Source organism: Cebidichthys violaceus, unplaced genomic scaffold (genome assembly GCF_023349555.1).
Source record: "Cebidichthys violaceus isolate CVI_PGR_0920_01 unplaced genomic scaffold, fCebVio1.0.p SCAF_22, whole genome shotgun sequence".
Lineage (NCBI taxonomy): Eukaryota > Metazoa > Chordata > Actinopteri > Perciformes > Stichaeidae > Cebidichthys > Cebidichthys violaceus.
The window spans coordinates 9,158,348-9,219,295 of record NW_027176395.1 but is presented as its reverse complement, the minus strand read 5'-3'; the positions used below and the strand labels follow the sequence as shown (position 1 = coordinate 9,219,295).

Sequence of the window (60,948 nt, the reverse complement as noted above, 5' to 3'; positions counted from 1 at the left end):
GAAAAGTCACAAGGGAATATTCTTTAGAGAAGAAGTTCAGGGAAAATCATTCATTCAAGAAACATTCATATACAAACATATTGGTTCTTTAGTGGTTTCCTGGAGTGATTTAGGAGAACTTGCCACATTCACTAATTTCCTTGTATCTTGAATTTTCTCTTCGGTACAAACACAAATTTCGACTAGTAGTGGGAGTCATGTGAAATTAGTCTGCTGTTATCCATACACTACAATATAAATATGTATATCTCAAACTGCAACCAAGAGACATATGGAACCATTTCTTCTATATTCCATGACTGTACAATTCTCAGGTGGCTCATTAACAGCACTCGTTAATTTTCCCCATGCCTTGTCTTTATCAGGTCCCTTAATTTTGCTGCTGATGCTGTTAAAAATGATAGACTTTCTTTTATGGATCCCTGAAATCAGGACTTGGCTCATTAATTATGCTTATTTGCAATTCTCACTAACGCACGCTTATTTACGCACAGGTGGCGTTTATCATGTTTATGCTGGTCAGTTATCTTAAGTTAAGAGCGTTTCCTCAATCTGATGTGTCATAATCGTTTGAGCCCACCATACTAAGAGAAAGTTAAGATGATAATACCAAAATGTTCCTGAATGAGGTCCAATGGTCCAACATGGACAATACTCCTGATTCCAATGTCCCAATAGTGCACTTAACATTTATTTCACAGACAAGAGAAAATCCCTCTGAAATGATATTGAGTGATTGGCTGCATTCAATAGTGAGTTCATTTTTATTAAGCCAGCTTTTGTTCATTCTGTTTGCTCACGAGGACAAGTGACTACAGTGACCTGAGGAGAAAATGTCCCAATGGCCAATACACCTTTTAGATATTATAACATATATATCACCACAGTCATCTCCAGTACTTATAAATGTCACATGCTAAGGCAATTAGCAATAAATAAGATGGCCCTTTAAGTAATCCAGTGTTGTGTTGTGAAAATTACCTGGCTACAAAAGTTTACCAAAAAGTCATTGTAGTCTTTAGAGAATCATCATAAAATCAGAACAGCACAACAATACGAAACCAGTAAAAAATACATGATCTGAATATATATTTGTTAGGCCTGTTATCTCAAGAACATTACTTGAATTTCAAATTTCACCAAGAGTGTTGTAGTGCTGAAGATAGATATCCTAAGATTACTCTATCTAAAGATATTTATTTTCTTTCTCAGCTGTGCTTCCATCCACCTGCCTTATCAATTTGACCATAAAAACCCACGTGGAGCGATGAGGAGATTGTAATGTTCTTCAAATTAATCTATGAAGGAAATAGAATTGTCCCATTTCCCATATGGTTTTTCCAACGTTCGAGGTTGGACAGGGCTCCTCTAATTATATCATGTTAAGCCATCTTCTTCTGGTTTAATGCCAACAGACAGGAGACTTAGTACCCACCAACTGTTTATCTTGATGCATCTAAGTCATTATTTAACAACTTTTTCTCACTCCCAACACATCAAATACCACAGCTCATTCAGTGCCTCTAGACGTCTGATAAATTACTCCAATGTAAACCCACCCACTCGGAGCAACTGACATAGTATACAATGCGCAATACGCTTGAGGTGTGTAGGTGGGAGTGTTGGCGGATGGGTCATACAAAACCCAGGAGACCGCTGTGTTCTGTGTGAGACTAAACGTCATTGTTGACTTATTTTGTCACTTCAGTCATTAGTCACTGGAGTTGTTAGTATCGTTAATCGCTTAAGTCACGTGAGTCGCGAGTCACGTGAGTAATTTTTATCATGAGTCATTAGTCAGGTGAGTCTCTAATTACGTGAGTCATTAGTCAACTGAGTCACTTGTCATGTGAGTTGTTACTATCATGAGTCAAGTGAGTCGCTAGTTACGCAAGTAATTTCTATCATCACTCATTAGTCATGTGAGCCGCTAGTCACATGAGTCGTTACTATCCTGAGTCCTTAGTCATGTGAGTCGCTAGTCACGTCATTAGGTTGAACAGCCTGTGGAGCCGGGCCACGTGCTCAACCAGGCCATCAAATGTAATTAACGTGGAAAAAAATTGGTTTTGAGCAGACGTCAAGGTCTTGATGTGTCTCTGCTGTTGGATGAGGAGGAGGGGAGAAATTATATACAGTAGGTCATTGTAGTTCAAAAACACTTATATCAACCATGGATCTGCATTTACCTTTGTCTGTTCCTACCACATCTACCGGCATCAAAACAGAAAGGCAGTGGTAAAGTAGTACAGCTCGCCTTTTGCTTGATTTGATGACTCCGCGCCTGATGCTGAAAAGTTGAGACTAAACAAACTTTTATGCGGGTCTAAAAAACGCTAGAAAAACGTGATGCATGGCGCAAGCGAGGAGTGCAAGCCAGGTGCGCTGTACCATATAACAACAATGGTTTTGCGGGGGTTGCGTTTCTAGCGACATGTCTCAGAGTGATCGGGGTCATAAGTCATTACTATCGTGAGTTATCACTCAGTCACATGAGTCTTAAGCTCTTTTGCTTAATCTAAGATGTTCTGTTGCCTAAACCTAACTTCCTGTAAAGACAGAAGTTGATTTTGAAAAGATACTCTGCATGTTATGAGCGTATATTGACACTCCCTCCCTGACACGTCCAAACCTGATGCTAGAGGGGTACGTAGAGCATCATAGTACCTTAAGGCCACTGCTGCCGTATTTGAAAAGTTGGAAGTGAGAATGTGTTGAATATTCACATAACAAATAATGCTTTTCTGGAAATTCGGTTAAAATTTGGGCTAAAATTGGATGGACATCACTTAAATGTCACGACAGAGAGAAAAGACTCATTGATGAAATTCACCCCAACTGACCACGAAGTACGGAAGCCTGTTATCCTCAGATAAAGATACATTAAAGTCATCACCAGAAAACAGTTTGTATCCATGCTAGCAGTGGAGCTCTAGGGAAGGTTCAGGGGTGGTTGCTTTGGTCCAAACTGACATATTCTGGAGAATATTAGATGGATTGTCTTGCAATTCTACAGACATATATTTCCCCCAGATGGTGAATCCTATTGGCTTTGGTGATGGTCGGACTTGATCTGCCTCTGGTGCCACCATGAGGTTGACCTTTTTGGTTTTGAGTGAAATATATCAACAACTCTGGGATTGATTACCATGAACTTTGGTACAAACATTCATGTTCTCCAAGGAATTATACTACCTTTGGTTATTCAGAGTTTTCATCCGGCACCATCATCATCCAGTTTCAATTTTCACAGTACTTTGGTTTATGACCAAACACCAGCAAAACTAATGACATTCCTGTCAGCCTCAGCTCTACTAGCTAATGTTTGCATGCCAAACCAAGATGGTGGGCATGGTAAATGTTACCTGCTAAACATCGTCCTAATGTTAACATGAGCATGTTAGCATGTTGGCATTAGCATTAAGCTAAAAGCACCACTAAATACAGCCTACATTATTTCTTTCAGATGACAGGCTTAAAGAATATGGTCAAAATGTGTTATGTTGACATACTAGAAATTCAGGCGTCATCACTGTTTAAAATGAAGTCATGACTGACGGACAGTAGAATAATAATCATGATGAGTCACAGCTTGACAATCATTATAAACAAATAAATGTAAAGAGACCTGTCAATTAAGTATCTCACAGCAATTAACTTTCTATCAATCGTAAGACTCAAATACACTTGACAGGTAATGAAGGTGAAAAAGACTTAGCATCAGTAGTTTGAAAACAGCATTCGAATGACTATTTTCTTTGTTTATAGTTTAGAGCGTTAATGAACATTCAAATTGCTGCATGAGGAAAAAAAACTAAATCAAATCAATGCTCAATCAATCCCAAAGTCTCAATGCTAAATTTTTTGTAGAACTTGCACTTTGCAGAACCAGACATCCAGCACAACAGCACGCTTAGGAGCGCAGGAGCGTCTTTCAGCAGTAGACGGACCAGTAGATAAGGTTGAAAAAGATGTAGGAACCAGGGAAAAACATCCGGGAGTATTTGTCAATGGTGTGTGTGTTCTGGATGATGTTGAGGGCACGCAGGCTCTTCTTCTTCTTGGTGGTGGTGGACTCGCTGCTCACTGACAGATGGACCACCATGTGTTCGGGCTTCTCCGGAACCTCATGAAGTTCTTCCTGCTCCTCCTCCGGCACCATCGGTTCCTCAGTGTAGCCGGCAAGGCTGTTGGTGTCGGCCTCACTGTAGGTGCCATCCAACATGGTCATGGTTCGTGTCTGGGAGATCCCACAGGTGCAGGGCAGTGACTGGCAGGGAAGAAACATCCAATGAAATCATTATTGTGATACAAGGGATTTTTTTTAAACAAATTTTGTGGGGCTTATCAGGTAAGTGTTAAAATAAGTAATCAAACCCATTAGTGTCGTTAGTAGATGGTTTAATTTGGTGATGCATGCTAAAAACATATTTGTCATGCAAGTCGTGAGTGATTGTTAATTTGTTGGTTGCTCTAACACTCTTGTCCATAACAAGATTTCTCAACAACTATAGGCAATAATACCATAATATTTGTTATGAATATTCATGGTCCCCAGAGGATAATCAGATTTAACTGTGGTGACCTGACTTTCATAAAGGTCAGTGTAGCGGCAATCTTCCCTCCGTCCGATGATCCACATTACTACTACTGTTACAGTCTGTTTGGCAATAAGCTTGACGCGAAATGAGTCTTCAGAGGCAGTAACTCCATTTAAAAAGGTTTACTCAACAAAAATAAAGTTACAAGAAACATTCTGTGCTCAACTTGTCACAACGTTGGCACAACGGTAAAAAAACTATCTTGCTCCACAGACTGATTAACCTCAAGTGAGGGCTATTGGCTGTGACGTAGTCAGTAGCGCGACTAAAGGAGCATTTCAACATTGTTTTTACACAAATCACTTAACCTCTTGGGCCCGGGTTCACATCTTATTAAGTCTAATATGGCTTTTACAGTCAGCATTTCCTCTTGACTGATGCTTTAGTCAGCACTTCAACACCATGGTCCAGAGGGAGAATTCTCAACAACAGGCATGAATTCCACACATTTTTTAAACAATTTCACAGTCCCAAGAAGATAATCCCACCCGACTCACCTGGCCACTGTAGTTTTTATAAAACATTTGTCAAACAGGAGGAAATAGTGGCATATTAATCCATATTGAATGTTCTAGTGAATATTTATGTGGGATTGCGTCAAAATGAACAACAGTGTGTGTTCATGGTAGGATGCATTCGTTGTTGGTTTGGCTCTGTTCATGGGATTTGTTGACAGTAAGATAAATGTACCAGCCTTATATTTTCAAATGGTTTTAAATAGTTTACTCTGATTTTATTGCATCAGGGATGTGTGTTCATTCATCACAAAACACTATGTAAATCAATGTATAAAACTACAGCGGTATTCTAGTTTCTGGCAAACTGAGAATTAAACTTACGAATATCATAAATTTAATGTTGCTGCTCACAAACAGTTCATAGCTTCTTTCCATGATTTATTAGAGTTACTTGATCAAGTAATACTAATAATTAACATAGATAAGCCATTTCAGGAGTGTTTAGTAAAATGAAACAAGAATTTTTCGTTGCCTAAGGTAAGTACAGACATCAATGACTGGGTCAGACAGTGTGGAAACAGCAGTGGACATGATTCACTGAGGGGGCCAGACCTCCAGCTGTGTAGTACTCAGCAGCCTGGGTCAATGCTGACATCCCCAGATAACCCCACCAATTCACGCCCATTCAGTGTTTCTGAGAGAAAGATTTGACATGAAAACATAAAAAAATCAAGCAGCCTTTTTTAAAATAAGGCTGGCATATGCAAAGTACGTTTACTACTTTTAACCCAAAAGTCACAGTCAGGTGAAAAACACAAACATGCACTTCAAGTACAATAAACGACTCCACAATGATAACATGATAATATGATGTGATATAAGATGTGGATAAAAGGTAATGCTGAATTATAACTTTGTTACTTTATACAATGGTACTTTGGTATTTTGGTTAGTTTTAACACCACATCATAACTATTTTTAATGCAAACACAGACTCGAGTCATGAAAAGTATTGGAAAAGTGGTGGAAGTCCATTAGCCAAACCCTGTATAAAGTCTGAGTGAGGATTGTTCAGAGTGCTCTAATGTTTAATAAGCTACTTTTTTAGGGGTTTTGTTTTGCTTTTACTATTTTGCTTCTTTGTGTTTTGGAGACTTTTAACAATACGTATGTGTTCAGTGAGTTTCTCTATTCAACCCAAACAGGATCCAGTTATTGTAGTTCAACAGAACAGAAGTGTTGAACGTACTGTATTTCTGGCATGAGATGTTGATCTTTATCATTGTTCTTGCTCTTTGTTTCCGTAATAGAATTTTTTCAATGAGTAACTCACTCTCTCTCTCTTACATTAGATTACAGTCATTTAGCAGACGCTTTTATCCAACAGCTAAAAGGAATGTTCTGGCTCATGAACGGGGAGAGGGATGCCTTTTTTTATAATGCATGCCAGTCTGGATTTTTTTTTTGGTCACAGCACCAAACAGCAAACAGCAGAAACAAACCTGAGAACGTGCCCGCTCTCGCATCTTGCGTTCCCGGCGGTCCTGGACGGTGGACAGGTAGTTGACGGCAGCGTACTCCAACACGGACAAGAAGACAAAGACAAAGCTGACCCAAAGGTAAATGTCCACCGCCTTGATGTAGGACACCCGGGGCATGGACGCATTCACTCCGGTGATGATGGTGGACATGGTCAGCACTGTGGTGATGCCTGGACACAAGATACACAACGTTCTAGTTATACTAAAGTGAACTGCAGGTTGGAAATGTGTTTGAATCTGAGTTTGTCTATTTTTACTTTCACAGAATAGTTTAATGGTTTGCTCTGGATCAGGAAGCAGACCCAGTGTTGGGCAGCTGGAGCAATAACATGACCACTTATACAGTATGACGCAATGTGGTCCAACAGCCTGCAATGAATACTCTGTGAAGGACCCAGTCAGCACGGTTGTTAAGAGGTGTAGGTGAGAAGGTATCAGTTGGGCTTTTTAAGAGCTTTTACTAAAGTAAAAGCAGTTAAACCACAGTGTAGAAATGACTTAGTTACAAGTAAAAGTCAAGTGGATTTTATTTTTCAATTTTCAACAGATTTGATAAAAAGACAAAAAACAATAATACGTCTCCTTCTGACTTCCCTACTCTGTATGTGGCTCTCAGCTCCAAGCCTATTGGTTCCTATTGACGATATATATCTTTAAAAACAATTACCAAATATAAAATTTCAATAAAAAAAAACTCCTCAAAGAGCAGGTCCCTGTAGTTTGTAGCAGGACAAACAGAGCATTTGTTGGGGACTATTTTCAGTGGCGGATTAATACATGTTTAGTGCTCTTGTGATTTGTGGCAGCAGGACGGTGTACGTGGGATTGAGATCCGACATAAAACTATCCCATTCTATCAGCTGAATTTAACAAGAGCGATGACATGAGCCATGAGAGGATCTCAGCGAGGGGTAAAAAACAGACGCCTGTACAACAAGCACAGCAACAGCCCCAATACAGAAAATAACTCAAAAGAAAAGTGAGAGTGGGAGGTTTGTGTGTGCATGTGTGCGTTCACGACTGGTGGAGCCAGCTTTCATCTTTTCACAGACAGATTTTCCTCTCTTTAAAGCTCCTTCTTCTGCTACCAAAGACACATTTTTCTTCTTTAACGCAGATCTAATCTCACTTGCATTTTAAGGAAATCATCCTGATTGTCTTTTCACCAGATGATATTTAAAGCTCAGTGTCTGTCTTTTAACTTGACACAAGTCATTGAAAGCCCCGAGCGTCTCATACACAGATGTCTAGACGAATCAACACTTATCAATCTTTTCATTTACCAATACGCTCTAAGCCATCACTGTGTGGTTGGCAAAGCCTCGCATTGTTCTGAAAAAGAATCTCAATTACTGTAGCAAGCCTTCCTTTATGATTTAATTCATTAAAAATGGGACTGTTTTATTGATTGGTCTTTGGACCTTGCTTGTTTTAGTTATTTGATGAACAAACTGGCTTCATTTCCAACTGCGTAATTGCTGCACTGCTTCCATTAAAAAAGCCAAAAGCAATTATTATTTACCAAATAACCCTAGGAAGTTTTGACATACCATAAAATCTCTCTCTGCCAACTCTTGCCTCCCAATATTGTTGTTGACTGCAAGTCATACCTCCAATAGCTACACTTTCTCTTTTACACATTTCTTTCTGAGGGATGTTTGTAACGGCCTTAAAGGATACATCGACCTACATCGACCGGCCCTAACAATATCCACACTATCTTCTTACAACTGACTGCTGATATTATAACTGAACCAGTGTCACACGTTTGTAATCTCTCTATACAAGACAATGTCATACCTGATGTCTGGAAAACTGTCGGAGATCCCATAGTCCCATTTCCAAGCTCTCGATTTTAGTTCAGGTCTGTGAAAGGGTGGTGAATGACCAAACTAAGGGATACATGTGTTTGAACGTTTTATTTTCTCATCAGTCTGGATTTAGTTAGCAGCACAGCACAAGATATGTCGCATTTGAAGTAGTAAATGACATTGTGGAAGCCTTGGATGCCAAGAACTATTGTACTGCCCTTTTTATTCATTATGCCAGAGATCATCAAATATAGGCCTAGATCAAGCTGCAGGTTCATTCTCAAATTACCCTTCCAATCATAAGCAATGTGTGCAGTTCAGTGGTCTCTCCTCCAGCTTTCTTAATTTCCCCAAAGGTGTCCCACAAGGTTCAGGTTTAGGTCCCACCCTTTTCACAATTTATGTAAATAATAAAACTGACCCGAATGCTCTGAAGCTCCAACTGTTGCCAAGGTAATTAATGTTGAAATCAGTATTAAAATGCCACAAAAAAATAAGGGCTATGCATTACCCCACAAATCCCAAATAGCCCATAAATTAAAGAATAGTAGTCCCATATTATTCATTTTGCATGAACATGAATCATTATGAGTTGTTCTCAGACCAATTTTTTTCCTCGTCTCTCGTTAGACAAGTGAAGTACAACAAAAGTAAATAATGACTGCAAGTTTGAGGAAAGTTTGACAGCTTTTTACACATCACTTTTAAGATTTGTGTTCTATTTTGTATGAAGGTCTTGGCTGTAAGTTTGTGTCATATTGTTGTTGTGTCCTAACTAGGTCTCTCTTGAGATTGAGACCCCATGTCTCAATAAGATTATTATTATAAATGAAGGTTAAATAATAAAAACAAATAAATAAAAAAAAGGACATTTGACCGTTTATTTTTCTTACCCAGAGACACTCTGGCCGGCACAGCCCGGCGGTCGATCCAGAATGACACCCACGAGAGCATCACCATAAGCGTGGCGGGAAAGTATGTCTGCAGCAGGAAGAAGAAGATGTGGCGTCGCAGCGTGAAGTTGATGTAGAGACGATTGTACCAGCCTGAAATCACAGCAGGTTTAACAGTGTAGAAACAGGTTAATACCAAACGTTTCACATTTCACACTTGGGGTTTGATTTTCTACATTTAAGATATGTGCTTATTAACTAGGGATTTCATTTGCAAAGACTGCCCTCTCAGTGTATGTTCCCTCTCAAAGTAGAACTATGATGCTGGATGTTACAGGGACTGTGTGTACGTATATCGGGTGATCGTGACTAAGTGGAGAGCAGGGCCGCCTTTCAATCAGAGGGTTGGCGGTTCGATCCCCGGCTCCTGCTCTACTAGTCTCATGTCAATGTATCCTTGAGCAAGACACTTAACCCCAAAATTGCTCCCGTAGCTGCATCTACAGTGTGTAGATAGATACTGAATTGTAAGTCGCTTTGGATAAAAGTGTCTGCTAAATGACCGTAATGTATATGCAGATCCCACTGTTCTGATTGCATAAAGTAGGTTCAACTTTTTTTTACTCTTTAATGCATACGATGGTTTATAGTATGACATTTTCCTTAAAATGAGATTTGAAAAAACACAATTATTGCCTTGCTTACAACATCGAAATATATTGAGTGGCGACCTCTGTATCTCGGGACCAATCGTACCAAAACTCAGCCCTAATATCACCCTAAACAGAGTATGTAGAATCCTTATTATTAGTATAAAATGTGATTAATTTAATGATTTCAAACCACAAAGAGTCCTGAAAAGGTGCTGGAGCCAAATCTATGACCTTTGACCACTAATATATAAAAAGTATGCACCAAATGTATGTGACACGTTTGTTTTTTGTCTGAATTAGTCCATATATATAAAGAAACATTTGCAATCCAAACCAAGGAGGATTAGTTTGTCTGGACTGGATACACAATGCTGCAGCAGGGAGCATGTGTTGGTATATTCCCATTGGCTAAAAGTGGAGTCTATATTTCAATATAAAGTATACTCAATAAAGCAGTATTTAGCTATTCGGCTGGATGTGGCGAGTACAATTCAGAATTGAATTGTTGTCCGAAAAAGTAATTTAAAGTCTTTTTATGGGAGACTGTGCATTTGCTCTCTGACTCTTATCTTTAGAGACGTTTACTTCTCACAATTAATTCATCGAATACAAGTAACATTTGAAAAAAAACAACAATACTTTCAAGACTCACTTGAATCCCCTTGCTTATCCTAACTGATACATTTGATGCTTTTATATGGAGCAGTTTCTAACTTTTGTTTGGAAAAATAGGGATATGTATATCAATCTTTACTCACTTACTTTGCATCATGTCATTGAGTGCATGTGTCAATACCCTTTAAATCCCTGGACATCATTTGTCGGAGCCTTCCAGGAGTCTCGGTTGGGTTTGGGCATAAGAGCGACTTGGTTAGGTTTAGGTAAAGGTCACGGTTTGGGTTAAAATAAGTTAGTTTTTTAAGGTTAGGGAAACATTGTGGTATGTTTTACAATTTTGTTGACCCATCTATTCACCCTGACCCCCCCTACGTGCATCTTGTAACAATAATGCCACCTAATTTCCTTCTTTGCTTGATTATAATTCCAACGGCTACTAAAGGGCTTTTCCTCTTTACTCAAACTCCATTGGGCTGTTTTACAGTCAGAGCCTTGCCAGCAGTGTCAAAGCAGCGCTAAATATATAACATTTGTCCTGAAGGTATAGAGCTGGAGGAAAGGTCACAGGGTCAAAGAAGCCTATTCAGTGGCTGTAGGCCTTAGCCTTGAAGACAGAAATAACTGCAGCCGTGATTCATTCAGACAAAATAATTGTTATTCACATCATGATGTTGTGCACAGTGTTTAACAAGCATAATTTATTAATTATTTTATATCAGCACGTAGTTAGTCCTGTGTGTGTGTGTGTGTGTGTGTGTGTGTGTGTGTGTGTGTGTGTGTGTGTGTGTGTGTGTACCTGTGCTGCTGTAGAAGGCCAAGCGAGATGTGGTGTGGAACTTCTGGATGAGGAACTGTGACAAGGAGATGCGATCATCAGTGCTGAGAGACTCATCGCCACTTTTCCAGTACAGCATCAGGTCTTCATCCGTGTAGGCGTCTGTAAAACACCACACCGTCCAATCAAATAGTCTCAGTCACTTCCAACGATAAATTATCATCAAAAACAAAAAAACATGCCCCCGATAATCAGAAGGGTATAGTATTTCAATTTTGACCTGCTCACATGTCTTCCATGGTTGCTATGTGTTTATGTGTGAACGTACTGTAGGGTGATGGAAGATGATGACTAAGCACTTCTTTAAAACATTCATAGTTAATTAAACTTCTGTTAATATTTATTTTATTGTTAAGAAACAAAGGAATGAAAATGAATTATTATTTTTACAGTTTATTGTTGAACACATCATTTAATTTGATATACTATATGAAGTATACTAATGATAAGCAGATCTTTTGTAAAAAAATCTATAAATATTACTAGATAGATGGAACACATGTTTGTAACACTTTGTTAATGGTTAATAATTGTTTTTTAACCCTTTTTAAAAACATTTCTGGATGGCTTTTATAAAGTTTCCGTTGATGATTATAATACCTTGATAAATGGTCAATATATACTTTGTAAAGCATCTATACAATATTAAGATAGATAGTTAATACTTTGACAATGGTTAATAACTGGTTTGTAAACTGAAAAGGGGGGAGAGCAGGACAACTGAACATAGGCCTACTTTGTACTTTGGAGGGTAAATCGGTTGGTTTATGAGTATTTTTTATTCGGAAAACAGCCTTTTTCAATTTCCCTGTGTAATTTAAATACAAATGGATTTCATGAAAACCTGGGTCAGGTTATTTTGCGATGTTTCATCACATTGAACTTGCCAGCAGCAACCATTCCTCAACTGTTTGTAGACTATACTGTGTATGAAGAGTGTGGCTGTTTTGACTGATCATTATATATGTTGGCTTCATTATATATTATTCTTTGAACACTGTTGTAGTACATATATTTTGTTTTTAAAAATTGGTTTCAGAACATTTAATAAAGCTTATCCTCCATCAGTGAAGCAACGATGGACAGCTGAAATTCAAGTTAATTCAACCTGAAGATAAATCTACCCAAAGTGCCAGTTTTCAAACAGTTAATTAAAAAACCCAAACACAATCTAAAAAACCAAACACACCCCACCAGCTCCGCCTGGGGTTTTGGAAAACAACGGGGGGAAATTTGGGGCCCCAACACTGTCTCTCAGTGCAAACAGCACCCCCAAGTCCGTAAAGAGCGCTCAATATGTATTTTTGTTACGTTATGTAACACAGAGAGAAAGTAACCATACAATTAACATTTACTCACAGCTCTCAAGTTCCAGTGAGCAGGTCTGAGAATCCAGAGGAAAGCGGCTGAAGTCCATGTTACAGGCTGCCGTCACTGTCACTCTGTTAGACCGCAGAGACAAGAACAGATGCAGAGGGTGAGAACAGTCATGGTAATGCAAATATTCATTAATGCCAGTAAATTATCTGTGTAAATGTGTGTCATTACTCAATTTATTTTGTGCTATTTTTTTAATGTTTTCACAAAATTACAAGCTCAGAAATTACATGGCGTCACATGCTATAGTTCTCCTCAACACATGAACATACCTGTGATTGGTTAGCGCCATTGATGCCATAGTTCAGACAGCTAGTCAAGCTCACAGGTTAGCAAAACATCCATTACAGTTTGGTTTAGCTTTCACCTGCTGTGCTGACTTACTGATAATGAATGATGTTAGAAGGACAAACAAGCAGTAACTTATGTTCAACTAAGGAGCAACCTTCAGGTCTGAAAAGTGAAACCAATGCTTCTTGTCTTAGCCTGCATTCTCTCTAATGTCCATCAGGAGGCGACTTCTCTGGTTGTATGGAAGTCTATGAGAAAATGACTCAAACTTCCCCAGCTTCACCCTACAGTTTGTGAACCCGTGTGATGGTCACCTCTTATCATTTCTAAAATTTGATGGTCTCAAATAACAACACAAATCAATGTAGGAACATGCAACACGTAAACACCAAACTAAAAGAATGAAGCTTTTTGTATATTTTGGTACTCCTGCGAGTGTAAATCCAAAAGAAGCTCTGTAAAGTCTGAGTAATGTTCTCAAGTGAAGTCACTTCAATCAGCATGGCGTGGGAATACAAGTTTGAAAATTAAGCTATATTTTCCGCCGTTGGTTTAATTGTCTCCGCCAACCAGTCAAGTTGCAGTTTACGTACATGTTTGTCCGAAATGTCATCACTTCAGCATTTTATCCTGCTGTCACAAATAGGAATTATTTCTTGAGTTATGGCCAAAGATGTAGTAGCCAAAGTATTCTTTTAATATTAATAATTGGTCAAATGTGTTTGTGTAATGTGGAAGGTCATTTATTGTGGTGAATCCACAGACTTACATTCATCCGGTGGAAACAAAAACTACTCTGAATGAAAGATCATGTTGCTCGACTTCACCCCATCGATGAACATCCACTAAATTTGCTTGCTTTTTGTCACGGACAGATTCTTATAATTATTATAAGTGTTTGACAACATTATAGAAAGAACCCTACAGAGAAATTAAAGTTATTTCTTTACCTTTGTCTTCCTGGTTGTGTCATGTGCCAGAAGACAACGATGGAAACACAAGTAAGAGTTGGAGAGAGGAGTGTCGGTGTTGTCGGAGTTGGAGTACAGAAAGTGTAGCTTAGTGTTACCTGAAGTGTCATGGCTGAACACTTCACTGATTTCAACAGTGTGGATGTGACGTGAGATTTCAGAAGGAGACTTTGTTGGATGCAGGAACAAAGAGACAGGATCAGGTGAAAGGTAGAGAAACTGCTTTTATTTCTCTGTAGGGTTCTTTCCATAACGTTGTCAGACACTACGACAATCTGAGTCCGTCAGTGGCAAAAAACAAGCACTTTGAGTGAAGGTACATTGACTTAGAGGAGTTGCCTTGAAGGATTACATTACAGCGTCTGCAGTGCTCTCCCTCAATACTGGACCAATTTAAAAAATAGTCAGACACAAAAACATGAGAAAATATGGATGTAACTGTGTCTAATGGAAGGCTTTACTTAAAACAGGCGCCAATAACACACGCAGAAATGAGTTGTTGTCTGTCACTTCTAAAGTGTCTCCACATGTGAGCCTTTGTAACATCCCGTTAGTCTCATGTGTGTCATCCTGTGTCTCTGTGTCTGTGTGTGGCTCCGCCCTGGTCTCCTCCCATCTCCCTGATTTCTCATTCACTACACCTGCATTCAATCACCTGCCCCTGTTTTTTCCCTCTGCCAACCCCACACATATATACTCCCCTGCTTTCCCTGTTCTGGTTACCAGATTGTCTTTGTTCCACCCATGTGTTCGTCGCCTTCCAGCATGTTTCTCTCGAGTTAGTTTCTATGGTTTGTGTTTTTGCCTTGTTCTCGATTTTTGGATCTGTGCTTGACTGTTTGACGGAACTGTTAAGGCTTCAAAACGAAGACGTGGACTTTCACAACGAAGACGTGGACTTTCACAACGAAAAAAAAAAAAATTAGTTGTGAAAAAAGAATCCTGGCTCGTTTTCTTGACTAATATGATGGTGGTTTCATACGTGGTCTAAATCATGGTGGATCATTATGTGGGTATGTGTCTATAGTAGAACAGTAACAACTAAATTATTGACCAAGATGCATGTGACTGTCGCCTAGCTGTTGTTTCTTGTGTGTGTACAAAGTTGAGACACCCAAACAGCTGTTTCTACAGCCTCCCGCTGTTGATTATAGAGAATAATTCATCAATATATCTAGTGCTTTGATTAACAAATGTATTCTTTGATTTTGAAACAGTAACCTAATGTTAGCTATCACCAAGATGCTGCTCGATAGTTGCACTGATTTGGATAGTGTAACTTAGGTTATTTTCACATTAACAGTATTATATAGGCTATTTATTGGGAGAAACCCAAACTAAAATCAGACATTCAGCACCCCCGTATAGCAGGAATAGAATGATCCTTTGTTTCAGTAACACATTTTTCCACCTCTCTGACAAGTCGACGGCTATTCGTGTCACCCCTGATATGTATGTGTTTTCTAAGGCTCCAGGGATCCATTGGTTGTCATGCATGTCATGCACCCTCTGTGATCTTTGGCTCCCCCCTGAGGGGGGCCTGGGATCCACTGACCTATGGTATTGGCTCAGTGTCACGGCTTACACTAGTTGGAACTGAGATATTGTTAATGTGTTCTTCTCCTGTTATGACACATTAAAATGTCTGCTGTGGAAAAAAGGTTAATTGAAAAAATGTCTGCGACAAACAAGAGATTCTGTGAGGCAGATCAACATGGGTAGATGCTGAAATGCTACAGACCTCAAGCTGTAGAGGACATGTCCATCAGGAAAGACACGCAGCATGATGTTATCGGTGGTGGTGTCATGGATGAAGGACCTCTTTGAGTGGACAAAGAAGACATCAGGGACCCAGATCTTCTTCACCAGGCGCCCATCAAACGTCATGCTCTTGTTGGTGCTGCTGGTGAACGACAGGCGCTCGTCCTTCCAGTAGTGCCTCAGGTACAGAGTCATGGTGAAGTCCTGGTGGAATCAAAGGAAAGACGGACGATGTTCATCAGTCTACATCCATAACAAGGTGCTCTCACTCCTAACCCCTCCAATATGGCAGCTTGGTTAGTGGCCTTAGGCTTCATACACTAGCTACTCTGTCGGTTTATTCTCGTTACATGCATCTTTTCAAAATAAACTTCCATTTTCACAGGAAGCAACTTGGTTGGGTTCAAGCAATAAAGCTATTCATTTTTATGTTGAAGAAAAGATTGTGGTTTTGCTTAAAATATATTTGTTACGTAGTAAACAAGGTCATGCCCACTTTGAGTAATCAAATAAAATCTCTGGATGATTTGATGAAATCCCTCTTGTATTGATAAATACACATCATACACTGAGTTTCACTTGTCACATTATGGAAGCTAGAAGTGCTCTAACTCCTGTTTTACTGAGTCTTTAAAGTGACTCTATGTAACTTTTGCTTAACCACAGTGGCCATAAATGGTAGTTGGGGTAAAAAGAAAGCAGATGGTGTGTGTGTGTGTGGGGGTTGTTGTTGTTGTTGTTGTTGTTTTTATCTTCCCCTCAGGGATCAATGAAGTACCAAGTATCACCTCAAACCAAATATGAGTGTAGCAACAAAATGGTAAGTGTATTAAATTGAACTGGAGTGTGCTTTATTGCTTCTGAATTCAAATGTGTAATTCCTTCTTTCAAATGCTTCAGTCTCGCTTTAAATTTTTTATGTCCTTGCTTCTTCCCTCCCTTTGGTTTCCATTCATTTAGGCATACTTCAAACTATTGTGCTATCACTAGTCTTTTAACTATATATAAACATGTTGAATTGTATAACATGTAATATGACTGGAAAATAGGGATTAGCTTTTTCCTGATTTGTGGACACTTCTCGCTTAAATATTATGACAATGTAACATCACAGTCTTATTTAGATGTATAATATAAGTGAATGTAATGTCAAATTTAAGGGGACATATGCTCATTTTCAGACATACTTATATTTGAGGTTTCTACTCAAACATGTTTACATGCTTTAATGTTCAAAAAACACTTACATTTCCTCATACTGTCTGTCTGAATATATCTGTATTCCTCTTCTGCCAGAAACGCTCCATTTCAATGCCTGTCTCTTTAAGGCGCTCTCCCGAAAAAGCTCAAGCTGCTCTGATAGGTTTGCTTTTCCGGTCTTCAGCAACTGCGCTGTAGACTGGGTTTAGCCGCACTTCTACCGGTGACTGTACAGTTGTGACATCACAACCTGACGTCCTGATGGCTCATTTTAAAGACTGAATACAAGTGGATTGAGTGTTTTGATGCTTTCACAGTATACCTTATTTCAATCATGGAGAGACTTCATTAGAATTTAACAATGATTTATTATACATGCATAAAATGTCTCGTCTCATCTCATCTTCAACCGCTTATCCGGGATCGGGTCGCGGAGGCAACAGCTCCAGCAGGGGACCCCAAACTTCCCTTTCCCGAGCCACATCAGCCAGCTCTGACTGGGGGATCCCGAGGCGCTCCCAGGCCAGTTTGGAGATATAGTCCCTCCACCTGCTCCTGGGCCTCCCTCGGGGTCTCCTCCCCGGAAACCGCATGGTTCCTCTTCAATCCGAGGTTCGACTATCGGCCAAACCCTCCTTTCCAGCACCTTGGGGTAGACTTTACCAGGGAGGCTGAGTAGTGTGATACCGCAGTAATTGGCACACACCCTCTGGTCCCCCTTTTTTGAACAGGGGAACCACCACCCCGGTCTGCCACTCCCTAGGCACCGTCCCAGACCACCACACAATGTTAAAGAGACGTGTCATCCAAGACAGCCCCTCCACACCCAGTGCCTTCAGCATTTCTGGACGGATCTCATCAATCCCTGGGGCTTTGCCACTGTGGAGTTCTTTGACTACCTCAGTGACTTCCATCAGGGAAATTGATGATGCTCCCCCATCATCCTCCAGCTCTGCCTCTACCATAGAGGGCGTATTAGTCGGATTCAGGAGTTCCTCAAAGTGCTCCTTCCACCACCCAATTACTCCCTCAGTTGAAGTCAACAGAGTCCCATCCTTACTGTATACAGCTTGGATGTTTCCCCGTTTCCCCCTCCTGAGGTTCCGGATGGTTTTCCAGAAACACCTTGGTGCCGACCGAAAGTCCTTCACCATGGCTACTCCAAACTCCTCCCACACCCGCTGCTTTGCCTCCTTCACGGCAGCGGCTGTAGCCCTTCGGGTCTGTCGGTACCTTGCAACTGCCTCAGGAGTCCTCTGGGATAACATATCCCGGAAGGCCTCTTTCTTCAGTCGGACGGCTTCCCTGACCACCGGTGTCCACCACGGTGTTCGAGGGTTACCGCCTCTTGAGGCACCTAAGACCTTGAGACCACAGCTCACCGCCGTAGTTTTGGCAATAGAAGCTTTGAACATCGTCCATTCCTGTTCGATGCCCCCAACCTCCACAGGGATGCTAGAAAAGCTCCGCCGGAGGTGTGAGTTGAAGATCTCCCGGACAGGGGCCTCCTCCAGACGTTCCCAGTTTGCCCGCACTACCCGTTTAGGCTTACCAGGTCTGTCCAGAGTTTTCCCCCACCCTCTGACCCAACTCACAACCAGATGGTGATCAGTTGACAGCTCCGCCCCTCTCTTCACCCGAGTGTCCAAAACATACGGCCTCAGATCGTGGCGATTGAACTCCACCCTGAAGTAGTATAATAGAGGGGTAGTGATGCTGAGGTCAGATAAGGCTGAATCCCCCTGGAGTCCACACACTGGTGGTGGTGGTGATGAAGATGATGATGATGATGAGCATGACTTTGATACTGACTGGAGGTAATTGGGGTGGAGGAGGGTCGCATCTGCTTTGAGCTGAAATGACAACTGACAGCAGCAGAAAGGAGAACATTTTTTAAAGTTTGACAGCAATGATGTGATTGGCTTAAGCAACCTGTGCAGAATCTGGTTGGTTAATTAAAGGTCCTACAATATAGGACCTTTTAATATAATCTGCATTGCAACTCCCTATAAGGAGTATCTGTCAAAACCAAGTAAATGTCCACTAGCAAGTAGGGGTCAGAAAGCCTGACACGCTGAGTTGATACCGGCCGGGCTCACTCAAACGCATCTAACTGAACCCTGCTTTCATTGTACCCACGTGGGAAAATGACATTCTGGTGACTGACTATGTAAAGTACTGCATAACCTATAAGTCTGTGCAGCACTTTATTGATTCTCATGCGTTTATTTGTGTTATTTTGGTTTTACAAAGAGTTCATAAAGACATAATTGATTAGAAGCATTACTAGTATTATTAGACTGGTGCCAACGTTGGGGAGCACACGGACACGTGCATGAGGCAGCATGAGACAGAAATGAAGGCTTTACTTAAAACAGGTGCCAATAACACACGCAGAAATGAGTTGTTGTCTGTCACTTCTAAAATGTCTCCACATGTGAGCCTTTGTAACATCCCGTTAGTCTCATGTGTGTCATCCTGTGTCTCTGTGTCTGTGTGTGGCTCCGCCCTGGTCTCCTCCCATCTCCCTGATTTCTCATTCACTACACCTGCATTCAATCACCTGCCCCTGTTTTTTCCCTCTGCCAACCCCACACATATATACTCCCCTGCTTTCCCTGTTCTGGTTGCCAGATTGTCTTTGTTTCACCCATGAATCTGGTTGGTTAATTAAAGGTCCTACAATATAGGACCTTTAATATAATCTGCAATGCAAGTCCCTATAAGGAGTATCTGTCAAAACCAAATAAATGTCCACTAGCAAGTAGGGGTCAGAAAGCCTGACCCGCTGAGGCTTATTACTGTGGGATCACTGTCACACACTTTAATGGACTTAATGAACTGAGTAAGTACACAGAGACGGATACAAGCACAGCAGTTTTAACAGCTTTTGACCTGTGAATCAGGGAAAATACTCACGCTGGTGTGCATACGTGTTAACATAGTTACCAAATGATAAACATGGTCTCGGACCAATTATAAAATGGCTTCATGAACAGATTTCACATAGATGGATTTATTAGTAGTTTAGCTTTTGAAATTCTGCTAAAATTACATGTCTGCGATCATAATATCTTGCTGTTGGTTCGTTTGCTTTCACACCACAAACAAAAAGCACCAGAGTCCACTTGGAGGGTGGACTGAGACCCTTCTCTTCAAGCGGTCTCAGTTCATTTTTTTTGGTCGACATCAGGATTCGATTGACAGCTTCCACACCAGCCCAAACAAACCATACTAACCTGGCAAGAGTTTGTTTAAACCAAACATAACCAGTTAGGTGTGAAAGCACCCTAAAGTAGCTTCTGTGAGTTACAGTAACCCTGCATTCACACAGTGCGAAACATGACTGGCAGCAGATCGCCCAACTAAGAAGATCTGGCTGCTGTGTAGAGCATCAAAAAGCCCATCAGTTGGGAAAGACTGGGCACTGTTTAACTGCTTTTGGTCCTCAGTTGTCAACATGTAATCACATTTCCTCACTCTCCTGTCCCCTTCCTACTCTCTTCTTGTCAACTGACAACTTCCAAAAAAAGACAAAACTTGAATCCAGCTATTCAAAGCTTCACAGCCCTGGACATCTTTAGACTCAAAGACTACATCCTCTTCAATGTTGCATGGGGGTCGGGATCAGTGCCCATGGACTGGCAGACCAGGGTGGTGGTTCCCATTTTCAAAAAGGGGGACCGGAGAGTGTGCTCGAACTATCGGGGTATCACACTACTCAGCCTCCCGGGGAAGGCTTATGCCAGGGTGCTGGAAAGGAGGCTCCGACCTTTGTCAAACCTCGGATTCAAGAGGAGCAGTGTGGATTCCGTCCCGGCCGTGGAACAGTAGACCAGCTCTTTACCCTCACAAGACTACTGGAGGGGTCCTGGGAGTTTGCCCAACCAGTCTACATGTGCTTTGTGGACTTGGAGAAGGCTTTCGATCGGGTCCCTCAGGGTTTTTTGTGGGGGGTGCTGCGGGAGTATGGGGTGCCAGACCCGTTGCAACGGGCCATCCGGTCTTTGTACGACTGCAGTAGGAGCTGTGTTCATATTCTCGGCAATAAGTCAGACACAATCGCGGTGGGTATTGGCTTCCGCCAGGGCTGCCCTTTGACACCGGTCTAGAACGTCAGGTTCGGGGGTCTCGGGATCGCCTCTCTGCTGTTCAAAAGGAGTCAGCTGAGGTGGTTCGGGCATCTACAGTGCCTTGCAAAAGTATTGACCCCCTCTTGGCGTTTTTCCTATTTTGCTGCCTTACAACTTGGAATTAAAATTGATTTTTATTTGGATTTCATGTAATGGACATACACAAAATAGTCCAAATTGGTGAAGTGAAATGAAAAAAATAACTTGTTTCAAAAACTTCTAAAAAATAAATAACGGAAAAGTGGTGCGTGCATATGTATTCACCCCCTTTGCTATTAAGCCTCTAAATAAGATCTGGTGCAACCAATTACCTTCAGAAGTCACGTATTTGGTTAAATAAAGTCCACCTGTGTGCAATCTAAGTGTCACATGATCTCAGTATATATATACACCTGTTCTAAAAGGCCCCAGAGTCTACAACACCACTAAGCAAGGGGCACCACCAAGCAAGCGGCACCATGAAGACCAAGGAGCTCTCCAAACAGGTCAGGGACAAAGTTGTGGAGAAGTACAGATCAGGGTTGGGTTATAAAAAAATATCCAAAACTTTGAACATCCCACGGAGCACCATTAAAGTCATTATTAAAAAATGGAAAGAATATAGCACCACTACAAACCTGGCAAGAGAGGGCCGCCCACCAAAACTCACGGACCAGGCAAGGAGGGCATTAATCAGAGAGGCAACAAACAGACCAAAGATAACCCTGAAGGAGCTGCAAAGCTCCACAGCGGAGATTGGAGTTTCTGTCCATAGGACCACTTTAAGCCGTACACTCCACAGAGCTGGGCTTTACGGAAGAGTGGCCAGAAAAAAGCCATTGCTTAAAGAAAAAAATAAGCAAAGACGTTTGGTGTTCGCCGAAAGGCATGTGGGAGACTCCCCAAACATATGGAAGAAGGTACTCTGGTCAGATGAGACTAAAATTGAGCTTTTTGGCCATCAAGGAAAACGCTATGTCTGGCGCAAACCCAACACCTCTCATCACCCCGAGAACACCATCCCCACAGTGAAGCATGGTGGTGGCAGCATCATGCTGTGGGGATGTTTTTCATCGGCAGGGACTGGGAAACTGGTCAGAATTGAAGGAATGATGGATGGCGCTAAATACAGGGAAATTCTTGAGGGAAACCTGTTTCAGTCTTCCAGAGATTTGAGACTGGGACGGAGGTTCACCTTCCAGCAGGACAATGACCCTAAGCATACTGCTAAAGCAACACTCGAGTGGTTTAAGGGGAAACATTTAAATGTCCTGGAATGGCCTAGTCAAAGCCCAGACCTCAATCCAATTGAGAATCTGTGGTATGACTTAATGCTGTACACCAGCGGAACCCATCCAACTTGAAGGAGCTGGAGCAGTTTTGCCTTGAAGAATGGGCAAAAATCCCAGTGGCTATATGTGCCAAGCTTATAGATACATACCCCAAGAGACTTGCAGCTGTAATTGCTGCAAAAGGTGGCTCTACAAAGTATTGACTTTGGGGGGGTGAATAGTTATGCACGCTCAAGTTTTCTGTTTTTTTGTCTTATTTCTTGTTTGTTTCACAATAAAACATATTTTGCATCTTCAAAGTGGTAGGCATGTTGTGTAAATCAAATGATACAAACCCCGAAAAAATCAATTTTAATTCCAGGTTGTAAGGCAACAAAAAAAGAAAAACGCCAAGGGGGGTCAATACTTTTGCAAGGTACTGTAATTAGGATGCCTCCTGGGCACATCCCACTGGATGTTTCCCGGGCACGCCCAACTGGTAGGAGACCCCGGGGAACACCCAGAACACACTGGAGGGATTACATCTCCCAGCTGGCCTGGGAACGCCTCGGGATCCCCCAGAATGAGTTGGAAAATGTTGCGTGGAGAGGGAAGTCTGGGTCAGCCTGCTTGGCCTGCTGCCACCGCAACCCGATCCCGGATAAGCGGAAGGCAATGGATGGATGGATGGACTACAGAGATCCATGTCCATTAGTTACATGGAGTTGAAGTCACTTCAAGGTAGAAAATGGAGTGAACTGAAATATATGCATATCATTTTACCCTTTGTTGTACTGGAAGAAACTGCATAGATGCCTGTTTGTGTATGCATATCGTATATAATCATTGAACAAGTTGTTTTACACTGACTTATAACCAAACAAATCATATTATTGACCACCTGCACATACAGATCCTTTCCAACATATTCATCATTCTATCTGATTATAGGCGTGACGTTTAGGAACAGCATCAACTTCAATTGCATATTAGCAAGGTCATCCAGTCTTTGGCCTACGTCTGAGGAATATTGCCAGAATTCATTACATTTTGCACTTGGACTAAATACAACGTCAAATCATACACACTTATGGTTCCTCACTGTGAATGTCTTTGATCAGGCATAAACTGCAAATTCTACAGTACGCAGCAACAAAATATGAGAAGAAATAACGTATTAATCGCCCTTTCATTTCTTTACGCCAGTTTTTGAGATATCACTCATAAGCACGTCATAGCCCTCAGATAACTTCCTCTCTCCTTATCGACCTGCACACAGAGCTCCTCAGGCAGCAACTGGCAGGCTGTTCCCATGGCTGGGTTTAATGAGATATCTCCACAGCAAAAGTAGCACATTGTGAGCTTCAGTCCTCCGTCTGGTTCCACGCAGGTTGTGTTCAGGCACAGAACTTTTTAGTGTATGTCACCTTTTGGCAGCAGTCAGAGCCCTACACAGTCACTGTAGGTATGTTACAAAGAAATTATGAAAATAGATTTTCAGTGTAAAAACGTGTGTGTATGAATACTATGTATACACTTGATTATGTACTCTGCATGTATTTCACAGATGTTTGTTTGTAGGAAGAGATTTTTTAAATCATTGTTGCTGATTCATTGATGTTTTGATATTTCATTAGTCTCCTTTCCTTATTCTGCTTTTTTAATGCTTACTTGATTTCTCTTCTTTCGTGAATTGCTCTATTGCTTTCTAAAAACACTTTGTAACTGTTGTTTTGATATGTGCTAACTATATTCATATACATTTGTTTTATTATTATCATTATAATATTCTAAAAGAAAATGAAAAAAAAACATATTTTACTTTTCTCCTCCCCGTCATTGCACTACCACTACTACACTTTCTCTATTTTTTCCCCCAGTATGTAGCAATAAATCACATTCCTTCTTATCTTTATCTCACACTGTGGCATGCATCATCTTTAATTATCTGTCACATGATATTGAGGTGTGGATAAATGCATGTTTTCTTACCATATCAACCTCAGAGATGCTGTCCAAGCTCTCCACCTGAACGTCCACTCCAACAGGGATGGCAGGTCCTGCCAAAGAAAAGTATATCATGAGCAAATACATGTGAAAGCAAACTGCAGGCGGTGCTGCCCAGCTGCTTTATGAGACAACTGTTGAATTTTTCAAGTTGGCTGCCTTCCTCCGTTCAGTTCAGAGCTGAGTGTTTCCGACACTGTTGGAGAAAAATAACTTTTAGAATGATCAGTTCTTATTGTTTAACATACAAGGCTCCATGAAGTCTGGCGCTCCTGTGTGAACTCTCTTCTCAGATGTTCCTCGTTTAGCAGTCACTGTGACCTTCTGTAAGGGGCGATTGTATATCTTACTAAACGTCAAGATGACGTTTCGAAAGGGGAGAAGAATGAGTTCAAGACATGCCACGCGGCTTTATGCAAATGATTCTGTGCAAACGCACTTGTGTGTTATCCGAAGTATAAATATCAGAGACTCAGAGACAGACGTCTGAGCAGCCTTGATACATGACTTGTATGTGTTTCAACTCTGTCTCCTTCTTGCAAGAATAAATGTCCTGTGATAATTACTTTTACATCGACTTCGAGTGAATTTCTCCAACAGACACCCAGTTTCCTTCTGCCATAACTTGACTGCAGCACTTTCTATTTTGAGCATCTCCTGACCTTTCTCCTAAAATTAAGAGGCTAAAAGCAATCAAGTGGGGAAAACAAAGTGCCAAAGGACCAAACAAACAAAAACGAACAATGTAATTTATAGGTTAGCAAACTACAATCCTTAGTTAAAAAGCATAGGCATAGGATTTAAAAACTCATTCACCACATCAAAATTACCATCCTTTTTCACAGCACACAGATTTGCAAAAAAAGTAAACAAATAGGACTAAAACAAAACAAAATATTAAATAACAATAAATCTTAAAAATGTGATTCTGTGAGATTACATTAATTCTGACTTTTTATCAGATATTAAAGCCTGGCATCTTGAAAATTTTGTGATTAGCTGAATTCTGATGTAAGATAGGGACCATCAAAGTGCTGTGTCCATTATTCATTTCCACCTGTATCCTTAACAGTTACACAGCTTTTATTAACAATCAGTTTAGACATACTTACTCTTGTCTGGGGGTGGGGTCTATATATAAGTGAATTTCTTGCTGAGAAGTATTAATGTGAGTTTTGGGGACCCAAATACAGCCAATGGGATTTAACTTTTTTTTTTTAAAGCATTGGTGACTGATTTTATTTCGTTCTATGTGAACTCATGGTGACATTTGGCCCATTTTCTCAGTGTGCTTCAACTCGTGTGGAATTCAGAAATTGGCAGCTGTCTGACTTAAGCAGTGTATAAAGCAGGGATCACAACACTTTACGTAAATCCACAGGAAGTGGAACAAGTGACCCAAAAAACAGATCGTAAATCTGTTAAAGAGTTATTTTAATGGAAAAGAGGAAATCTAGGCATCAACTGTTCCCATGCCTTATTCTTAAAACCAACAGCTCTCAGCTTTTTAAAAGAAATATATATTACTGTGTTGCTGGTACATCTATGTCATGGTTATGTTCATACACATTGGGTAAAGTTGAGGTCTTTTCATGATTGGCTAAATTAACCCACCGAATGAGACAGCGTTGTAAGTCGCTTTGGATAAAAGCGTCTGCTAAATGACCGTAATGTAATGTAATGTAATGTTCTATTTACTATATCCCATTCTGCTTTAACTGGATTCTAGTAAACGTTTCATATCCCTTTACTATCGCTGGATGGCCTCTGACCTTTACATATGGATAACAGCATTATGTATGACCCTCTCACATATCACCAGTCAGCATGTACACACTTCATATATTGCGCGAAAGTGGAGGGAAGATTTACAGGCGATTTGAACCACTTTGCATCACTTATCTATACAGTCTGTAATCCAAAGAGATTAGCAGAGACCAAATGTAAGATTACAGTCATCAAAGCGCTCCAGATGAGGGGCTGGGGACGGATCTCTGCATTTGGGATTATTCTCCACTTAATGGGACAATGCCATCAAGTGTGTAGCACTTCTTGTCACATCAGGCAGAAAGGTCATCTGTTCCCATGGTGACCCAATCAACCAACGTTCAACTCAATATTAAAGCACTATATTCATGTTCTGGAATTTTCCAGCAGTGTGTCTGATCTGAGATACAAACTACACAAAAATAATGTTCTTTCTTCTAAAGAAACAGTTAAAGATTGCAATGCTCAACCTTATTCAACTGGTTAATTGAAAGCATCTAAATCAGCGATGTCCACCTAGAGGTCAACTGGTTGGCATTCAAAGTACAAAGTAGCATTTTCAATTTCACACTTTAGGGGTGCATTCCAAAGAAAAAAGTCCAAATCAACAATTCACCAAGTCTACAAGGTCTTCTCAAGGTTTTACACTGCTCAGCCTCCTGGGAAAGCCTATTCCAGAGTGCTGGAAAGGAGGCTCCAAGGACCAACTGTCAAACTTCATATCCAGGAGGAGCAATGCGGATTCCATTCAGGTTGTGGACAGTGGACCAACTCTTTAACCTTAGAAAGCTGTAGGGGGGTGTCATGGGAGTTTGCCTAGCCAGTCTACATGTGTTTTGTGGACAACATCAAACAAATTCTAGAAAGCTGTAGGGGGGTGTCATGGGAGTTTGCCTAGCCAGTCTACATGTGTTTTGTGGACAACATCAAACAAATTTCACTGGGGTGGTTTGCAGTTGAGTGGAAAGCCTTCGGGATGAAACTTGACACTTCCAAGGGTGGATGGGAGTGAGTTTTTGCCCCCAAGTGAAGGCCTCAGCAGTAATGTGAGCATTGTACCGGACTATTGTGGTGAAGGAGTCGGAAGGCAAAGCTTTGATATACTTTAAACTTCCAACCCTTACCTATTGTCATGAGCTTTAGGTAGTGGCCGAACGAATGAGATTGCTGATACAAGCGGCCAAAATATATAGACCATGGAGTAAACCCAGAACACACTGGAGGGATAATATATCTCATGTGGCTTATGAACACGCAAGGATCCCCCAGGAGAAGCTGGAAAACGTTGCTGAGGAGATGGATGTCTGGATTATCTTGCTCTGCCTGCTGCCACCGTGACTCGGCCCCGAATAAGCGAAAAAAAATGAATGGATAATAATTTTATGACTGCAAAATTATAGCACAGAATGTGCATATGTTGAACATTTGGGATTTGTTTGTTTTATTCTACAAAGACATGTAAAGGTTGGCTTTCTACCTAATACAGTACAAAGATCCTCAGTTGAGGGTTTAATGTGAATATTATCGAAGCAGTCTTCAGCAGCTCAAGAATACAAGTCACAACATATTTGATACACTATAGACCCCGCATATATTCTATACAGTATATGTTGCCATTATCAATATTGTTAAGAATGTTCAGAGACATTTCAAATGGTTCAAATTAACAGGTGAAGAATTTCAATTCATATTGCATGTTTATCCTCCTATATCAGTGATCTTCAGTGAAAAAGAACAGAGGCTCTTCATCACCCAACAAAGGTCACATTCTACATAATCTAAAAACTAAAAGGTGAGATTAGTGGTTTAAATGTAATTACAGATGTCCCATAAGTTCAGAAGTCTGTGGACATTACATTTCCAAATTTACCCACCGCACACTCTGTCATATCGATTTGATTAAAACTGCTAGCTTCCACTTAGTTTGTGACCTTTGTGGTTAATTTCACCGTTGTGTAAGAATCACACATGGGCATAAATAACTAGGTGGTTACGTTCCATGCAAACGTAAGACATAACATCCGTGACAGCACTGTGAGCAGAGCTGCTTTGAGTTTTAAAGCTATTTCTGTGATATATTGCAGGTGAACCACTCCTTTAAAGTGCTGTTCTTGGTTGAAAAACCTTAACTCCAGTCACATTCCCACTTCCCCAGACCCGTTAATTGCCATTCTAAACAAGATGCCCTCAGGCAAGGGTCCACACCAGAAAGGCAGCCCAAACAGGAAACTCATCCAAAGCGATCCGGCAGCTGCAGATTATAGGGTAAAGGGTTCCAGTTGCAGATCAGGTCAAGGTTCTGCTAACGGGGTACAGGTTCAGAGGGCTTAGAAAGCAACTGCATGAGGCAACATTGACAAAACAACCACTGACCGGGGAAAAGAGACTGGCATATGTACAGCAGGTGAGCGGGTCAATGAGAGTCAGGTGACTGGGACTGGTGGGTTCTTCTAAAGGCATCTGGTGGACAGGTAGAGAACGGCAGGTCTGGGGGGGTTAGAGGAGAGCACATCGCCTTGAGGAAGTGAGACAGCTGGAGACAGGGACAGAGAACCAAGCCAGTCAATACAAAGTACCAACTAGACCAGTGATTCTCAACTGGTGGGTTGCGACTCACCTGTTTTCAGTGGGTCGCGGGCCTTTGCCTGAAATTTTTTTTTTTTTTTAAATCCTGTGCTTTTATTTTGAAGGGGATTTTTTAGGCAATGGAGCTATTCACACTCCTTAACAGTATTTGGCGTTAATGCCTTGTAATGCTAATAGACACCTGCCATTTCACAGTATAGAAGAACACCCACAAAGTTTTTTTTCAGTTGCTAATTGAGCGAAACGCAAGTACGACACCGACTACATGAGATATGGATTTTCTTACATTGAGGACAAAAGAGGGCAAAAACCTCAGTGTGTTTTGTGCAGCGAGGTTCTGGCGCAAGAAAGCATGAAGCCGTCAAAACTGAAGCGGCATTTGGAAACAAAACACCCTTCTCTCAAACTTGTTGAGTACTTTCGAAGATGACTTCAAGACCTGAGGACATCACAAAAGTGTCTTACTTACCTGCAGCCATGGACATGAACGTGTTGGATCAATCCGCAGCGGATGAACTGAAAACTATACCTCTGTCAAATGACACTATAAGAAGGTGAATTGAAGACATGTCGGATGACATCAAACAACAGACCACAGCTCGAATTAAGGCAAGTGGTCATTTTGCATTACAAATGAACGAATCTACAGACATAACAAACAAAGCAGTTTTACTCGTTTTCTCTGCACAAGAGAGCTCCCCTGCTACTACGACTACAGAGGACATCTTCAGCTCAGGTTCAAACTGCACCATCTTTTCATTAAATACATTTGAGAAGTTGAAAATTTGGGTCGCGGCGGGATAGTGGGTCCCGCAGACAGACCCGTTGAGAACCACTGAACTAGACAGTCCTCAAGACAGAGTCGGTTTAACCCTGTCCAAACATCCCAGCATTAGCACAACAGGAACTACTAAGTGGCAAGTGTCGTTGATTATATGACCAAGACCAGAAGTTGAGTTAAATTTGGATTCTAAAATATTAAGTCATTTGGCAATGAAAAGGTCAATCCAATGGCCTTGCACACCAAAGTGGCAAGAAACAGCCCTGAGAAAATTTACCCAGAGAAGCAGATGAAAGCAGACAGCGCTGCTGGCCAACGAGCATCGAGTTGATATTAATTTAGATTTAAGTATTTACCAGATGGGATTTTACTGTGTTAGTCAGTACAAATTGATTGCATCAATGACTGTGATCAGAGAGTCATTTTGTTTACCCTATGATTATGAATCACCCAATCTGCAGGCTGCAATGGCTTCTTCTACGTCTGTTTTAAAAGAGGTACCCAATCAGTGAGCCTGCACACTGAGGGAGGCATTAGCTAAACCCTTTGTGCTTGTTTCCTGCTCCGCATTCAAAAACCAATAAAGCTACAGGAAATGAGAACTTCAAAAGACTGCTTTTTGCTGTGAGTGCCAAACCAACCAGTTTACCTCTAGTTGGATGGAGCTGAAATAATTAAAACTGAGGACAGAGTATTCAGTGGATTTATCAAGACTAACAGATACTGGAAAAAAACTAAAAGGTTTTTGAAATGCTATGCCCTTTTGTAACACAAACACTTTCATTCTTGTTGCAATCAACTCTATATTTGCAGTCTACTCTTCTTTATACTGCAACTGCTGCACAACAATCTCTCTTGGGATAAATAAAGTTCTATCTTATCTTTTCATGCTTGATCTCATGGATTGCTTACAATCTCCCTGGAGTTCTGTGCATTGCTGAGAGTGCTGTGAAGTGATGTAGGTCCAGTCAGTGACTCAGATGTTCAGAGCCTGAAACTGTATTCCGACATGTATCCAATGAACATGGCAACAGAGACAGCAGCAGCCAGTGAATCTGAGGCTTTGTTGCACCACTGACACCTCACTACAAGCTGACTGAATGATGACAGGAATGCAGAATCTGAAGTGGCCTTTAGATTTTAACAGCACCTGGCTGTGTCCCCAGTCCATTTTTGGAAGTCCTGAGAGGACTTTGCTCGCTTCCTTGTCTTCACTCCGCAGCAGTGTCCCTCTCTTTCAAATGCTGTCCATGCTCGGTGACCTCTCCACACTCAATAGCCCAAAACCATGCAACAAATATCTTTGTCACCTTTGAATCCATACACTGTAGATAAGAAGTGGACGTACTTACTGTGAATACAACCAGTGGTTTGTGGACTAGCGTTTTAAAGCTCTGAGTTTTTGACATTTTGACTTTTGTCATCTTTGTTTCTGCCTGCACCATCTTGTGTTTGTTTAATCAGAAGTGACACAAGAGGGTGGAGCTAATAAGAAAGCTAAATAAGACATTTTGGGCGACCAAAATGTTCCAGTTAACTTTCATGACGTGAAATCACACTGTGAAAGGGTTAAAGTTCTAAGACAAAAACACAGACAACTCCAAAACAGAAAAACGCTGTGGTAGAGACCTGACAATCACAAAGTATTCAAATACACAAAAATACAGTTTGCAAACAGGTTGCACGTTGTCAAATTGAAAATGAAATGTCCATTTTACATTTAAATTCACTTACACTGCATGTTCAATCATCCAAAAGTGCTCAGAAACCAAAAAATCCTAATAAATATAGTTTGTACCTCATCACCAACTCCCTTACTAACAATTCAATCAGTATTTAGTAGAATGGAGTTATTCACCCCTCCATAGATCATAGTTCAATTAGGATAACCCACTCGTTTTCATGAAAAATACATGTTCAAACATTTTTTTTGGTATTTTGGAAAAACCTATATATAAATTGCATTAGTCTACCATAACATGTATTTATTTCTACATTTTTTGTACATTTTGAAACTTTCTTTTTTTCATGGGGTGATGTAGATAAATAGAGATGAGACACCTCTGCTGTTTAGGGTCATATTGACCCACTCACTCAAAATCAAGCCAAATGAATACAAAAGGATTTACAAAAATTAACAAGAGATGAGCACAATGAACGAGGTGTGTGTGTGTGTGTGTGTGTGTATACACAGCACACGAGTGACATGTCGTCACGGTGTGCTGTGTTCAAATACATTTTGTCTTTATATTTTCGGCAGACAGTCTTGGCTGACATGTATTGGGTGAGGATGACCACTGTATTTCACAATTTTTGACACGAATGTCTTGGAGGAACAGGTATATCAGTTTCCTCATCTGATGGTTCATAATCAGTACCATTATAATTTGAATTGACCTCAAGATGGTCTTCATCTTCAGACACATCCTCCTCTATTTCACTGTTGTGATTAAGGATGTGCTCCAGAGCCTCCAGGGCTGTCATCCTTGTGTTTCTGTTGCTCATTTTGTCCTACAGTAAGCTACTGTGTTGTATGCATCTGCAGAGTGTAATGTTGGTAGGACTCCCAAGCAACGCTCCCCTGCTAAGTGTGGACGGAGTTTTCCTACAGGAAAATAAAAGGTTCCCGTCAAAATAGTATCTGTATTTCTCGCACAGGTGGGGTAGTGAGAAAGAGTGTGTATGTGTGTGTGTGTGTGTGTGTGTGTGTGTGTGTGTGTGTGTGTGTGTGTGTGTGTGTGTGTGAGAAAAATGGGGTGAAACATGGTGGGAGGGAGTAAGAAATACTTTGTCTCACGTTTTCAAAGAAAGAAATGGTCTAAACTTTTGACCCCTTATAGCTTCCATTTTCACTGCCGGGTCAAATTGATCCGAACATCATCTCTGTTATAGAAACCTGCAGGGGGTGGTTGCAAATGCATGATACAGTTGAGGCCAAAATTATTAGCGCCCCAGGAATTATGGAACATTTTCCTAAAATTCTCCCCAATGTTTGCAGCATTGATGAAACTTGATATAATCAAAGATTCACCAGTGCTATTTAGTAGCTTTTGGTAAATTTTGGAATATAAAATACATTTTTAGGCTTGCTTTATATCAAATATAGTGAAAAATGGGGTGGTCAAATATTACCCCCTCATGTGAATTTCTGCTTTCAAACACACCTAATTAACCAATCAGCTTTCAAGCCACACCTGTGCAGTCAATTAGCTTCCTAACAACACCTGAGCATTCAATCAGCATAAAAAGACTCCAAGGAACAGGGCACTTGAACACATTATTGAGAGGGACTACTTTTACTCAGGGTATACTTACAAGATGTTTCAAGGAACACAGTTGTGAGGGCTCTCCATCGTGGTGGGCTTCAGGGCCATCGTCCCAGAAGAACCCCTTTACTCAAAGAGCGGCACATCACAGCTAGACTGAGGTTTGCTCGTGAACATTTGAAAGGTAAAGATGAGTTTTGGAAGTCTGTGCTTTGGTCTGATGAGACTAAACTGGAACTTTTTGGGCACATGGATGTTGCTTATGTTTGGCGAAGAAAGGGAGAAGCCTTCAACCCCAAGAACACAGTTCCCACAGTCAAACGTGGTGGGAGCATCATGCTTTGGGGCTGTTTTGCAGCCTCAGGCACAGGAAGCCTTGTTCGGATGCATGGCATCATGAAAAAAGAAAATGGTGTTGATGTTTTGAGGGATAATATGCAGAAATCTGCTCGCAGTCTATCCTTAGGTCGTCGCTGGGTCTTCCAACAAGACAATGACCCAAAGCATACATCAAAATTGGTCCAGTTCCTGAAGGATACCAAAACCAAGGTCCTGGAGTGGCCTGCACAGAGCCAAGACCTCAATCCTATTGAGAATCTGTGGCGGGTGCTCAAAGTGAATGTCCTTGCTCAGAAACCACGCAATTTGGACCAGCTGGAAGAATTTGCAATGGAAGAATGGGCCAAAATCCCTCAGGAGACCTGTGCCAACCTAGTAAAGAACTACTCTAAGAGGTTGTTGTCAGTTGTGGCTCAGAAAGGGTACACTATAGACTATTAATGGCCAGGGGGCTAATAATTTTGGATGTCTCATTTTTGCCTTTTCTTGTTTCAACTCAGTGTATCAATAAAATATTATAATCAAACTTAGTGGACATTTTGTCTTTGTTATTTTGGAAACAAATACACTATAAACACTTGTTGTTAATGGTCATTTCCATGGAGAAATCAAGAGTTTTGTCTAATTTCATAAGGGGGGCTAATAACTTTGGCCTCAACTGTATTTTTTTATTTTTTGTTAAGCGTTGATTACACTAAGCAGAATAAGTTTCATACAGAAAAAGTACTTTGAAATATTTTTTCTAGATTTTCAAACTTTGAAACGGGTCAATTTGACCCGGAACATAACAGGAGGGTTAAGGGAACTATTAGCAGAAATGGAAAATAACATTCCTAACTATGTTTCAAAGAGTGTATAATCACCTGAAACCAATAATGGTTGTGTTTTCGTTAGCTTAGAATGAGTCCTTCATATCTACACAGGGAGCGGGTCCTCTTCACAGTAGCTCAGAACAGACAAACACTCTAGGCAGACCGTAGTTTCACTGTAGTCCTCCGGCATGCTTGGATGCCACCAAATCCTACACAGTATGCCATGATTGTGCCAATCAACAATTGTTTTGGACAATAACTTTAGTTATTAAAAGACCTGTCAATCAATTTCAGAGTGATAAAGAGTGACCAGCATAGCAGAGTGTAAAACAACACTTGCTGGTCTTTCTGGTGCACCCTTTAACATCTGTGCATCATACATCATATGTATGAGAAGCAATGGGCTTTCAACTAACTCCAGTATCTGTCTTTTTAGCTGCTAAATACTCTGTTCATCCGCAACATTCTCACTCCCAACCTGAAAATAAGTTAACATTGACTTTGGTTTCACACGGGACACAAAACAGCAGTCTCCTGAGTAAAAGTCCTTTGTTTGTTTGACCCATCCCACCTCCCGTCTCCCCTCCCACCCGCTCTACTCTGACTTTCTCGCTCCTTATACTATGTCAGTTGCTCTCATTGTCTAATACTGATACGGATTGGTTTACATTAGAGTTAGTTGAAAGCCTGGTGAGGCTAGTTAGTCTAACTGTGTGTGTGTGTCTGCTGTTTGCTGCTGAGCAGGTAGTGTGCAGGGGTTTTATGGGGGCTTTTTCATAGAACACAGCTGCCTGCTGATTAAAAGGCTCTGTAGAGCTGAGAGGGACTGCAGACTAGAGTTTGCAGCCTATAAGAAAAATCATAGCATTTGTAAATCTGGTTGTTATTCTCATTATTTCATCTATTTTTGACCTTTGCTCTGATAATATTTTACTCGCCACCTACTTTTTGAAAATTTGGCAGACTCTGGCAAGAACATCAATCAAGTTTTCAAAAACTTAATTCTGATGGAAATCCTCTTCACGTAAATTAAAATTCACAAAAGTAAAGGAAGTAGTCCATGGCATGGGGCACTGTGTGTTCAACACAAAGCATGTAAATACACAGTAAAAAAAAAAAAAAAGAAGAAGATGTTATCAAGACCAAATTGTGATAATGCACAACAATATGAGAGTATCAAAGTACCTTCACCAAGACTGGATGCACTTTTTTTGCATGTTTGTTTTTCTGTGTCTGTTCTTCAGTTGGATAAAGTGTCATTGCGGGGTAACAGCTGCCTGATGGCGTAACAGATTGGTGCCTGTGCTAATCTAAGCTGTAAACAGTAGGAACCGCTGCCAGCTTAATCTGCTCATCTCTGCTGGAGTGGGACCTGCCATGCAGCCATAGGCAGAGCTAGGCCAGGCTAACACTGCAGGCAAGCTGAAATAGACTGGGTGAAGCTAGCGGCTAAAGCTCAACTCCAGTCACCTCAAATCAAGCCGATGTTAACAGATGGTATCTGGGTGCTACTGACCCATCCATCAGTGAGCTCTGTTTAAAGCTTAAGCTACAAAAAAAGAAAAGAAAAACTGTGGTTATTACTGTGAGCTCATGTCCCGTCACAGATGACAAACAGGGATAGCATGTCACAATGGTGATCGCTGATAAAGTAAACAACACATTTCTGCTATTGGCATTTGATAAGCTGAACATCTTCTCGTGCCAATTCAATTATGCACACATTTAAAAAGTGACAGCATTTAACTTGGTTTGGAATGATAAAGCGGCAGTGATTCTAATCAATAGAGTGTTACATTTTCCTTTAATGTACAGTAGCAAGCTTGATACAATCTGCTAATTGAATCTCCACAGTTGTGACATCAAACTGTGGCAGCAGCAGTCACAGCCCTGATGTTTGGTGGATATCATGCGATTATATTTTTTGACTTGTGGGGGATGGTTTTCAGTCACGTCAATTAATTTATTTTCATAGTTTTGAGTTGAGAGCCTCTAAACGGAATATTAAAATTGTTATGGCTTTCTGTGCATTTCAGTGACGCAGCAATGCCCCTTGAACCTCTTCATCAAGACTAAAAGATTAGAAACTGCTCAGAGGCAAAGTTGCCAGAATGAGGGTGCAGTAGGGAGTCACCAAAGACCCACAGCTCTGTTGAATTTCCCTGGATAAATAAAGAAAAAAAAGGTACTTAACTTCCCTGTCCCTGTTTTACCTTCCAATGCCAATTGGTATCAAGATAAGAATCACCTATCCTATTCTAAGAAATCATATGTAACTAGAAAGGAGCACTCAGTAGAGTACAGATGTCCGCCAGTGATGTGTCTGCAACGACCAATGCTGTATTGTGTGAATGAATGAATACAACCAGCGGAAGTGGTAGGACAAGGGGCTGAGGTTTAAAAGTCATGTAATGGTTGAGAAAGGTCAGCCTTTGCATTTAATTTAGTATTTGCAATACTACTTAATTATGCATTCTGATGAAGAGCAAACAATCCCTGAAAATGTTTTTAACAAAGAACTTTGCTGTTCCACTAGCTTCTCAACACAATCACTGAGGGTTTCTTTCATTGCTCATTCTGACAAGTGTTCCTGCAGTTACTATGTCTGATTACACCACTGCCACTCCACTTGTTAACAGAGGAGTTACATTATGATGCTTTCAAGTAAAAATGAGAAGTGGGCAAAAGTGAATTATATTGTTATCATGATGTGTTCAAATGTAATCTTGTGAAATGTATTTTTGGCAAGAAACTTGAATAATTCCATTTGTTTGAAGGAGATGCCACTATGGAGCCAGGTCTCTGTGAAGACGTGGGCACAACAGATCAGACCTCCTATTGCTGGGTTAATCCGAATTTTCTTGCTATCGGACATAAGCCCTCCTGATTATTATAATAATAATATATAACACCATAACAGTTTAATGGTTGGTTAGTTATTGATAACAAAGATGTTCTATCACACTCTAATACATGTAGAATATACAGGCTTGACACCAATGTGAGCCTCTATATGGCACGGCAACAGGAAATTAACTGGGACACATCTGGAATGTTTGTATTTACAACTATGAAATGGTCTATCAAATTTGCTCTTGTGGTCGTACTTGTCTGATTACAATCGCACCATAGTCATCTGATCCATTAATATGAAAATGTTACAGCTTTTAACTCAAATGAAAGAAGGAATCCGTTGGAAGTTTTACAACAGTTTGTGGTCCGATACATTGCATGTCATTTTTCTCAGCCTAAGACAGACCCACTCTCATTGAATCCAGCAGTGTCCTAGGTGAAGGATATATTTAAGTAACACCGAACTCCAGTAAATCTGCAAAACACTGCTAAGCCACCACATTTTCTGAAAAGCACACAGTGGCTTTGGTATACAGTTAACAGATCATAACATGAGTCGCTCCGAGCCCATACATCAAATGATCTGGCTGATGGGCTTTCTCCCCCTTTCCCTTCTGCATGGATTAACAACAAGCTTAATGTGTTATTTTACCGAGGATTAAGAGCAATAATACACCCCTCATGTTAGCCACACTCACCCCCCTCCATCCACTGAAAGACAGGCCACATCTGACTTTGATCCAGACCTTTTAGATTGTGTATTTGTACTATGTAAATGTAACAGCCTTGCAGTGTACACAGTAAATACTCATCAGTACCACTAAAGGTGAAATCAAGGGCTTCCATTACAAACTGAGAATGTGAGATTTGAAAGCCGGGGCCGTTTACCAGGCAGGGTGGGACTGATAGAAAATGCTATTGGTTGCAGTATGGGAAATGTTGGATCGTTGGAAGTGTTTTAAAGGCTTGGCCCATACAAGCAGTCTGTATGTCAGGATATCATAGACTCTGCCGGATTGATTTGAGCATTTTTCTAGAAAATATATGAAACTTGGAAGTTCCACAGCTATGGAAGCGCAATACTAAACTGTTTTAGAGAGCCTTTAATTGGACAGCATTTGTGATACCACAAACCTGAACTCAAAGCAGCTAAACAGACTTCAGACATCTTTCATTTAATTATTTACCTGTGCTTTTTGTGCTGTGACAAGTCAAATGTATTTTTGGGTTGAAGTCAAACAAAATCAAAAAAGGAATTTCAAGTTAAGCATTGCATCTAAGCTTTCGGGCTATTAGGTCCTGAGTATGGATATATCCATCAGTCACAGTCTGATCCAACACTCAGAGCAAGATCTCTTGAAAACCATTAGCCAAATACATTTTATAAGTATTTTATACTCAGATTCCTGGTCCCCTGTGGAAAAATCTGATTTATTTTGTCTGTCCCCCTGTCATTGAGTCACAGTATTCCCCTTGACCAACAATTTGTTCCATGGCAAGCTTTCTTAAAAAGTAATGCCTATATGTCCATAAATAGTACCTTGTGGTACTATTCCACTTAATGGGGGGAATACTGGTAGGCTCCCCAGAGTTTAAAGAGGTATTGTGTCAACCATCAAGATCTTTGTCAGACAAACCTTGATGGTTTAAAACAGTGATTTTCAGCCGGTGTGCCGCAGAACACCAGTTTGCCGTGAGAGATCGTCAGGTGTGCCCTGGGAAAATGTCCAATTTCACTTAAGTCAAAATAATATTATTTAGTTGCTGCAAATAATTTGCCTTTGTTGAGTGTCTGAGCCTGCAATATAGTGGCTGGCTAGGTAATAAATACTCTTCCATGCCAGTGGGTGGCAGTAGGTAGCGCAATAATGACCTTGTTCATTTAACACAGTAGAATTAAATGACGCGCGGGAGAGGTTGCGGTGACAAGACGAACAGCGATGGGCCCTGGACAACATTCTGACCCAGATGAAAAGCTTAGTAAGGATCAACACATTGAGAGACTTGTCATTAAATTGTCAGCATATATCAGACATGTCAAACTCAAATATTCCGACCCTCGGTACAATTATATCCGGCCCGCGAAAATCATACGTCTATCATAACTGGCCCGTCACACCACAGAGCTCCGGGACGAAAAGTGGCAAAGTGAGCTGGCCTTTTTGTGCGACATAACGAAGCATCGCACTGCTCTATACCTCCAGCTTCAGGTACGGGGACGTGTGATCACAGACATGTATGATGCACTGAGAGCTTTCCAAGCCAGGTCACTTTCCGTGTTGCCAAACCGTGTCTCCTCCACTCCCGACGACACATTTTGCTGATAAACTGGGCAACACTTGGCACAGAGTTCAGTCTGCGATTTGCCGACTTTGCAGCTCAGAAATTTAAATTTGAAATGCTCAGCAATCCGTTTGCAGTTGACGTGGAAAGAGCACCTGTGCAGATCCAAATGGAGCCGATAGACCTCCACTGTAATGACACTCTCAAGGCAAAGTTTGACTCTGTGGGAGCTGCACAGTTTCCAAGCTTCATCCCCGAAACGATGCCTCAACTCCGCCTACTGTACATGCTGCTCAAATGCTCTGCATGTTTGGAAGCACATACCTGTGTGAGCAGCCCAAAACAAGTTGTGATAAACCAAAGTTGTTCCTTTATTAAACGCAACTTGATATCTATACAACACCAAGTCTCTAATTTGGAGAATTAAAACAGGCTGCTCTTTTGGGTCTGAGTCTGTTATTGACTTGCCTTTGTGGAGGAAGGTTGGGCTGTGTTGGGGGCATTTTCAATTTTCAGACTCTTTCATTCTGATGTGGCTAAGCCACTAGCTTACTGATCTGTTTTGGTGGAAAAACCATGTTAAAGCATTATTCAATATAAAAAAAGCTATGGGTATAAACACATCTGGAGGGGGCAGATCTTTCTAGGTAAACAGGATGGAGTAAGAGACTATACTAATGCGACTAGAGCCGTGTATCCTGTGCTGAGACTTTGTGCCTGTACCCGGGCTATTTTTAGTCCCATTTCCACTGTGACCTCCTGCTACCTTCTCTGTCTTTCTCCGGTGGGGTGGGGGGTGACCTCACTAAATGACGGTTACAACCGGGATGTGGGTTCATCTTAGTGTCCAAAGATCTTCATGAATGCTCGGTCAAATTTTGAGCAGTTCTACAAGCACCATGGGATTGCTCAAAAGAATTATAAGAGACACACACTTCTTAGCATATCAACATAGACCCAGCCTCTAAGTATTGCAATGATATTGGAATTTCTTCAAAAATGGCATAGAGGCACCTGGAGGAAAAACTGATGAGATTTTGGTGGTCAAAGGTCAAAGGTCACTGTGACCTTGTATCCGTCCCATTCTTGTGGAAGAGATATCTTATAAAGGAATTTCATTACATCTGTCACAGACATCTAACTCAAGGATGAATGGAATTTGAATGGTCAAAGGCCAAGGCCGCTGTGCCGTCACAAAACTAATTTTTAACGAAAGAATTCATATGCTAATTATGACAATGTCACACAAAAGTGATGATAATTTGGACTAACATGTATGTAAACTGCAACATGACTGGTTGGTGGAGGCATAACTACTCAGCTTGTGAGTATAATGTCTTCTGTGGCTATGGTTATGTCTGAGAAAAGTAACCTTGAGGATACACCCTGAAGATATAGTGATATCATCAGGGTTATAAACTTGGCTACAAAACAGAAAAGGACAATACTGGATTTAGGCCAATACCAATTATAATATTTCAGAGCTACTAAGAACTATTGAATACAAAGTCTATTGGCAATGTATTCCTTTTTTTGTAAATAAACTGTTGGAGAAAAATAACTTTTAGAATGATCAGTTCTTATTGTTTAACATACAAGGCTCCATGAAGTCTGTGACTACTGTGTGAAATCTCTTCACACTTGTTATCTCAGATGTTCCTCGTTTAGCAGTCACTGTGACCTTCTGTAAGGGGCGATTGTATATCTTACTAAACGTCAAGATGACGTTTGCTTGTGCGGAAGGGACGAGTTCAAGACATGTCACGTAGCTTTATGCAAATGATTCTGTGCAAACGCACTTGTGTGTTCTCCGAAGTATAAATATCAGAGACTCAGAGACAGACCTCTGAGCAGCCTTGATACATGACTTGTATGTGTTTCAACTCTGTCTCCTTCTTGCAAGAATAAATGTCCTGTGATAATTACTTTTACATCGGCTTCGAGTGAATTTCTCTAACATAAACCCATAATGTTATTATTTTTTTTTATATTATTCCGGAAATTTGGTTCCTGAAAGAATGTGACAAAGATATGTAGTGAGAGGGAAAATTAGTACAGTAAACAAGAAAGACAGTGCTCCCTACAAACTATGCAATGAGGACACTGTTTCCTAATGACCTCAAACATATATTTAGCATTTCTGTACTGACATTTCTTCTTACTTATATAAAGTAACATATCATCGCCGTAGAGCGGAATCCTTTAAAACCGTTAAAAAAATGCAAAAGGTACGAGTGAGGGCTGCTGTTAAGCTCACACTCAGAGCTGCCAACCACCTTTAACCCAGGCTTTTCCAAGCTGACTTAGAATCAGCAGTCGCTGAGCCTTATAGAGGAAATGACCCCAGTCAGGGCCAGCTGCCGCCAGAAAGAGGTCCCATGAGGGGATCCTTCCACACTGTGCAGAAGTATAAAAATATTTGCAAAAACACCTGCATTCTGCATGATGTATTGTGCAATGAAATTGAAAGTATATCTGCTTTTCAGTGTCTATTTCTATTACATGCATAATAAGAGGTTTGTATCTGAAAATAATGTAGAAAATGAAATGAAATTGTAATAGAACCAGAAAAAAATGAACACACCTGATTCATAAGGGCCTAACTGTTTCAGGCAAAGATATTTGTCCTGTTCTGCTGCTTAGATCGATACTGTTTATCAACAAAACCCAGACTTCAACGTCCTACTAGTATTTCCTAGAGCCTTTGACCACATCACTGATGGTCCTCATTAGAACACGGATTTGAAATAAGATGTGATCAAAAGTTCAAGAAAAAGCTGTTAAGTGGACGTTGAGTTTGCGTCCATGTATGTTTGTGATCTGGAATAAATACCTGTAGAGTATGTATACAACAGTAAAATCATATATATAAATAACAGGAGAGCATTCCACACCCACCTCCAAACGCCGGCCTCATGGTGAAGTCATGATCGTCCACTTTGAGCAGATGCTCCGTCTTCGTTTTGCGAGCCTTCGTCACATCTGGAGGCTTCTTTGCCAAGGAGCTAGAGGAAGATGACATTCACGGTTAGAGGGTAGGAACTAGGTTTTTTGTTTTGAAAAGATAATAACCAACAGGAGAATACAAATTCAATCTGATGTGACAACCAAAACAAGAACTGCATAAATTGATCATTTATTTACAACCTGTTTATTCTCTTCTCACTTTTAATGTTGTAGTACATTAGAGACCGCAGTAAAAGTCTCTCTTTTCACTTGCATTCACAAAAATTCCATAAAATATCAGCGGCTGAAAGGTCACCCAGAAACTAATCATAATTTCTTGGTAGAGTTTCAGGAATGTCGATATCAACCATGTGCTCAAGCAAAACAGTTACCCTGACTGCAGGAACGCCACAAAAATAGTATTTCTGTCCTGAATGCAAAGCTGTGTTGTGATAATTGTCAGTAGTATAGTATGAGTCTCACGGTGACGGAGCTGTTTAGACCACACACTGTGTTAAATCACCTCTGAGGACAGGACAAATGGGCTTTGCATGGCGAAGCTATACCAGACAGACTTTAGAATTTTGGGAAGAAGCCGTTGTGTTGGTGGTTTCATTCCAACAAGTCCTCCAAAGTACTTTGTTTGCAACTACCCTTAAGATTGAAGATTTTCTATCAGCAGGACAACATTGCTTGTGAATTCCTTGCATAACCTGGATTACTAATAACCATTTCTGATCTCACCACGATGGTTTGGTTAGATTCAGCCATAAAAAGGCCAAACAGTGTTAAGGAAGCATGGATGATTGGATGGTTGACATAACTACCACTAGGCAAAGGTTTCAACAGTTAAAGGACACATAGCTTAAGGTAACTGCTGTTACATTTTATATTACTATAATGAAGACAAATCTTCAATAAACATAAATGGAAAGTCACAAAAATGTTGATACTGAACCTATTTTGCTCTGCCAAAATATCTGATTTGAAATGTTCGTTGTGACAACAACAGCGTTTGTAAAAATAATCTATGATTATTCTGTGGCAGCACTTAGTCAAGGTAAGGTGGTCTTAGTTTAATACCATAGACTGAATATAAGAAGTAGACGTAGTTTGTGGACAACGGTTTGAACCCTCAAATTCAAAAACTTGGCCATCATTTTTTTGGGCTGTCGAACGAACGCTGAATAAATCAATTGCAGGTGACCAAAATGTATCAATTACCTTTCACGAAGTGAAAACACACTGCTAAAGGGTGAAAGTTCTTAGACAAAAACACACAACTCTCAGACGGACAACGCCGTGGGAGTGACCTGTCAATCACAAGGTAGCCCCGCCCTAAAGCTTACCCTGCTTTATGGTCTATTTGACTCTTAATGGACCATAATTTACTAAATGAACATCATGCTGTATTGAAGAAGACTTGAAACTAGAGATTGAGACCATAAACTCATGTTTACAATGTTTACTGAGGTAATAAATAGAGAGAAGTAGAGTAATTTTCTCATAGACTTCTATACAACCAGAGGAGTTGCCCCCTGATGGTCAGTAGAGAGAATGCAGGTTAAAGGCACTTCCGCATTGGCTTCACTTTTCAAAACCAGAGAGTTGCTGCCTGTTCAATACAGACAAAGCTTACAGTGGCTTGATACACAATACACAATTAACATCCAATTAACATGCAACCAAATCCATAACTTTTACCAAAGTGCTTTTGTTGCCTAAACTTAACTACAAGCTGGACCTCAGGACCCTAGTCTACCTTCCTGCTAAAAGCCTTCCCTGTTTTTGGCATTTTCTGAAACAACACTGATCATGGGGAGCAATCTCTTTGATTCCCAGATCCTGCTAATACTGCGACAATTTCCCCAAAACTAAGCATCAAAACAACATGCATTTTGTGATCTGCTGCCTCATCAAAAGGACTACATTGTTTGTCAGTGGCTCCCATATGGAGCCAAATCCAGCCCAATAGTTTTGATCATTTGAAAAAAACAATTGAACCTAAAAGTTCAAGTTTTGGTCTTTAACATTGAAAAATACAACAATGTATTCAAACTAAAAATAAGTGAATGAAAAGTTTTTTGGGTTGAATATAATTTTGATTCAGTTCTGGAATTGTTATGAATAAAATATTTGTTTTCACTTTTCACTTTCATATATATTTTGATATTTGAGGTCTTATATTTTTCAGATTCAGATCTTATCTTTTTCAGCTTCAAATCTTTTTTTCACAATCAGATCGTATTTTTTTCAGTTTCAGACTTTTGGCCTTGATCTCGCGTGGGGGGCGTGGCTGATTCAATTTGTTTTTTATCGGACGACCGATTTGCACGTCAGGACCGCTACGGGCCTCCACCAGAGTTTCCCCTGGCTTCGCCCTGCCCAGACATAGTTCACTGTCTTTTGGGTCGCCGAGTTGAATCCCCCGGGCAGACTGCGCTGACCCCACCTGTTTACCTCTCAATAGCTTCACGCCCTCTTGAACTCTCTCTACAAAGTTCTTTCCCTTAAGGTAATTGTCGGTCTCGTGCCGGTATTTATCCATGGATGAAGTTTACCACCCACGTTGGGCTGCATTCCCAAAAAACCCGACTCCGAGAAGATCGCACACCGGTGCGGCGGGAGCCGTTAACGGCCTCACACCGTCCACACACCGTCCACGGGCTGAGCCTCAATCAGAAGGACTCAAGCCCCCGAGTGACACTGGACAAGCGGTCTTCTGTACGCCACATTTCCCCAGTCCACCATTCGGATGGGGATTTGGTGCTTTATTTACATATTACACAAGTTTAAAAAGCATAGATGGACCCTCGGAGAGTACATCACATTACGGTCATTTAGCAGACGCTTTTATCCAAAGCGACTTACAATTCAGTATCTATCTACACACCGTAGACGCAGCTACGGGAGCAATTTTAGGGTTAAGTGTCAAGGACACAATGACATGAGACTAGTAGAGCAGGAGCTGGGGATCAAACCACCGACCCTCTGATTGAAAGGCGGCCCTGCTCTCCACTTAGCCACGGTCACCCCGAGTAAAAGAGTGGCTTGAGTTCAAGCAATGCAACATCTATCCGACATATTTCAACACAAATGAGTGATATGTTCTTAAGCTTATGGTAATATTTACATATTCAATATCAGAGTGTTCTCAATTGTTTAACTTTGTTAGATTGCCCAATGTGATGCCTGCCAGAAAATGAGGACCTCTATAAAGGAGAACATTCAGTATAACCCGTAGAGTTGAATAAACATAAAATTTAACGTGTTGTATGGAAGTCTTGTTGGTGTTAAGCTTTGGTTTGCTTTCTAAGTGACTGAGCCCTTCGAACTAGTCTGGATGGATCTTGTTGGCAAGCTGAAATGCACCAAGAATGGTTACGTATATATATGTGTCATGGTGGACTACTTCACAAAGTGGCTAGAAGAAGGAGAGCTGAAGAAGTTGTGCATAATGGATTTTTTCACAAGTATGGCGCCCCAAAACGTATCCTGACCAACCGTGGCAAAGAATTTGTCAACAAAGTAAGCCAAATTTTGAGACAAGAGTTCGCAATTATTTAGTGTATTTTCACAGTACGATCGTCACTGTATAATCAGGTAACCAGTTGTTTCAGTTCACCCTAAACCAAAACGTTCCCTGGACATTAACGAGGTATGACTTAATGGATGAATGTCTGAATGACTAACACTTAAATATGTCAAAAACAAATGTAAAATACTTTTCCCTCAAAACTTAATTGGCAATGCAGTTTATTGTTTTGAAGACCAGGCCATTCCAGCTCCAGTCATCAACCCTGGCCTCCACCCTTCAAGGTTTTGAGGCTCGATGTCAGCATCAATGTCACATTTCCCACAGCCACAACAGGCCCTTTGTCTGGTTCTATTAACATAATAATCTGGAGAGGTCGCGGGAGACTATGACAAAGTGTCCTTCTGAACCTCAGAGTCTCGCATGCAGCTCCACCACCATCGGTGTATGGCTGGTTGGGTGAATGCTCGGCAGAGCACTGAAAAAACTGCAGTCTGTTAACCATTTAAAATACAGTCCATGCCGTTTGAATTTGCCTCATTTGAACCTTTTTTGTCGTATTTTTCTACGATTTCCACTCCTTCTATGTGAAAGATGAATCAATAAATAGGACTATTGCAAACAATCCTGCTAACATACACAAACTGTTGCATGCCCATTACCAAGATGTCATCATTCTGCAATAAAGCCAAGGAGACACACCTTATTTCTGCAGTACGCAAACTTCACACTGTTGCTTTTTTTACCTAACCAGGACAGAAAAACATAATTTTATGACTAAAATAACACTGAGAAAAATTAAAATAAGGTGTCAAGAAAGTTGCATTTTAAACTTGGTTTTATACCATTTTGATAAAACACACATTTCACCCAACATATACTTCACAATGCATTTTTGAATATCTGCAGGTGATTTGGCTCCATCAATTGACTTCTGTTGCTTTTAATTGTTATATTCTATCCATAATTAGGGGAAATGTATATCATTCTAAATTATATGACAAGGGATCCATGAGATCCACTACTCTCAAGCATCAGTTCAACAATGTCCACTTACTGTACCTACTGACTATTACCTGACAGATTTAGTGATGATGTCAATTCAATTAAAACGTGTATCTGTATCTCCGTGGTATCTGCACATCTCTGCACATTTCTAAAACGCGTTGATCCTAAATTTGTTTTCCACTTACGTGCCATGCTTCTGGGTCTCCACGGTGCCGGTCCATCTCCGCACCCGGTGGCCGTGCTTACGGCATTCGCCGGTTACAACCAGACACAGAAGTAAAATCAGAGGTTTGGTCAAATAAGGCATTTTGGCGGCGCTAATCCACAGGTGAGTCCCTTGAAAGTCCCTCTCGGTCGGTTCATTCCAGCAGGGCTCGGCCGGCAGCGCATGGTTTCTCAGCAGAGGATGGACGCGTCCTCGCTCATGGCATCAGACTCTGCCGCGCGGCGGCTGAAGGACAGGAACGCGCCTGTTTGCGCGATGCTATACACTGTGTGCACTTATCCTCACGAGAGAGAGAGAGAGAGAGAGAGAGAGAGAGAGAGAGAGAGAGAGAGAGAGAGAGAGAGAGAGAGGCTGAACATCTGTAGCCTACAGGCTAGGGGGGAAACACTCACACACACGCACACACACACGGATTATGTGCAGCCTGGCATGACACAACAAGAGAGGCAGATTATTTCTCCCTCTTGTAAATAAAAACCTCATCAGGAATCACGTTTCACTCAACTCAGGGACATGGTGGAGCAGTTTAAAGACAACCCCCATCTTCACTGGAGCCTTTCTGTGGCCCTGAGCAGAATCATCGACCATTTGTGAGTTAGGATTTGGACTGGTGCCTACGTGATGGCTGCTGCTGGTTTGATTCCCAGTTCCTCTTAACAGAGTGTACCTGAGCAAGACACTGAAGTGTAATTTTACGCACATATCGTTTCATAAATGTCTGTGGACAAGTGTTTATTGTCATTGAAAAGCGCTACACAAACACACACACACACACACACACACACACACACACACACACACACACACACTCCATGAAGTTAACATGCCTCATTCAAATAGCAGTCAATGAAATATTGTTGACAAATGTTAATATTGTTCCAAAGTTGTCCCTCCTTTTATTTGTTAATTATCATGCACTTAACGAATGAAGCTGGTGATTTTTTACTACTGTCAGCACATTTAACACTCTCTCTGGTGCAAGCCCATCGGTTCCTACTGAAGATCACAGATATACAGCTTTTTGTTTTAAAGACTCAATGATTTCCTATAACAGCTGGTCCCTTTAGTTTTTAGCAAAGGTCACTCACACAGGAGGAAATTGTTTCATTTGTTGGGGACTATTTTCAGCAGCGGATTAATCCCCATTTGGTGCAGTCGTGAGTGGAGGTGTTTCGAGCTGATCCTAATGCTGTGTTCACACCAAATGCGAAGTGAATTTGACTCGCTTCACGAATACATATAAAGTCAATGCAAAAACGCAAATGAACACGAATAGATTCAAATTGTGCGAATGAGGCGAATATGTGAAATTCGCCTCATTTGGGTATTTGCTTTCAACTCCAGCGAGTAATTGGAGTGACGCTGTGTCGTGAAAGCCTATCAGCATTGAGATTCTCCTCCTGTCATCACTGACCTTTTAGCAAAGCCTAGCACCGATTGATCCGAGCTCCATTCAGAAAACAAGCATTTTAAAAGGTGTTTGCTTGTCGTCTTGCGGAGAGAACTAACAAAACAGGAATTGCCTGTGAATTCAATGGAAAAATCCCATGAAAAGACCAAACCAGGGCTAATGCTAAAATAAAATAAATATTAATATTTCTCTACTGATCTGTGCTATAAATGTAATTTCTGTATGATTCCAATCATTTCAAGCATTTTCATAATCAAAATCGCTGAATCAGCGCATGTCCTGTTCAAACAGAGGAGAGACGTGAGGTGAGGCAGCGACGAGCTGTGCCTCACCTCAGATTGCGCAATCCCTCACTAACTGGGTTGAGTGTGAGGAATTGTATGTATATTGAGTGTCTGTGAGGGGGGTTTGAGGAATGTGAGGTGTGAACCTGCGGTAGAAGAAAGTAGTTGACAGAGGTGTCTGCCCAGGGCAATGGGTCAGGATCCAAGGGGGAGCTTATCAGATTTCAGCCAATCGTGGAGCTGATCGATAGGCTGAGGAATGTATTTAGTGTTGCTGATCTGACAGAAACCGCTGTGAAAAAGCACAGAGGGGCAAACAGTACTCTGCCTCAAAGAAGGGTGTCACAGTTCAGTCATCCAGCCATCAGTAATTTTCCATTGATCCTGCCTCTGCCCCACTCAACCTGTCAGCCACGCCCACCTCGTCAGTTCACTCCACTCACCTGTGCACACAGCTGCCTCTCATCACATGCAATCAGCCCAGCATATAGTCACCAGCTCCACACTCACTCCTTTGCCAGATTGTTCTTTGCCATGCGAGTCTTTCCAGCGTTCTCCTGCCTGTCTTCCCGGTACCGACCTCGCCTGTCCCTGATTCCCTGCTTCATCTGCCTCCTGGTTATTCGACCTAGCCTTCCGTCCCTGACCAAGAACTTTGCCTCTCCTCTCCTGATTCCTGTTTGCCGGTTTCTAAACCGTTTGCCTGTCTGCCGGAGTCTAAGTAAAACGTTGAACTTTCTACCTCTGTCTTCTGAGTCCTTTGTACTGCAATTGGGTCCATACACCACCCGTTACAAAGGGGGTGTGCGAGAGCCCACAGGTCGGGTTTATGCTTGTTCTGTCGTTGCTCTTCTACACTTTTCTTCTTCTTATATTTTGCTTTGACCACAAGAATGTAAGATTCTATATCCAAGCTTAAAAATGTCTCAAAAAACAAGTAAATATGACCAAATCAACAGCAATTCAACGTCGGACAGGAAAAGTAACCTTTTATGTGTTTGTTGTTCTCTTTATACATCCGTGGTTGTTACACAGATTATCGCGGAATCTCACAATGTTCGCAGGTGGCGCCCGCGAGCGCTCTGCTTCTGAAACGCTCCCGGTGGGGCAGATCGCGGCGCACACGCTCCCGGTGTAATCAAATATGTACCTTACGTGTGTGTGTGTGTGTGTGGTGTGTGTGTGTGTGTGTGTGTGTGTGAAGAATGCATGCTGATATGAAAAACAACCAGAAGTCAATGTGCAAGCTGCCAATTGAATGGTGATTTAAGCTACTCTATTGGGTTCATATATTTGTAAATCTGATTTATGTAGTGTCAGTGCCTCACCAGCCACGAACCTCACCGCACGTCACTGGACCAAACCAAAAACGAATGTCAATTAACAAGTCTTGTGTGAGGACCAAAGACTGATCTATCTCTTCCACTGCTGCCAAAAACTATGAAAGCTGCACTAATCACCATTTCTTTATTAACAATAGATTAAATCGCTCATAGTCACCAATCTACAGAGAATTAGAAGTCTTAAAAAAAACGACACACATTCAGACTTATCTTTTGAATGAGATATTCCATCTCAGGCAGTGCTTTTGTCGGTGTTGGTGCAATTTAGACACTTCTAATGTAAATGTTAATAAACTTTGAATAAATGTGCGAACAGCGCTCTGTTCAGCAGCAGGGGCAGAGCTTCAGAACTCTGCAGACCAGCATGTCGTCCGCAGCGGGCAGACCACAGCTCTGCAGAAATGTATTTCATGTTTCTAACCGGGAGTAACCCCGACATCAGTGTGTTTTCAAGGGACGGATTTAGTTCTCTGAGGGTCCCAGGCCGATGCTGATTTCCTTTACTTTTCACCCTTTCTCTAACTGTGGATATTGGTATTAACATCGAATATGATGCTGGATAGTTTCATGAATAATAATTCATCATATTTAATTGTTATATTTTGTGAGCCAAATCTATAAATTTCTCTGTAGGTAAATTATAGTACTTTGATATTTTCATATATAAGGCTGTATAAAGCCTTACACACACACCTTTTGTATGTTATTTTGGGGTCCAATAAATTAGAATAGTCACATAATATTTTACACATAATAAATCTATAGCAACAGGCCCTTTTAGTTTGGGGCCCCAGGCCCAGGTTGCTACCTTGTTTAGGTTAAGTCTGGCCCTGGTGTTTTTTCACCGGTGTTTCTGACCAAGAGTAACTGCATTTTGGGTGTCTGATTCAACTATGCCATGACAGGTGTATTGCTCAGAACCCAAGGAAGCGCAGTGTTGAGTGGGAAGTTGTTTGTTCCTCCAGAGAATTGTAAGCAGCAACATCACAGGCACACTCGACCCGTTCTGAACAGCCATGTGTTCAGTGGCCACTGCACAACTAAGTGCAATGAGCTGTGAAAGTCAGTATCAGCGATGAAAGCGTATGAATACAGAGTTCAGTATGAAAGCTTGGTGAGTGGTGAAGGGATTAAATAACTTGACACCGCAATGGCACTTCAGCTCGACCAAACCAAAGACCTGCAACACACACACACACACATTCTACAAGGGACCAAGGCAGAGGGTGCTGGAGCCGTTATCCCAACACTGCATGGAACAAAGAAAGGGGTAAAGTGTTGTGGTCTGGCATGAAGCTAACATACACAGTGACACAGTGAATATTTCAGCTTGTAACAAACTGTTTTAACAACTTCCCAATCATCAAGACAATAACAACACTGCCCTGTGCCCACATACCTTGTATAGACCTCCAGGGGCTGGTTTCATAGAGATATGCAGACTGCTCTGTAGTGTAAAGCAGTCTTAATTTTGCTCATAGGTTAGTCTCATGTAAGTTGTGTTGCACAAACATAAAAACTGACAAACTCAAAAAACTTGAGACCTTACCCCCAGGCTAACTCAGACATAAGAACCATGGTAACCATGGTAACTGTGTTGCCTGCTTCCCCTGTCCATGCCATAAAGAAATCAAATAGGTAACAAAGAATATAACAAATTAAAGCTGCAAGCAGCATTGATCGGGCCCTCGCAACTTCACGCACGTCGAGGGTACTGGCACGACTCTGGTTGATGCGGCCATGCATTTCTGTGACCATCATACACTGCGTGCATGAGTTAAACTATATTTCCTGCGTCTACCAGCAGCGTAGCAAGATCATGTTGCCAGGTCTTAAGCCTCAAATGTTTTGAGTGTACCTCAGATACAATCATAAATGTAAGCCTGTTAGGATCATTAAGAAAATGAATATGTGTGAATGCGCTTCAGTGTTTGTAAAAAAACAGACCGTCAGTTTACTGGGATGGGGTTCAACTCCCTGCAGTGTCCTGCTGATTGTATTTGGACTTACATGAAAGTTAACAGAACAGTAGTGTCATTTGCTTTTACTGGAACACTTCAATTTAACACCGTTTTCATTTTAAGCTCTTCTATAACTTTAGATTGTAGTGTGAAGCATTCATTGTAACATTTAATGTGATTTTCATGAAGAAGCTCTGGACAGATCATTTATACTAATGCCCACTGACATGGTTTGAGAACCACTGTTATCTAACTTTTCTCTCCAAGCATCTTAGTTTGCACATATTTAAATAAGAGAAGTCTTTTTCTCATGGTGTGCCCACGAACCCTTGAAATAAATTCAGTGTTTGGGCTGCTGTAATGAAAGAAATCTGCTTACATCCGTGGTTGCCAGTAGGTGGCGCGAGGACTATGAGTTAATATTGGCATGCAGAAGTTCTAAAATCATGACAGTAATCAAGCATGGCAAGTTTGGGACAGTTTTGACAAAGTACAGTTGAGTTATAACAGCTTGATGAATGATGGCGAACCATGTAAAATGGCCGTCAACACCACATCTACATCGTTCGATGAAACCTCAAGCTTTTAGTAACTTTTAAATCGCTAAGGTGTTTCGATTGTTCTGACCAAATTCTAAGTTGATCGGATTAATTCCCTAGGAGGAGTTCGTAGTACAGCACATGGAAATGGGAAAAATACACGAGAAATTCATACAAAATTCAAAATGACTGACTTCCGGTTGGGTTTAGAGCATGGACCCCGAAGACTTTTTGTTAAGTCTACATGTGATACATCTGCTTACCAAATGTTATACAGCTAGGTGAAACGTACTGCGAGGGCTGCATTGTCAAAAAATTGTAGGGGGCGCTATAGAGCCGACATGCCGCTCTGAAGCATTAAAATCACATCAGATAACTACATTCAGGATTTTAGATGTTTTTGACATGTTTGGTTACGTTTTGAGCAGTTTTAGCCCACAAAAACACTTTCGTTTTTCGTGGCAAAGAATGCGTTGCCACGGCAACGGCCTTTCACGAAACAACAACCTTTGAGTAACTTTTCATCACAAAGGTCTTTAGATTGTACTGACCAAATTTGAAGTTGATTTGATTAATTCTCTAGGAGGAGTTCGTTAAAGTAGAGCGCCTGGAAATTGAAAAAACAACACTAGAAATCCTCCTTTTTGCGATGAAACTGGTACGATAATATTAATAATTAAAGCTGCAAGCAGCGATGAACGGGCCCTCGCCTCCTCCCGCACGTCGGGGGTGCCGGCGGGACTCCAACTTCTGCGGCCAAGAACGTCTGCGACCGTCGGAAAGCGCGCCTATGAAACCGATGCTTTTTTTCTGCTTTGACCGCGTGATGCTAGAAATGATGCTATGCAAATAATCCACCATTTCCTTTATCTGCTGTGCGGCGCTACAGAAGACCTGCAAACATGCATTATGTTGCTTTATATGAACTGAAAAGCACATTGTGTAAAAGTCATGTAAATCGGATGCCAGTTGTCAAAAAACGCAGAATTACTTTGGCCAGCAGGTGGCGCTGTGAGTATTAGTGAAAATTAGCTTGTAGACATCCTCAGGCCATGAGTGTTATCAAGCATGGGAAGTTTAGGAGCGTTTGGAACAAGTCCGGCTGAGTTACATCAGCTTTTTTCATGGGGAGTCACGTAAAGTAGCCGCCCGCTACGGCTAAGCCATTCCGTCAAACGTAAAGCTTTTGATAACTTTTAATCACAAAGGTCTTGAGACTGTACCGACCAAATTTGAAGTGGATCCGACAAAGTGCCTAGGAGGAGTTCGTTAAAGTATAGCGACTAGAAATGAGTCTAAATCCATTGAAAAATGACACAAAAATCAAAATGGCCGACTTCCGGTACGGTTTAGAGCATGGTCCCAAGAGACTTATTTGTAAGTCTCTCTGAGATACATAATCCTACCATGTTTCATACAGGTACCTCAAACGTAGCACTGGGGCTGCTCTTTTGAAATATTGTAGGGGGCGCTATGGAGGCAATTTAAAACGGCCAAGCCAAACACCCATATAAAATAAGTACTCCCATTACTTATAACACATGTATAAAGTTCCATGAATTTTTGAGCATCGCAAGCCACTGATCCATCAGCCTACTTTTACATGGCGAATGATGCGTTGCCGCGGCAACAGCGTTCAACCAAAACTCCCAATATTCATGATGGTGCATCATCAACGTGTTAAGACTATCTTTACAAAATTTCAGACTGATCTGGTGAACTGGCTAGGAGGAGTAAATAAAAGTATAAAATATGACATTTCCTTTTGCCAGTAGGTGGCACTATGAGTTATTGAACATTTTTCAATTGAAATGTGCTAAGAGTTGAAGTAGCATCATGCATAAGAAATTTCGTGCAGATTGAATAATGTAACTTGGAGTTATAACAACTTCTTTCTTCCCGGCCAATGAGGCAAAATGGCCGCCCCGCCACGTCAAGGTTCTTTGATGAAAACTCTAGCTTTTGATATCTTTTCATCACAAAGGTCTTAAGAGCATCCCGACCAAATTTGAAATCGATCGCATGAATTCTCTAGGAGGAGTTCGTTCAAATACAAAGGCTGAAAACGCGAAAAATCACCAAAAAACTGAAATTGAGTGAATTACTGTAGCGCCCCCTATTGGTTGAATGGAATGAAAATTACAGGGTATGTTCCACCATGCAATATGCACAAATACTGCAAATTTGGTGATTTTAGGATACAGGGTTGAGAAGTTATGTGTATTGAAAAACAAGCCACGCCCCAAGAAGTTAATTGGTCCGTATCTTCTTAACGCTTTAAGATATCAACAAGCTTTTGATAACGTCATGTGATCTTGATCCAATAATGATCCACAGAAAATTTGGTAGCAATTGGACCAAGTGTGTAGGAGGAGTTCTCAAAAATGTGTTTTTCACAAAATTCAAGATGGCGGAAAATCTAAATAGGCGGACCTTAGGGGTCTGAGAGGCTTTTTTTTAGAGCTAGTGGATCTGGACATGTGTGTCGAATTTCGAGTAAATCGGACATACTGGCCGAGGGGCGTCGCCGGTCCGATTGTAGGGGGCGCTAGAGAGCCATTTTTTTACACTGAAATATGCAACCTATGTCAGATGGCTATTTTCGCCAGACCTGACAAGTCTGCAAAATTTGGTGAGTTTTCATGAATGGCAAGTATCCCAAAAATGCCCCAAAGTGTAAAAATAAAAATCATTAAAGCTGCAAGCAGCGATGAACGGGCCCTCGCCTCCTCCCGCACGTCGGGGGTAACGGCAGGACTCCAACATATGCGGTCGAGAACGTCTGCGACCGCCAGACAACGCGCCTACGAAACTGATGCTTTCTTTCTGCTTGGACCGCGTGATGCTGAAAATGATGATCTGCAAATAATCCACCACTTCCTTTATCTGCTGTGTGGCGCTACAGAAGACCCGCTAGCATGCATTATGTTGCTCTATATGAACTGGAAAGCACATTGTGTAAATGTCATGTAATTCAGATGCTGTTTGTCAGAAAATGCAGATTTCCCTTTGCCAGCAGGTGGCGCTGTGAGTATTACTGAAAGTTAGCTTGTAGACATCCTCAGGCCATGAGTCATATCAATCATGTGAAGTTTGGGACTGTTTGGAACAAGTCCGGCTGAGTTACATCAGCTTCTTTGGTGGGGAATCACGTAAAGTAGCCGCCTGCTACGGCTAAGCCATTCCATTAAACGTAAAGCTTTTGATAAATTTTAATCACAAAGGTCTTGAGACTGTACCGACCAAATTTGAAGTGGATCCGACAAAGTCCCTAGGAGGAGTTCGTTAAAGTATAGTGACTAGAAATAAGCCTAAATCTATTGGAAAATGACACAAAAATCAAAATGGCCGATTTCCGGTACGGTTTAGAGCATGGTCCCAAGAGACTTATTTGTAAATCTCTCTGAGATACATGTTCCCACCAAGTTTCATACATGTACCTCAAAGGTAGCACTGGGGCTGCTCTTTTGAAATATTGTAGGGGGCGCTATGGAGGCAATTTAAAATGGCCAAACCAAACACCCATATAAAATATGTCTTCCCATCACCTAGAACACATGTATAAAGTTCCATGAGTTTTTGAGCATCGCAAGCCACTGATCCATCAGCCTACTTTTTCATGGCGAATGATGCGTTGCCGCGGCAACAGCGTTCAACGAAAACTCCCAATATTCATGATGGTGCATCATCAACGTGTTAAGACTATCTTTACAAAATTTCAGACTGATCTGGTGAACTGGCTAGGAGGAGTAAATAAAAGTATAAAATATGACATTTCCTTTTGCCAGTAGGTGGCACTATGAGTTATTGAACATTTTTCAATTGAAATGTGCTAAGAGTTGAAGTAGCATCATGCATAAGAAATTTCGTGCAGATTGAATAATGTACCTTGGAGTTATAACAACTTCTTTCTCCCCGGCCAATGAGGCAAAATGGCCGCCCCGCCACGTCAAGGTTCTTTGATGAAAACTCTAGCTTTTGATAACTTTCATCACAGAGGTCTTAAGAGCATCCCGAACCAAATTTGAAGTCGATCGCATGAATTCTCTAGGAGGAGTTCGTTCAAATACAAAGGCTGAAAACGCGAAAAATCACCAAAAAACTGAAATTGAGTGAATTACTGTAGCGCCCCCTATTTGTTGAATGGAATGAAAATTACAGGGTATGTTCCACCATGCAATATGCACAAATATTGCAAATTTGGTGATTTTAGGATACACGGTTGAGAAGTTATGTGTATTGAAAAACAAGCCACGCCCCAAGAAGTTCATTGGTCCGTATCTTCCTAACGCTTTAAGATATCAACAAGCTTTTGATAACTTCATGTGATCTTGATCCAATAATGATCCACAGAAAATTTGGTAGCAATCGGACCAAGTGTGTAGGAGGAGTACTCAAAAATGTGTTTTTCACAAAATTCAAGATGGCGGAAAATCTAGGTAGGCGGACATTAGGGGTCTGAGAGGCTTTTTTTTAAAGCTAGTGGATCTGGACATGTGTGTCAAATTTCAAGTAAATTGGATATACTGGCCGAGGGGCGTCGCTGGTCCGACTTGTAGGGGACGCTAGAGAGCCATTTCTTTTCACACATATATGAAACCTATATCATACCTCTATTTTCACCAGGCCTGACAAGTCTGCAAAATTTGGTGAGTTTTCATGCATGGCAAGTATCCCAAATATGCGACCAAAGTACAAAAATAAAAATCAGAATAATAATTAAAGCTGCAAGCAGCGATGAACGGGCCCTCGCCTCCTCCCGCACGTCGGGGGTGCCGGCGGGACTCCAACGTATGCAGCCGAGATTGTCTGCGACAGTCGGACAACGCGCGTCGGAGTCCGATGATTTTTTTCTGCTTGGACCGCGTGACGCAGGAAATGATGCTATGCAAATAGTCCACAGCATCCTGTATCCGCTGTGTGGTGCTACAGAACATGCACAAACATGTTTTATGTTGCTCTATAACAACTGTAGACAACATTGTGTAAAAGTCATGTAAATCGGATGCCAGTTGTCAAAAAACGCATAATTACTTTGGCCAGCAGGTGGCGCTGTGAGTATTAGTGAAAATTAAAGCTGCAAGCAGCATTGATCGGGCCCTCGCAACGTCGCCCACGTCGAGGGTACTGGCAGGACTCTGGTTGATGCGGCAATGCATTTCTGTGACCATCATACACTGCATGCACAAGTTAGATGATATTTCCTGCGTCGACCAGCAGCATAGCAGGACCATGTTGCCAGGTCTTAAGCCTCAAATGTTTTGAGTGTACCTCCGATACAATCATAAATGTAAGCCTGTTAAGATCATTAACAAAATGAACGTGTGAATGTGCTTCAGTATTTGTAACATAACAGACTGTCAGGTTACTGGGATGGAGTTCAACTCCCTGCAGTGTCCTACTGATTGTATTTGGACTTACATGAAAGTTAACAGAACAGCAGTGTCATTTGTTTTTACTTGAACACTTTAATTTGACACTGTTTTCATTTTAAGCTCTTCTGTAACTTTAGATTGTAGTGTGAAGCATTCGTTGTAACATTTAACCTGATTCTCATGTAGAAGCTCTAGACAGATCATTTATACTAATGCCCACTGACATGGTTTGAAAAACACTGTTGATTAACTTTTGTTCTCCAAGCATCTTAGTTTGCACATATTTAGATCAGAGAAGTCTTTTTCTCATGGTGTGCCCACAAACCCTGTTTGGGCCGCTGTTATTATAGAATTCTGTTTACGTCCGTGGTTGCCAGTAGGTGGCGCTATGACTATGAGTTAATATTGGCATGCAGAAGTCCTAAAATCACGACAGCAATCAAGCATGTCAAGTTTGGGGCAGTTTTGACAAAGTAAGGTTGAGTTACAAAAGCTTGATGGATGATGGCGAATCATGTAAAATTGCCGCGACACCAAGTCCATGTTATCCGATGAAACATCAAGCTTTTAGTAACTTTTAATCGTTAAGGTCTTTAGGTTGTTCTGACCAAATTCTAAGCTGATCGGATTATTTCCCAGGAGGAGTTCGTAGTGCAGCACCTGGAAAAGGAAATAAAACCACAAGAAATTCATACAAAATTCAAATTGACTGACTTCCGGTTGGGTTTAGAGCATGGACCCCTAAGACTTTTTTTTAAGTCTACATGTGATACACCTGCTTACTTAATTTCATACATCTAGGTGAAACGTACTGCGAGGGCTGCATCGTCGAAATATTGTAGGGGGCGCTATTGAGCCGAGTTGCCACTCTGAAGCATTAAAATCACATCAGATAACTACATTCAGGATTTTAAATGTGTGTGACAAGTTTGATTTTGTTTTGAGTATTTTTAGACCCTCAAAAACACCTTTGTTTTTCATGGCGAGGAATGCATCGCCACGGCAACGGCATTTCACGACACAACAAGCTTTGAGTAACTTTTAATCACAAAGGTCTTTAGATTGTTCTGACCAAATTCTAAGTTGATCTGATTAGTTCCCTGGGAAGAGTTTGTTAAAGTAGAGCGCCTGGAAATTGCAAAAACGACACTAGAAATTCGGACTAAATTCAAAATGGCTGACTTCCGGTTGGGTTTAGGGCATGGCCCCAAGAGACTTTTATTTAAGTCCACATGTGATACATGTGCCTACCAAATGTTGTTAATCTATGTGAAACGTACTGCGAGGGCTGCTTCGTCAAAATTTTGTAGGGTGCGCTATTGAGCCGATTTAACACTCTGATTGAATAAAATCATATTATAGAACTACATTTTGGCCTTGTGATCTGTGTGTCAAGTTTGCTTGTGTTTCAAGCTTTTTTAACCTCTCCAAATGACCATCGTTTTTCACGGCGAAGACTGCGTTACCACGGCAACGGCGTTCGACGAAACATCAAAAGCTTAGAGAACTGGCATTATGAACTTCTTACATTTGTGTGGAACTAATTTGATGTTGATCTGATTTTCTAACTAAGAGAAACAAGCCAAAGTATAAAGACTTTAACTTACTGTTGCCAGTAGGTGGCGCTATGACTATGATTCAAAATTGGCTTGCAGATGTCTTCAGGCCTGGAGTTTAATCAAACATGTGAAATCTGGTAAAGATCTGATGATGCAGAGTCGAGTTACATCAGTTTATTCGTTCATGGCAAAGGATCGAAGTTCGCCGAGCCGCCACGTCGCCGCTCTTCGACAACTTCTTACAATCTTCACAATAAAGCATTATCAACATCTTAAGGCTTTTCTGACAAAACTTTAGAGGGATCGGAATAATCTGTGAGGAGCAGGATGTCAAAGTACAAAACGTACAACTTCCAGTTGCCACTAGGTGGCGCTATTACTGTGATTCTAAATTGTCATATACATGTGTTCAGGGTCAGGATGTTATGACATATGAGAATTTTGGAGCAGATTAGGCAATGTACAGCCGAGTTACAACAACTTCCTGTTTCATGGCGAATGGTGTTTTTTTGCCGCCACGCCACGGACACATAGTTCGATAACTTTTTGATCTTTGAGTATCGTTTCACTGCCAAGGTCTCAAGAGCATACTGACCAAATCTGAAGGCAATCGGGTTTAATCTCTAGGAGGAGTTCGTTAAAGTACGGTGCCTTGAAACGGTCCAAAAACGTCATAAAATTTAAAATGGCCGACTTCCTGTTTGGTTTAGGATATACCTCCTTTTGACTTTTTTGTACGTCCCATCACGTTCCACATACCTACCAAATTTCATACAGCTAGGTGAAACCCAAAGTTGGGGCTACTCTGTAGGGGGCGCTATCGAGCCAATATGTCATGCCGCAGCTGGACACCCCAATAATACTGGAATTTTCACCATGATTGAATTTTGTGCCAAATTTAAAAAAATTCCCAGTATCCCAAGCACCTCCTTTTTGCGATGAAACTGGTACGATAATAATAATAATAATAATAAAAAACATTAGAATAACAATAGGTCCTGCGCTCCTACTACGTCGGTGCTCGCGCCGTAAGAAAAAACATTAGAATAACAATAGGTCGTCCGCTCCGACTACGGATAATAATTCCTACAGTTTCAATAAGGACCTCGCAGCCCGTCCCGGAGTTTAACATATTTTTCCCGCTGGACTCGGCAATGTTGGAAATTATGTGGTGCAAATATTCCACCAGTTCCTGCATCCACTATGTGGCGCTAGAGAACATGCTTAAACATGCATTATTATGCTCTACATCAAGTGCAGACCACATCATCATGTCTTGTAAATCGGATTCCGTCCTTCACATAACGCTGACTTCCATTTCATTTGCCAGTAGGTGGCGCTATGACTTTGAGTGAAAATTGGCTTGTAGACATCCTCAGGTAATGACTGTTATCTATTATAGCAACTTTGGGACAGATTTAAGCAAGTCCAGTGGAGTTACATCAGCTTGTTGTTTAATGGCGAATCACGTAAAATGGCCGCCACGCCACGGCTACGCTATTTCATCAAACGTAAAGCTTTGAGTAACTTTTAATTGCAACGGTCTTTAGATTGTACTGACCAAATTTTAAGTGGATTTGACAAAGTCCCTAGGAGGAGTTTGTTAAAGTATAGTGATTAGAAATCATGGGAAAATTCACCCAAAAATCAAAATGGCCGACTTCTGATTGATTT

The 60,948-nt window shown here is 41.1% G+C and overlaps 1 protein-coding gene across 1 annotated transcript; it reads right to left on the bottom strand.

The window, feature by feature from the left end:
* Window positions 1–3,699: 3,699 nt before the first annotated feature.
* On the bottom strand, window positions 3,700–24,448 carry gabrr2a (gamma-aminobutyric acid type A receptor subunit rho2a). Its single transcript, XM_068717732.1, has 7 exons — window positions 24,386–24,448; window positions 15,791–16,014; window positions 12,770–12,852; window positions 11,372–11,512; window positions 9,305–9,457; window positions 6,562–6,770; window positions 3,700–4,270 (listed from the first exon to the last, which is right to left on the bottom strand). Exons 1-7 carry the CDS (start codon window positions 24,386–24,388, stop codon window positions 3,935–3,937), a joined length of 1,149 nt encoding a protein of 382 aa, XP_068573833.1. The 5' UTR covers window positions 24,389–24,448; the 3' UTR covers window positions 3,700–3,934.
* Window positions 24,449–60,948: the final 36,500 nt, after the last annotated feature.

Coding starts and splice junctions, on each gene's coding strand:
- gabrr2a (XM_068717732.1), bottom strand. Junction 9,458..11,371: donor GGCCTTCTACAGCAGCACAG/GTACACACACAC, acceptor CTGTGATTTCAG/GCTGGTACAATCGTCTCTAC. Junction 4,271..6,561: donor GAGAGCGGGCACGTTCTCAG/GTTTGTTTCTGC, acceptor CTTCCCTGCCAG/TCACTGCCCTGCACCTGTGG.